Here is a 72,089-nt window from a genome sequence, read left to right on the forward strand (position 1 = left end):
TAGCTATGAAAGTCGTAAATGGTATTTTGTTCTAATAAAAGGATATTTCATTTGCATTGAAACTCTTTTATTTAGTGTAGCCACTTTCATTCATGATCTTAGCCAGAACTTCTTGGTAACTTTCTACAGCTTCTCCATTAGCATTTGCTGCTCATCTTGCACTTTTATATATGGAGGCAGTTTCTTTCCTTAAACCTCATGTACCCACCTCTGCTAGCTTCGAACCTTGCTTCTGTACCTTCCTCACCTCTCAACATTCAAAAAATCGAAGATAGTTAGTACCTTGCTTTAGATTAGGCTTTGGCGTAAGGAAATATTGTGGCTTGTCTGATCTTTTGTCCAGACCACTAAAACTTTCTCCACATCAGCAATAAGGCTGTTTTGCTTTCTTATCATTCATGTGTTCATTGGAGGAGTGCTTTTAATTTTCTTTAAGAACTTTTCCCTTTTATTCACAATTTGGCTATTTGGCATAAGAGACCTAGCTTTCAGCCTATTTTGTCTTTCACTGTGCCTTCCTCATTAAGCTTCATCATTTATAGCTTTTGATTTAAAGTGAGAAACATGTGACTCTTCCTTTCACATGAACACTTAGATGCCATTGTAAGGTTATTAATCGGTCTAATTTCAGTGTTGATGCATCTCAGGAAACAGAGAGAACCAAGGAAAGAGAAAGAAATAGGAAATGGCTGGTTGGTGGGGAAGTCAGAACACACACAACATTTATTAAGTTCACTGTTTTATACGGACATGATTCTTGGTGCCCCAAAACAATTACAATAGTAACATCAAAGAAGACTGATCACAGATCACCATAACAAATACGACAGTTTGAAACATTGTGAGAATTACCAAAAAGTGACACAGAGACACAAATTGAGCACATGCTGTGGGAAAAAAATGGCACTGACAGACTTGCCCCAGGCAGGGTTGTCAGAAACCTTGAATTTGTTCAAAAAATGCAATACCTGAGAAGTGCAATAAAGTGAATCGCAATTAAATTAGGTATGCCTGTATAAAGATATATGTAATATTATTTAGCCTGGACAAAGAAGAAAATTCTTGCATTTGCAACAACATGGATGAACCTAGAGAACAAAGTGAAATAAGCACAACAAAAAAAGACAAATACTGTATTACCTCACATATGGAATTTTAAAAAGCAAAACTCAATAGAAACGGAGTAGAAGGGTAGTTACCAGATGTCAGGGAGTGGGGAAAATGGGGAGATATTGATCAAAGGGTACAAACTTGCAGTTTCAAGATGAATTAGTTTCAGAGATGTAATGCACAGCACGGTGACTATAGTCAAAAATAATGCATATTTGAAATTTGCTAAGAGAGTAAATCTTAAGTAATCTCTCCACGGGGGGAAAAAGGTAACTTTGTGAGGTGATGGATTTGTTAATTAGCAGTTTGACTGTGGTAATTATTTCATTTTGTGATATCAAAATATCACATTGTATACCGTGAATAATACAATTTTTACATGTCAATTATACCTCAATAAAGCTGAAGAAAAGCTTAATGGGTTTGCTTTAAGAAAAAAAAGCAGCAGCAAAATTTTGGCAAAGTTTGCTGCAATCTAAGTTCTTGGCTTCATCATCTTGGAACTTCTTCTTTCCAATAGTTCCAACAAAGGTTTTGTTTATCTTTGTGTTTGTTTACTTTATTGTTTTTATTTATTTATTTATTTAGGCAGGGTCTTGCTCTGTTGCCCAGGCCAGAGTGCAGTGATGTAATCACAACTCACTGCAGCCTCAACCTCCTGGGTTCAAGCAATCTTCCCATCTCAGCCTCCCAAGTAGCTGGGACTATAGGTGTGCACCACCAAACCTGGCTAATATTTTTATTTTTTTGTAGAGATGGGGTCTCACTATGCTGCCCAGACTGATCTTGAAGTCCTGGGCTCAAGCAATCTTCTCACTTCAGCCTCCCAAATTGCTGGGATTCCAAGTGTGACCCAGCACACTTGGCCTGTGTTTGTTTTATTTTTTTCTTCTTGAGGGTTAACATCCATAGAGAATCTAAGAAGTAATTCTCACTTCAATTGATCTACTTATATATCTGATTCTCCTCTTCCATATTAAATCTTCTTTACTTAAGAACACAGGGTAATCCCTGGTTTCTAAAACTCACATCACCACCTAATAACCAGATGCCCTTGGCAAATTACTTAACTTCTCAAGGACTAACTTCCCTGGTTTATAAATCAGGGCTTGTATCTACTATGTGACAGTTGCTAGGAAGATTAAATGAGACGCTCTACATAAAGTGGTTGGGTATTATTGGCACATGGTAAGCACTCAGCCATACTAGTGTTACTCGCATCATTAAGAAAATGAGTTCTAGAACACGTTCTAGGGATCTGCTGTACACCACAGTACCTACAGTTGACAATAAAGTATCATACACCTTAAAATATGCTAAAATGATAGGGCTCATGTAAATTTCTGGGACCAAGAAACAACAAAAAACACAAAACAACATAAGGAAATGGTTGAAGGTGATGAATATATTTAGTACCTTCATTTTGATGATGGCATCACACATGTCCAAACTTGTGAAAATGTATATACATTAAATATATGCAATATTTTATATATTGATTAAATCTCAATGAAGCTTTTTAAAAAAATGATTTTATAAGATTACCAGGCATTCTCTTGCCTCAGATTCAAGCCTCATTAGTTGCAGCTTGTGCTTTTCTTTTAAATTTAATTTTAATATACATTTGGGCACCTTTACACAAACCAAGCTCTTAAAAAACATTTTAAAATATTTCAGCAGTACTCAGGTTGGCATTTGATCATTTTCTCTCACACTTCAATAGTTTTCCATCCAGATTTTATTTATTTATTGTGTGTGTGTGTGTGTGTGTGTGTGTGAGACAGAGTCTCACTCTGTCGCCTAGCCTGAAGTGTAGTGGCTCAGTCTCAGCTCACTGCAACCTCTGCCTCCTGGGTTCAAGCAATTCTCCTGCCTCAGCCTCCTGAGTAGCTGTGACTACAGGCACCCACCACGATGCCCACCTAATTTTTTTTTTTTTTTTTAGTAGAGATGGGGTTTCACCCTATTGGCCAGGCTGGTTCAAACTCCTAACCTCAAGTGATCCAACTGCCTGGGGCTCCCAAGGCACTGGGATTACAGGTGTGAGCCACTTTTAACTTTTAACGTTTAACTTTTCCTTAGAAATAAACCTGCCAACATTTTTTTCAATGTATCAATACAGAAGATATTCACTATTAAATAAGATCCACATTATTTCCCTTACTTCACCTTAAAAACATACATCATAAATACAGATGTAAATGGACAAGGAATTTCCTCCAAACACTTTATTCAACAGAGATTATTACCATAGGCTTCCAAGTAGAATCCAGGAGACACGTTGTTAAATCACTGTGGTTTCCTTTATCAGTATCATAATGCTTTTTAAAAAAACAAACAAATGAAATAACTGGTGGCATTAGCCAAACATTACGCTGTGTCCCGCCATCTGTATCAAATAATGATATAGGAGTGACATAACTTTGTCATGTTTAATGGTCGTATCCGTGAAATAAAGGACAGCTGTATAAATAGCTGACATGTAGAAAAAGAGAAAGCACAAGAAATATTAAAAGAGCTGCTGTTTATGAAGCTCAAGTTCTTGATTACCGTTGCTAGGAAGGTTGCTCACTGACCAGCTTCCTTCAGTCAACGCCATATCCTACAGGTATTATCCTTGCTCCCTAATAAAACAGATTTTACAGAGTTATATTTTCTTCCTTTCATTCACCTCATTCTCCCTTTCTACAAGTTGACATTTTCTGGTCTTTGGTAATTAGCAATGTGTTAAATGGGCTAGGTTCTCCGTGGCTAGCTGCAGAGTCTCTGAGCAGATCAAGCATTTTTGAAGTAGTGATTTTGTTTTTCATGATAGCAGCTAGTTGTAAATTAAGCAGGTACACATCCCGCTCACACTAGCAAGATTCATGGCTTCTTAGAATGAAAGAGACCTAAGAATGAAGCCACGTCAGTCATCCCCTCTGCCCTCCCCTCAAACATCCCCGCCCAGTGGAAGTACAGTGACTTTTTTTGAGACAGAGTCTCACTCTGTCGCCCAAGCTGGAATGCAGTGGCACAATCTCAGCTCACTGCAACCTCTGCCTCCCAGGTTCAAGCAATTCTCCTGTTTCAGCCTCCCGAGTAGCTGGAACTACAGGCGCATACCACCACGCTTGGCTAATTTTTGTATTTTTAGTAGAGATGGGGTTTCACCATATTGGTCAGGCTGGTCTCGAACTCCTGACCTCAGGTGATGCACCCACCTCAGCCTCCCACAGTGCTGGGATTACAGGCATAAGTCACCATGCCCGGCCTGACTTTGATATCTCCAGGTTTGGGTGATAAGCCTAGGACGAGGCAAGACATATCACTTTGGAACATTTCAAAATTTTAGGAGTTTTTTTCTCATCATCAGTGGGTACTACTCGTTTTCTCACCTTCAGGAACCAGGCACATAACATCAGTATAAGAAGTGTGAGTACCTTAGGAACTAGGAACGCCTATAAAAACCATATCCCGTTGGGTGGCTGGTTAGCTCAGTTGGTGAGCTAAGTGACCACCCAACAATAATTCATAAAAAAAAAAACATATCCCACAAAACGACACTTCACATTTCAAAAAATGTAAAGACCATGACAGCTACTTTTCTGCCATCTACTTTGTGATTCTAAACCCAGCCTCTGGCAACCCACTAGAAAATGCCCGCAGTTAATCACACTGGGGTCCACTCAGAAAATAGAGTAGATTCTTTCAAATAAAGTGATTGCTCTATTGATGGCAAGACAGAAGCGTCACACCATTCTAATAAGCTGTTGTCTAGTGAGTCAATGTTAAGCACTTGGTGCTTTGGGACACATTAAATTAATCAGCAGTATCTTAGGAGCGCTCAGGAATTTATGTGCCAGCACCAAAACAAGGCACAACGACTAGTATTCTTTCCCTAAACTCTCCACGGTCTTCTGTGAAAACTGGTTGAGGGAAGAGGTACTGCACAGCCAGCCTCACGTGAGGCCATCTGGACCAGGAAAGGCTGGTCTTCCTTCTTTCTCACTCCCTGCAGGAGCGCCATGTGCGCTCTATCATAGCCCCTTGCCTCTTTTCTCATCAAGGGGAAAGATTTGATATTGTGTTCACAATAAAAATCTATGGCTTATTTTCCCAGGGCTTTTGAAGTACCTACATCTTAGTTAACACTAGAAAATCATAATCGCAAAGATTTTGAAGGTCCTAAGATCAGAATGTTCTTTTTCCCCAAACATTAGTGCTTTAGCAGGGGACAACTGAAGAGAAAACAACTCTGCTCAAAGCCTAAATATCTAATGGGCCGTAAAGCCAACTAGGGAGAATTTTGATCCTGACTTGTTTTGGTTGCTAACACTGACTGACATAAACTGAATTTTTTCTTGTGACAGGATCTTACTCTGTCACCCAGACTGGAGTGCAGTGGCATGATCATAGCTCACTGAAGCCTCCAACTCCTTGGCTCAACTGATCCTCCAGCCTCAGCCTCCTGAGTAGCTGGGACTAAAAGTACATGCCACCATGCCCAGCTAATGCTCTATTATTTGTAGAGACAGGGTCTCATTATGTTGCCCAGGCCAGCCTCAAGCATTCTTTCTGCCTCAGCCTCTCAAAGCACCGAGATTGTTAGCATGAGCCAATGTGCCTGGCTGACTAATGTTAACCATTCAATTGACAGACAACAACTGGGGAAATTTAGTAACCAGTAAGGCAAGCTATCAAACTGTTACCTTATCTAGAGCAAACAAAATTCAAAGTTCACAAAGCCTTACTACAGTCAATGGCAGAGCTTACTCCTGAGGGTCCTAATAAGACTAAAGTTAAATAATGAAAGTATGAGGGCAGGCCAAGATGAGCTAGTGACTCCAGAAAAGAGGTAGGGGATGGGGATGAACTCTTTTTAGTATTAAGCTTGGGAACTCTAACAGCCAATCAAGAAAAAATAAATCTATGGTATTGATGTCTTCCATACCTGTAATGACTATGTTGCCTTTATAGTTGAAAGCACATGAAAAGATTTCATCCGTGTGCCCCTCAAGAACCTGGAGGCACTGGCCGGTCTGAGCATCCCAGATTCTAGCTGTTTTGTCAGAGCTGCCGGTTAGAAGACGGTTCCCTTGAGGGTTGAAAGAAATCTGCAAAAGAGAAAGAAAACTGATCACAGTTTTGTGTAATGGTTCCAAATATATTTTTTACCAGCAAAAAGAGAGCATTACTAAGCACATGTCACCTTCCTAATCTGGTATTTATTCTTGCATAGAACCATTTCTTCATGATGGAAAAAATATATTTCAGGGACTAATACATGGAAATTAAAATCCAGAGAGAAAATTTAATTGCCTACTCTTCACATTTGGAAGAATAAAGACCAAAGCATCCTTATAATTTGAATATTCCCCACCCAGCTTCTTTCCAAAGATGCACGATGCCCTTCTCCATGCGAACAGGCAGGGCCCTGGTGCAGATGAAGTCCACACGAGTCAGGTTTCCTCATAGCCAAACCCTGGTGTCATCTTTGTGGTCAAAAGCATACAGATCCAGGCTGGGAGCAGTGGCTCAGGCCTGTAATCCCAGCACTTTGGGAGGCCCAGGTGGGCAGATGTTGAACTCCTGAGGTCAGGAGTTCAAGACCAGCCTGGCCAACATGATAAAACCCCATCCTACTACAGATCCAAAAATTAGCCAGGCATGGTGGTGTGTGCCTGCAGTCACAGCTACTCCAGAGGCTGAGGCAGGAGAAGTGCTTGAACAAAGGAGGTGGATGTCACAATGAGCTGAGATCGCACCACTGTACTCCAGCCTGGGTGACAGAGCAATATTCCATCTCAAAAAAGCACACAGATTCTTCTCTAATCTGTGCCATAGAATAAGTGAATGTCAGAACTGTAAGAAGGGATGTTCTCATCTACTGCCACCCCAAGGATAGTATTTTCTGTAAATATGCTTCTGTGCCTTCCATGTGCCAGGTGCTGCCAAGTGGTATCTGAGTGACCCTCAAAGGAACCTGTTAGTCCTGCATTCCTTTGGGCATCATGCTTACATCCCTCTCTAATCACCAGAAGATAGTGATTCGGGCGATCTCCTTGATGGATGACTGAAGGTTTGAGGAGGGCAGGGCCATATCTGTTTTTATCACTGTGTTACCACGGGCTGTGCAAGGCCCAGCACACTGAACACTCTCTAAACGTGCTTGATGAATGAGTGAATACTTTAGCTTTGCACCCCATAGAAATGCCCTTACCAGATGCCAATTCAATAAGTAATATGTTCACCTAAAAAGCATAAAATTTAAGAAAATAGCACTAGAGAATTATTTATATTCAGTCATTCATGAAAATAGACATGTACTTCTGGAGGGGACACCCCAGATGTATCAATAGCTACCTAACCAGACACTCAGAAACATGGGCTGGGCTTCTTCCTCATCCTTCCTGCCACACCCCACTTTTCCATCCCCTCTTGCCATCCGTAAGCCTCCCAGCTTATGAAGACGCCATGGTCTGCATGCCCTGGAGACCACCACTGACTAGCCGGAGGGCAATGACCACCAGTGGTAGGTACGGAAGCAGTAAGGCCAAGGGTACAGCATGGGGCAGAGTTCCAGAGTCTAGCTGGAGCCTTCAGAAACCTAAAGCCATCAAGCTGATGTTTTATAAAGCAAGAACAAATCTGACCTCAGACAGGAAACCAAGGGATTGCACTGAGGTGGGAGGTGAGAGCCACCAAGTCCTAGCCTTCTCTACGAAGTTCTGATGACACATCTAAACTTCAGCCTGCTGACTGGGTAGGCCTGCTCTCTGAATGATCTTTTGGGGGAAGTTTATACAAAATCCGAAGATACAGCTTTGTAGTTCCAAAATGGACAATTTTATACTTTAGGTGTTAAATGTTTTCAGGAACTACTTCCTCAATTGACTCTAATTTACAGAGCACTTGATACTTGCTACACAGCATATTTTTTGCACAGCATAAATGTATGTTTACCAGAACCAGGAAAAGCACTTTACATACTCCTTAAATTACTGTATTAAGTATTTGCAGCTAACTAAATCTTTTGCTAACAGTGGAGGAGAATGCTGTTCCATACTTTTTAAGAGGTTTTCAAAATCAATTATTATGCTAAGTTTGAGGACACAGTTAAAATTAAAGTCTTTAGGTAAGTGATTTCTAGAAAAAAATGAGACAACTGAACAAACCTTAGTACTTCAGTTCCAATAGACCTACTTATACTAAGCATGCTCTTTTTTTTTAGATAAGGTCTTGCTTTGTCACCCAGGCTGGAATGTAGTGATGCAATCACAGCTCACTGCAGCCTTGACCTCCTGGGCTCAAGCAATCCTCCTGCCTCAGCCTCTAGAGTAGGTGGGACTACAGGTGCACAACACCATGTGCAGCTAACTTTTTTGTTTTTTATAGAGGTGGGGTATCCTTATATTGTCCAGGCTGGTCTTGAACTCCTGGTCTCAACCAATTTTCTCACTTCTCCCTCCCAAAGTGCTGAGATTATACGTGTGAGGCACTGCACCCAGGCCTTGCTCTTTATTTTTTGCAAGTAAATACACTTTTCCAAATGAGAAAGTAACTCACCTTTGAAATATCGCCTTCATGGCCTTCCAGTTTGGCAATGCATTTTCTTGTGGCTGCACTGAAAATTCTTGCTGTTCCTTTTTGAGAGGGGTGGGGATACATATAAATTCATGTTAAATACAGAACTTTGGATAAAAGACCTTGCATTATATAAATATCTATCCCTCTGACACATGAGCTCTGTGTTAAGTTAGTCTTTTTCCCTGTGGTGAGAGCCAGATAGTTAATATTCTAAACGCCAGCTGGTCCTACTGCAGGAGAGGGTGAAAGGAAGCTTCTCTCTAGCCCTGAGCTTATTAGAAGAAATAGTACATTCCAAGGTAGAAAAGAGAGTAAGAAACAGGAATCCAGAAAGAAAAAACTTTAAGAGAAAAAGAAGAATTAAAGCAAGTTTCGAGAGGCAGGTGATGAAATAAGCAGCAAGACCAGCATGATACACAAGGCGTGAGTCTGAGTTTCTGTAAGGTGCACAAGGAACATCCCAAGAAGGAGCATCGGCTGCTACTCAACAGGTAAAGAATAGGCTCCAAAAACCCTTTTCCACAGAAAAAGCTAAGAGAATGCTTTGTTCCTCCTCTGCCTCCAGCAGCCAAAAGTGCCAAACAAATAGTAGCCATTCAATAAATAGCTGTTGGATGGATGGATGGATGGATGGATGGATGGACGGACGGATGTGTGGATGGATGGATGGACAGATGGGTGGATGGATAGATGATGGATAGAGAAATTGATGGAATAAGTACTACGGACATTTCCTTAGAAGTAAAGGATGAATTAGTTAAATAAGTATTGAAAGAGACACGAGTAGTAAAACTTGTGTTGGAAGAAAAGTTACAATTTGCCTTGCCAGATGAAGGCTGCTTTTCTCAATCTCTGATTATAGCATTACATACTAGTCAATTATAGCAAGGACACAAAATTGTAGGTACTTGATTTACATCCAGAGACAAGTAAAATATCTTAACAAATTTTTTACTTGCCTTTCTGACAATGTCAACTTCACAAGGAAGTACACAAAATAAAACTTGCTTTTTAGAATTAATGTTATTTAAAAATATATAACTTGAAATTTAGTTGGACATTTCAAAAGCCTTAAAGGGAAGTGACCAATTTGTTTTCAGAGTCAGTAACATGAAAGAGAATGTCCTGCATAGATCTATATTCTAAATTTTATATAACTATATTTCTAAACTTCAGAAAACTCAGAAATAATATGGCCTGCAACATTGTAATTTTTTTACAGATAGGAATACAACTAAAGAAACAAAAAAAAAATCAGCCTTGAGAATAATTCCAATGAAGAAGAAAAAGGGTATACATATACATATATATATATATATGTATATACACACACACACACACACACACACACATAGATGTTGCTGCACACATAACTATTGGATGAGATCTAAATTTTAAGAAGGGAGTTAGGAGCAAAGACCAGAGATAAATTTAAAAAGATTTTTCTAAGCATCAAGACTTTCTAGGAAACACAGAATGAGAAAAGGTTTACAAAACGATGAGAAAAGAAAAAAAAGATATTTTCAAAGTAATGTTTTATTAAACAAAGGAAGAACAGAATCACCACAGCCAGAGCAAATGACAGATTATAGAGAAAACAAAACTAGAATTGAGCTTGATTTTAATCTCATTCACTGTAAGAATCCTGATTCTTTAATTCTGCCTTTTTACCCCCTCATAGTGTGGACCAACTTCTAACATTTTACAAAGTTGAACATTCCACGTAATCTAACATTCTATATAAGATATGAGTATGGCATTACACATGGTCTGCCTCCCCCTTCACAATGTAACTCCACAAAGGCAGGGATTTCTGTCTCTTTTGTTCACTCAAATATCCCATATTGCTAAAACAATTCCTGGCACAAAGTAGATATTTTAGTACATATCATTGAGTAAGTCTTTCTATCAATGAGAATGATATTTAAAATGAAAAAAGTGGACTAATTACAGTTAAGGTATGATTATTAAAAGCCAGGACCTGTGAGAAGATAAAAAAAGCAAATAGTTATTTAAAAAAATAAAATTCTCCAGCCTCAGGATATTTTCATTCTCAGGTATAAGGAAGACTTACATGCATGAGCAAGGGATCACCTTTGAAAAGTCCTAGTGAGTAAGACAGCAAGCATGCAAATGTAATTTTGAAGAGAGACAATGAAACACTGTATAATTACAATACATCACCAATAAAATTCTACACCTGATTGTAACATAAGGATAAGTGACTACTTCAAAGTATATTCGTCATAAGGTGTTTCCATTTTTGCCAGAATTTTTGTATACAAGAATTTCCTTGCAGCCATAAAAAAGAATGAGATCATGTTTTTTGCATGGACATGGATGAAGCTGGAAGCCATCATTCTCAGCAAACTAACACAGGACAGAAAATCAAACAATGCATGTTCTCACTCATAAGTGGGAGTTGAACAATAAGAACACATGGACACAAGGAAGGCCTGTACAGAAGTGGAGGGCAAGGGGAGGGGAGAGCATTAGGACAAATACCTAATGCATGAGGTGCTTAAAACCTAGATGATGGGTTGATAGGTGCAGCAAACCATGATGGCACATGTGTACCTAAGTAACAAACCTGCACATTCTGCATATGTATCCTAGAACTTAAAGTAAAATTAAAAATTAATAAGTAAAAATAAAAACCTTGCTAATAATCCCTCAGCCAGCAAATCACATATCTAAGTTCTACAACTTTGAGTTTGTCTACTCAGCAAATATAACCTTTATAAGGGATTTTGAAGCATACAGGGAATAAAGTTATGCAACTATTAATTAAATAAAAAAGGAGAACTGCTGTCTTAAAAAGTTTTCTTATGAGTACTTTTTTTACATTTTTATTATTGACAAATAAAAATTATATACATTCATATTGACAAATAAAAATTATATACATTCAAATTGTACAATGTGATGATTTTATGCACAAATATAGTGTGTAATGACATCAAAATCAAGTTAATTAGCACATCCACCACCACCCATGCTATATCTTAGATCCCCAGAACCTGTTCCTCTTATAACTTAAAGTTTGCAGCCTTCGACCAACATCTCCCCATTTTTCCTACCCCTTGACTCCTAGTAGCCACCCTCCTACTCCATCTTCATGAGTTCAACTTTTTTAGATTCCACATCAAACTATATCATACAGTATTTTGTCCTTTTGTGTCTGGTTTATTTTACTTAAATCCTCCAGGTCCGTCCATATTGTCACGAATGGCAATGTTTTCTTCTTTTATGGCTAAAATAAAAGTATTTATGTGTGTGTGCGTGTGTGTGTGTGTGTGTATGCTATATATATATTATTATTATATTAGTGAAATGAGCACCTTTTCATATGTGCCTGTTGGCCACTAGTATATCTTCTTTGGAAAAGTCTATTCAGGTTCTTTGCCTCTTTTTAATTTGTATATATATATATATGTGTGTGTGTATATATATATATGGATATGTATATATATATATACAGAGAGAGGGAATATATATATATATATATCACATTTCTTTATCCATTTATCTATCAATGAACACTTTGGTTGTTCCCATATCTTGGCTATACTACAAAGCTATAGTAATCAAAATAGCACTGGTATAAAAACAGACACATAGACCAACAGAAAGCCTAGAAATAAACTCACAGATATATGGCCAACTATTCTTTAACAAAGGCATCAAAAATACACAGTGGGGAAAGGAAAATCTCTTTATTAAATGATGTTGGGAAAACTGGATAACCACATGCTGAAGAATATTATACCATTTACAAAAATTAACCCTAAATAAATTAAAGACAAACACAAGATATGAAACTGTATAACTTCTAGAAGACAATATAAAAGCCACTTTGACATTGGTCTTGGCAATGATTTTTTTTGGACGTGACACCAAAAGCACAGGCAACAAAACCAAAAATAAACAAACGGGACCACATGAAAGTAAAGGCTACTGCACAGCCAAGGAAATAATTTTAAAAATGAAAAGGCAACTCATGAAATGGGAGAAAATGTTTGCAAATCACATATGTGATAAGCAATTAACTTCCTAAATACAGTTCACACAACTCAATAGAAAAAATAAATTAAAAATAGGCAAAGAACCTGAATATACTTTTCCAAAAAAGACATACTAGTGGCCAACAGGTTCATATGAAAAGGTGCTCATTTCACTGATCATTAGAGAAATGCATATCAAAACCCATGAGATACCACCCTACACTTAGGATGGTCATTGTCAAAAAGACAAAAGATTTTAAAATATTAGCAAAAGTGTAGAGAAAAAGAAACCCCTGAATGCTGCTAGTGGGAATGCTAATTGGTACAGCCATTATGGAAAACAGTATGAAGACTCCTCAAAAAAATTAAAATAGAGCTACCATACAACCCAGCAATACCTCCACTGGGTACATATCCAAAGAAAATAAAATCAGTAACTTGAGGAGATATCTGCACCCCCATACTCATTGCAGTATTAGTCATAGTAGCCAAGATAAAAACAACTTAAATTGTCCATCAATGGATGAATGAACTTCCAGAATCTTTTAAATGTCAAACAGTTTATGCAGACACAATGTAGAGTCACCACATGTAGTCACCAGAGTAATCAGAAGAATCAGAGGAATGTAGTCACCAGAGGAATCAGACAGGCATATGTGCCTGTCAAAGAGATGATAGTGTAGATATAACGTATGCTCATGTATGATTGCCAAGCAATGACATGGTCATAATGCAGCATGACACATATCACAGGGGTGACACAGATATAATATAGTGTCATATGTGGTCAACACAGAGATGATATAGACATAGAGTAGTATCATGCATGGTCATGAGGGAGATGACACAGACATAGCTTAGTGTCACATATGGTCAGAGAGATGACACAAACATAGTGTAGGGTCAAATGTAGTTATTAGGGAGATAAAGCAGATATAGTGCAGTGTCACACATTGTTGACAAGGAGATTATACAGACATAGGTCAGAATCATGGAGATGACACATACACAGTGTAGCATCGTACATGATAATCAATAAGATTATCCAGATGTATAGTAGTATCCTACACAGAAGTCAGAACGTTAATATAGACATGCTGTACATCATATGAGGATTTGAAGGCGATAATGCAGACATAGTATAGCCTGATGTGTGATCATTGTCAAGTAGATGAAAAAGACATAGTGTAGCATCATATATGACCACCAAGAAAATAATGGAGACATAGTATAGGGTCACATGTGGACTACAGAAAGATGATACCCACATAATATAGTATACATGGCCATCATAGATATGACACATATCCATGATTATCATGTGTAATTGTCTAGAAGATGAGGCAAAATAATATAGCACTCTATGAGGTTATCAAGGAGATGACAGAGAAATAGTATAGCATCATACTTGGTTTTCAAGTAGATGACATACACATTGACATCGATAATATGTGATTATCAAAGAGAACAACCTTGGCTTAAACATCATACCTAGCCATCAAAGAGATAACGCAGTCATAACAGCATCATATGTACTTCTCAAGAAGATTTTGCATATATAGTGTTGCACCATATATAGTTTTCAAGGTGATGACACAGACATCTTGCGGTATCAAATACCGTCATCAGTGATATTACTCATCATACATCATTATTTTAAAATTGAGTAAATGTAGTATAAATTTATTTATTGTTGTTAAAAACAATGCAGACATAGTATACAACTGTAAGTGGTTGTCAAGGAGATGATTACATATTAGATACAGTGTAGCAGTATATTGTTTGCAGGGTAATTGCACAGATATAGTATATAATCATACAGGGCCTCAGTAAGACAAGGAAGACATAATGTTACATCATACATGGTTGTCAGGGAAATCACAAAGATTTGAATATCACGAATGTTTACTAGAAATATGTGACTGGTAAAATAGTTATCATGAAAATATGCAGATATAATGTATAATCATATGTAACTTTCAAGGTGATGGCACAAACATGGTAACATTGTAAATTGTCCTAAATGAGATGAACTACAGCATAATATCATAAGGAGTTTTCAAAGACATGATATAGACAATAGTATAACATTGTATGTGGTTATCAAGAAGAGGAAGTAGATATAGTGTAGTGTCATACATATATGGTTATTAAGGATATGACACATAAGATAGCATCACATATGATTGACAGAGACAATTATATTATAGCATACTAACTGGGAGTAGTGAGATGAAACATAGTACATACATAAAGTGTTATTAAGAAGACCCAAATAGAGTCTAGTATCATAGGATTTACTACAGACGGGATATGTTATAGCATCACACATCATTCTGAAGGAGATGATTTTCAGAGGTTATTATCAAGGATGTGTCACAGAAATAGTTTAGCATCACACAGGTTCATCACAGAAAAGACGTAGTTATAGTATTAATCCCACTTGGTGTTCAAAGAGATAATGCAGACATCTCGCAGCATAAAACATGGTCATCAGGAAACTGACCTATAAAATAGCATACTTTATGGATATCAAGAAAAAGAGACAAACAGAGAATAGCATATATATGGTACTTAATTTGATGACACGTACATAGAGTAACACTATACATTACCATCAAAAAGATGATCCATAATAGATCACCATTTGAGAATATTGCAGAAATAATAAAATCATAGTGTAGTATCATATATCATCATCAAGGAAAGGATGCAGACACAATTTACATTACTACAAGACATGAATAAAAGCAGAGCATCATATATTTATCTAATGTGCTACAGAAATACTATATCATAACACATACTTAACAAAATTATGATGTAGACAGTGTGGCACCATACGTTTTTGTCAAGGGTGTGATGCAGACATTATGTAGCATTACTGTCATCAGGGAGTTTAGCCGTAGTACAGAGGTATCATACATGGCTCTCACGTAGGTGAAAAAGGCATAATGTAACAACACGGGTAGTAAATTAAAAGATGACACAGACATAATTTAGGATGATACGTGGTTGTCATGGTGGCCTATACACTAGAATTATATATAATTATCAATGACACAAATGTATCATGTGATTGGCAAATGGATGGTATACATTAGTGCAACATTATCTAAGACAGATATCGTATTGAATCCAACAAAAATTTTAAGATGGTGATGAAAACATGTAGCATCATAAGTGGTTTTCAAGGTGATGACTCTGATAAGATGTAGCACAATACATGTTAATGCAGACAGTGAAACAGACATCACATATCCTCATCAGTGAGATGAGGTAGACAGTACGATGCCAAATGTGGGCATAAGGAAGATGACATAATCTAGTGTAACGTCATATGTAATCTTCTTGGATATAAGGTGCACAGAGTGTAACATCATACACAGTTTTCAAAGAGATGGCACAGAGTGGCATCATATATGGATATCAATATGATGGCTCAGTGTAGAATCGTAAGTAGTAATCAAAGTGGTGACAAATAACATAGGTCATCAATGGTTGTAAAGGAGATTTGGTACACACAGTATAATTTGGTACACACAGTATAGAATCATATGTGGATATCAAGGAGATGGTGCATATAGTATTATAGCACCATCCATGGTTATGAAGTTTATGATACAGACATATTATAGCATCATACATTATGGTCAGAGAAATGATCCAAAACATAGGATAATCCTCAGTACCGGATCAAGGAAAAGACCAGGTTCCAAGATCAAACATAGTTATAAAGATGATGAAGACACAGATAGCACCATATTTGTTTATCAAGGAGGTGGTGCAGATATAGCACAACGTCACTCATGGTTATCAAACAAATGAGGTAGACACAGATGTGATGTGAGGTCCTATGTGTTTATCAAAGAAATGTCACAGAAATACTGTCACATTATAAAGGCCTTTAGGAATATGAGTAGATGAGTAGAACTAATGTAGTGATAGAGAGAAAGAGAGAGAGATACAGATATATGACTCTCTCCCAATAGATGAAAGAGAGAGAGAGACAGAGACAGAGACAGAGAGAGAATGGTTGTCTTGAGGCAGAAGTTGTAAACATGTTGTAATATCATACATGATGATGAAGGAGATGACCGAGACACTGTAGCTTCCTAGTAGCCATCAGGAACATGACATAAGCATAGTGCAGGGATATATATATATATGTATATGTGCTGTACAAAGACTCTACAAAGATTGAGTTTAGAACCATACTTAGTTCCAAGGAGATGACACATGTACAGTATCACATGGTTATCAGTGGGACGATGTGCATGTAAAGTACCATCACATATTGGAATTTTAAAATGGTACATAGGATAGCATTATACACGAACATCAAGGAGATGACATACATGAATGTAGCACTGTAGGTTTTCCTCATGCAAATAACCTATATTATGGCATCATAAATGTCACAAAGGAGCTGCTCCATATAAACAACAGGCATCATATGTGATTACCAAGAAGAAAAGCATTATTCGTGGTTTTCAACATGATGAAACAGACACACTATAATGTCACATGTGGTTTTCAAGGTGATGACTCAAAAATAGAGAGGTATAACACATGGTTATAAAGGAGATAATTTAGTATAATATCATCTATGGTTATTAAGGAAATGAAGTACGCATAGCATAACATCACATGTGGATATGAAGAGTATTATGCAGTAGTGCTTTAACACAATATATGGTGATACCAAGACTCAAACAAAGGATATTGTCACAAACGATAATCAAGAAGATGATCTTCTCATGCATGATTCTGAAAGACGAATTCTAAAATTGCATGTCACTTTGTTATCTAGGAGGTGATTCAGATATAATACAGGCTCATGCATGATTGTGATTGTAAAGGAAATGACAGAGAAATAGTTTAGCAATATACATGCTTGTCAAATGTTACAAGCTCCTTTGTAGCATTTATGATGCTATGAGCAGTGATAATATTGTACAACACATAGCCATCAGAGATGATGCAGACATCTTGGGGCATCAAATGTGATCATCAGTGATAGGACCTAAAACGTGGCATCACATATGTTTGCCAAAGAGAATTGGCGTGATACTGTAGCACACACAGTTGTCTAAGACATATAGATGCAAACATATGAGAACACAATCCACAACTGTCATGTGTATCACTGCAGACACATGGCAGCTTTTTATACGATCATCAAGGAGATAAGCCAGAATATACCATCCTACATGATTAACAGGCAGGGGATGAAAGCAGTATAGTTTATGTATGGTCTTCAACAAGGTGACAAAGACATAAGAAAACATTTTTGTTTTCAAGGAAATGAAGAATACAAATGAAGCACAATAGGCGGTCATCACCGAGATGATGAAGACAAAGTGTAGCAATGTACAGGCCTCCAATGATATGAAACAGACGTAATAGTGCAGCATTATACATGATCATCAAGAAGATAAGGAATGCAGTATGTAGCATAACATATTGGTGACATCAGATGACACAGGCATAGTTTAGCATCACATCCAGTGAACAGGGAGATAACACACAGGATAACATCAAACATGATTACCAAGAATGTGACATAACTCGGGAGGCTGAAGCGGGAGAATTGTCTGCACCCAGGAGGCGGAGGTTGCAGTGAGCCAAGATCATGCCTCTGCACTCCAGCCTGGGCAACAGAGTGGACTCCATCTCAAAGGAAAAAAGAAAAAGAAGATGACATAGACTTAGCATAATATTATACATGTTGACCAGGGAGATGAGGCATAATGTAACATTATACTTGGTTCCAAAAAGGACAATGTGCACACATAGTATGGTATGGTATGACATAGTAGAGCAGAGCATCATGTACAGTATAGATACAGACACACACAGACACAACACAGAAGCAAACACTGTAGTCATGAAGGGATATACACATAGTGAAGCAAGATAAATGGTTATGAGAAAGATGAATCAGACAGTGTAGGGGCATATGTGGTCAGGAAGACGGCGCACATGTAATGTAGCTGCCATTTGTGGCCATAAGGGAGATGACGTAGACACAGTGCAATCTCATAAAGGCCCTACAAAGAGGTAAGAGATAAGACAGCATCACATGTGGCTATCAGGGATATCATGCATATGTTATACAGCATCATATGTGGTAGTCAGAAAGACGATACAGAAAGAGTACATTTGGTTATCAAGGCAATGACACAGACATAGTGGAGAATTATAAGTTGTTGCCAAGGAGAGGATGAAAACACATGCTTAAATGAAATGATCATCAGGGAAACAAAGTAAATATATTGTAGCATCATCCTTAAATAACGAGGACATGTCACCAATAAGGTATAGCACAGCCTTTGTAAAGGGCATGATGAAGTTACAGCGTAATTTAAGTGGTTTCAAGAAGATGATAAAAACATAAAATAATACGCATTCTCCAGGCAGAAGAAGCAAACACACAGTATGTCATATGTGCTATTATGTGCTGAATTGTGTCCTTCTAAAATTCATATGTTGAACTCCTAATTCCCAGTATCTCAGAATGTAATTTATTTATATGTGTATATGTGTGTATACATATATATGTATATATAAAATTACACATGATTATAAAATATATGCAAGCATAGTATAGTTTCATCCATTGTCAAGAACATGATGAGACATAGTATAGCTTCATATACAACTGTCAAGCATATGGCCCAAAAATAGTATAAGCTTACTTAGGTTGTCAGAGAGAGAATGCAGATATAGGGTGGTGTCATACATTATCAGAGAGATGGCACTATAGCATAGTATCATACAAGACATCAGGGTCTCATGGATGATCAGATGCAGAAAAAAAAATACCTTGGTGATGACATGATTATATATTATAAAATTATAATTTATAAAATTATATTTTATAATATATATTTTTTATAAAATTACATGTAATATATAATATATACATGTAATATATAATATATAAAAATATGTAATATATATTATAATTTTGTGTCACATGAGGATACCATGGATTTGACACAGAGATGTTGTAATGTCACAGGTGCTTATCATGAAAATGAAGCAGACATATTGCAGCATCATAAATAGTAGGCAGGGAAGTAACACAAAAATATTGCATCATCATACCCTGTTTTCCGAATGGCACAGAAATAGTGTAGCATCATACATGTTTGTCCTAGAGATGAACTGTAGGCTAGTGTAATAAATCGTTATCATGATTACAATGCAGAAATAGTATAAAGTAACATATTAAAGCATCTTATGGGGTTGTTAAAGTGGTGATATAGTAATAATACAACATCACACATAATCTCCAATATATATATATATATATTTTTTTTTGAGATGGAGTTTCGCTGTTGTTACTCAGACTGGAGTGCAATGGCGCGATCTCCGCTCACCGTAATCTCCGCCTCCTGGGTTCAAGCAATTCTCCTGCCTCAGCCTCCCGAGTAGCTGAGACTACAGGCGTGCACCACCATGCCCAGCTAATTTTTGTATTTTTAGTAGAGACGGGGTTTCACCTTGTTGACCAGGATGGTCTCGATCTCTTGACCTCGTGATCCACCCACCTCAGCCTCCCAAAGTGCTGGGATTATAGGCATGAGCCACCGCACCCAGCCTCCAATATATTTCAAATAATATAACACCACATATGGCTGTTTAGAATATGAGGAGTGTGTGTGTGTGTGTGTGTGTGTGTGTGTGTGTGTGTGTGTGTGTGTTCATCAATGAATATATTCATCAAAGAGACAGGGTCTCACTCTGTCACTCAGACTGAAGTATAGTGGCATAATCATAGTTCACTGTAACTTTGAACTTCTGGGCTCAAGTGACTTTCCTCAGTTTACTGAGTAGTTAGGTCTACAGGTGCATGCCACCACACCTGGCTAATTTTTGTTTTAATGTTTTGTAGTGATGGGGTCTCCTTATGTTGCCCAGGCTGGTCTCAAATTCGTGGCCTCAAGTGATCTTCCCCCCTTGGCCTCACAAAGTGTTGAAATTACAAGCATGAGCCACCATGCCTGGCCTTGATGCATATATATAGCATCATACATAATCATCAAGGAAATTACCATAGCACAACATCATATATGACTACCAAAGAATAATGTAGGCATAACACATGTTTTATGATGTCCTGGGAACATCATGACATAGAGATGATGCAGATTTAGTGTAGTGATGTAGGTAACAGGATATACACAGACACAGTGTGGCATTTTGATGGTTAATTTTATGTGTCAACTTGACTGTGTTAAGGGATACCCAGGAAGCTGGTAAAACATTATTTCTGGGTGTGTCTGTGAGGGTGTTAGACTGAGTAAAAAAGAGCCACTCTCACCAATGTGGGAAGGCATCATCCAATCCATTGAGGACCCAGACACAACAAAAGGTAGAGGAAGGATGAAATTCCCCTCTCTTCCAGAGCTGGGACATCCATCTTCTCTGACCCTCAGTCATCAGAGCTCCTGGTTCTCAGATCCCTGGACTCTGAGACTGACACCAGTGCCCTCCTTAGTTCTCTCAAGTTTTGGGCCTCAGACTAAGAGTTACACCGCTGGTCCCCCAAGTTTTTAGGTTTTCAGACTTGGACTGAATTACACCACTGACTCGATTCTCCAGCTTGCAGACTGTGTATGGCAAGACTTCTCAGCCTTCATATATAAATATGTGTGTGTGTGTCTATATACTATTGGTTATATACTATATATATAGTATAAACAGAATTATATATAGTATGCATAGTATAAAATTATATATAAATATATATTATATATAAATATATAAAATATAAAATTATATATATATATAGTATAAACCAGAACCAATAGGATATATACATATGTGTGTATATACATATATGTGTGTGTGTATACACATGTATGTTTTCTGAAAAATCTTGACTAACACAAGCATTATACATCATTGTCCAGGAGCTGATGTAATCAGTGTAGTACTATAAATGGAGGTCAGTGAAATTACATATTTTATCATGACACAAGGTTATCAAGTTGTCAACACAGTACAATATCATACATGCTCACAATGGATATGACACTTAATATAGCATCACACATAGTATTTGACATAATATAGTACTGTGTCACGAGCAAATTTCAAAGAGATGATCCAGACATAATGTAGATTCCTACGTTTTTCTAAAGGTGATGATGTGATATAGTGAACCCTGCAGACATGTTGGCCAGGGCAATGAGATATAACCACTAGGGCATCATATATGGATTTCTAAGAAATACTAAGACATGGAATAGTATCATATTATACATGGTTATAAATAATTAAAGATATAGTATAGTATCTTACATTATTATAAAGAGGATAACAGATAAAGTGTAAATTAAAACACAGTAGTCAGATACATGACATAGACACAACATAGCATCATATGTGGTCATCAGAGAGCTAACATAGACTTGGTGTAGCTTCATACGTGGTCATCAGGTTTAGGTTTATTGATGTAGTTTAGCACCATCTGTTGTCTTCAGGAAGATAATGCATAGTTCATACTTCTATAAACTATGAAGTGATGCCTATGTTATCACACATCGTGGATGGTATGTGATGTCATGATATGACATACTCTTAGCATAGCATCACATATGCTTGCCATGGAGACATAGGATGAGGGAGACATAGTATAGTACCATGTGGTTATCAAGGACATGGTATAGACATAGTTTACTGTAAAATAAGAAATTGTCAGGGAGATAATATATAAATTGTATAGTGTTAACACGTTTGTCAGGAATATGCTGCAGACATAGGGTAGCATCATAAATACTTGCCAGGGAAATAGCACAGACACAATGAATCATTACATGTAGTTGTCAAAGAGGTGACACATAATATAACATCATACATGGTTGCCATGGGAATGACTTGTTGTTCAGTATTATAAAATGTTATCCAGGACATAATGCATGCATAGTACATCAATACAGATGGCTGTCATTGAGATAATAAAGACATTGTATAGCATTGCAAGTGGCTTCAATGAGATGATGTGGACATAGTGTTAGTTTCATACATATTTGTCAGCAAGGTGACTCACGGTTTTACATCATATATGATTATCAAGGATATGATGCGGCTATAGCACAGCATCAAATGTGTTTTTAAAGGAATAGATGAAAACACAGTGTAGCATAATATGCAACTTTCAACGAGATGATGCAGACACAATGTAGAAATAAACATGATCCTTAGGGGATGAGACAGACACAATATCATGTCACGTGTGGGCAACAGGGAGATGACAGGTATAGTGCAGTATCACATGTGACCATCACAGAATTGAAGCACACCTAGGATAGCACCATAGATGATTATAAATAAGATGACACATAGTGTAGAATCACAAGTGGTAATCAAAGAGATAATGTACAGCACAGCATCATGTATGCTTATCACAAAGATGTGGTAGACATAGTGGAACAGCACATGTGGTTATAAAGGAGATTATAGCACTATTGATGGCAATCAAGTTGACAAAGGCCAACATAGGGTAACATCATACATAATCAGGGAGATGAGCCAGAATATAGCATCATATACAGATATTAAGAAGATGACAAAGACCTCATATACCTTGTTATCTAGGAGATGACACAGACATTGTATAACAACATTACATGTGGTTATCAGCTATAAGATATAGACATACTATAGTGACATATATGGTCACCATAGAGATGAGACATGGTTTTTATCATAGCTGGTCATCAAAGAAATGACCTATAGTGTAGAATCATGCATGGTTATCAAGCAAAGCATAAATCACTCCAAAAATTAAAAGTATGAACAGATCACCTACCATCAGCTGAAGCAGTTGCAATAAGCTTGCCAGTGTAATCAAAGCAGCTGTCTAGTATTTCATCTTCATGGCCTGTTAAGGTTGCCATACATTTTCCATTTGTAGCATCCCACAGCTATAATTAAAAGAAACAAAAAACAAAAAAAGACTATGACTTTCTGTCTAAAGTGTGAAGATGGCCAGTGGTCTTCATGACATGCTTATGGCTGGTTAAATAACTGTGCAAAAATCACTTGTGTAATTCTGGCATGTTCAGTTAGATTTCCTTTGATTCATGACCAGAGATCACAGCCAACCATCAAGCAAGGCACACCTTGGTCACAGAGAAAACCAAAGCCAGATATTTAAAATCTGCCACTACATTGAAGAAAGAAAAAATATCTCAATGTGTATGCTTTACTGGTTGGTAAAGAGTTGCGCTCTTTTTATAGGAAGGACATCAAATAATTACAAGCTTGATATAAAACTACAATGTAAGAAAATGAAAAGTACATTATAAGATTATAATATATTTGTTATATAATCAAACGATAATTCCATACTATAATCTCTTAGCAACCATTTTTTAAGTATAGAAACTTAGGGACAAGGAAACACTGTGTTTGAAGCTCTTTGAGGGTCACTCTACTCATTGAAGTTCTATAAATGAACAGTGGGATATTAAATAAAAATAAAGTGCCTTCTTACATAAGATATTTAACCCACTTGAAGCAATTCGAATTGCTTTACTACATCATAATTTCTTCAAATTTGGAAAATCCAAAACTTGAAATTTTTTAAATTACCAATTATTATTTATAAATTAGTATCTTCATTTTATATCACCTTTGAAATGTGTTACTGTTATAATGGATATCTGACACAGTAAAGAGTATAGACACAATATAAAGCAAAGCAAACATATTTATTTAGCTCACCATGCAGGTTTTGTCCATAGAGCCAGTTAATATTAGAGAGCAATCCCAATTGAATAAGGCACTGCTAATCTCAGCACAATGACCAATTAAGGTATATACCTTCCTACAACACAGAAATAATTAAAACTAGTGAAAGATATCTTACTTCAGTATATGCACATGAATAATGATGCCAAGCCCATCTGTGTAAGCTAATCTAAATTTTGGTTCTTACAAAATAATATATTTGACAAAACAAGTATGATTTACTATTGCTCAAAAAGAAGCTACTAATAATTTCATTTCAACAACAATGTACTTAAATTTTAAGCTATCAGAATAATGCTACTTAAGGCAACATTTCAAAAACAAATGGGTAACAAATAGTAAAGGCAGTAAGAAATATTCTTACACCAGATGAGTGCACTCTTGGTTGTTCAGAAACTACACGTCAGGTAACTGAAAGGCCCTTCTTTCTCTGTCATTTCTACCCCTGATAATTAGCCCCTCTATTAAATCACAGACAAATCCAAGAGCGGAGTTTTCCAACACAAATATGCTAATTTAATTAATATCCTAGCAACTAGGACCAAAAATCATTAGGAAGGAAATTGAAGTTCTTGGACTAAATTAAATTTGAGAAATTAACTAAGAGTTGTATTTATGAATGATATTCATGCCTAACATAGTGACAAGTCATTGCAATTTGATTATATAATCCATGGAATAAATAATAGCTATATAACCAGACTATTGCCAACATTCTCCTCTTATGTTGCTGTTTGTCATTATTTGCTCAGAATTCAAAGAATGCACATATTTTGTGAATCAGAAATATCTTTCAAGAATGAATTAACTTACATTTTCAATATGTCCTACTTTTATGGAATCAAAATGCAGAGTTAATAGGTATTAGCTTAAACTAATAAATAAAAGGAGGTTTCCTGAACCTCCTGACCCAGATTAAAACAATTCTTAGGAACTAAGAATTACCTTCCTGTACCAGCGTCCCACACTATAACTGTATGATCAAAAGACCCAGTGATGATTCTGTCTCCTGAGGTGTTAAATGACAAGGAGATGATTTCCGCAGAATGTCCCTAGAAAAAGAGCAGATATTGTCAGATACACCTGTAGATAAAACAATTTCTGCAAGTTTTCAATATCACAGTCTAAAAGGAAATGCTGGAGAAGGCCAAGCTCTAGGAAAGGAGGTCAGCAGTTGGCTGGGGTGAGGATGGGGAGTGTCTGCACATGGGCACAGGTTTCTTTTTGGGGGTGATGGAAAGGTTTGAAAACTAGGTTTTGGTAATGGCTGCACAACTCTGTGAGGTTACTAAAAATTAGTGACTTACACACAGCTAGTCCATTTAACTTAATAATGTTGATTAAAAACAAAAGAAAGCTGTTGTGTTTGGGGAAACTAGAGGGCTTCCTTTACATTGTCTTGGAAACACTACAGCGCTGCGGACTCCACTGGCTAATAACAGATGGTATGAAAACGTAAACAGTGTATGAAATACAACTGACTACTTTTAAAAAGGAAATTATTAGGATAACTTGGCAGGAAATAGATTGATAAATTCCTGCCTTTGGCCTGACTTTCAGCTGGTTACTGTCTAGTGTTAGTGAATCAAACTGTGACACAATGGGAAGAAAGCCCTCTCTACAGCAGGCTCTGGAACTCTGATAAGGGGATGCTGGTTGGAGTATGTATATCCCTTGATTCCTTAATTATTTTAGTAAATTAACATAATTATATTTTGTTTGTTTGTTTGTTTGTTTTGTTGGTTGGTTGGTTTTGAGATAGAGTCTCGCTCTGTCACCCAGGCTGGAGTGTAGTGATGCAATCGTGGCTCACCACAACCTCTGCCTCCCAGGTTCAAGTGATTCTCCTGCCTCAGCCTCCTGAGTAGCTAGGATTACAGGCACATACCACTATGCCCAGCTAGTTTTTTATTTATAGTAGAGATGGGGTTTCACCATGTTGGTCAGGCTGGTCTCGAACTCCTAAACTTGTGATCCGCCAGCCTTGGCCTCCCAAAGTGCTGGGATTACAGGTGTGAGCCACCACACCCGGCCCATAATTATACTTTTAAATAATACAAAGAGTTAGAAAAGTTGATTTATAACTTGATTTTTCTGATTGATTTCAAAGGACAAAAATGAAATGTGGTTGAATATTAGAATTCTAAGTATGCAAAACAAATGCACTTTCTGGCACAGACAGGTGTGCCAAGCAGGACCCATCCCATCGAGTGCGATTAGGCACGTCTGTAAAAGGAGTCATTTTAGTTGAAAGTGCAGCATTAACAGGGACCTTTCCCTGAACATTTGCCTGAAAGAAGAGACAGTAATGATGTTTTAAAGATAAATAAATATACTGGAGGACCCAGCTGTTAGATAAAAAAAAAAAAAAAAAAAAAAAACAGAATAAAAGTTAAAAATAAATAAATAGGAAAAACTGAGAACAGAAAGAATATACTTATATTAATAATGCTAGACACTCAGATTTAAGAAAGAAAAGACATTACTGCTATTTTTAAGTGGTGATTTTTTTTTCTTTCTCAGTCCATGTTTTGACTTTCTTAGAAAAAACTTTCTGAGGAAAAGAATCATGTTTTTAAAAATGCATTTATAATTTTGAAAGGACAAGGAAACTGAATTTCCCATCCAGCTGTCCCCGCTGATTACAACATAGGGTCACCCTATTTTTGTTGTGGCCACTTGGGCTGGGGTGAGAGGAAGGAGAGAGTGGCAGGTCGCAGGGAGGTGCTGGGTGTGTGGTGGCAACACACAAGAGCACACCCCACCAGCACTCACTCTGTGGGCAGTGCCCTTTGGCCTTTTCTCTTCTAGTCACTTGCCCCTCTGTCATTTCAGACTGTGTGATACAGGAGGGTTCCAACACCAGCGGGCAGAGGAAAGTGTGCTCACCGTCATTGCTTTAAGGACTCTCTTGGCATGGTTCTCCCGTTCTGACTCTTCCAAAAGTGCCAGCCTCCACCTGCTTCCCTTTTAGCCAGAGAGATGGTGATGGGTTCTAAGCTACAGTTTATGTGTTTTACAGACTAAAGTTAGCCCAAATAAAAAGCTCTGTGGACTTCCCCAGCACCTCCACCCAAGTCTTTTGGAATAGCCAGCAAACCAGTTGGAACAGTCTTTCACCACTATGGTTTGAAAACCAGTATCTCAACAACAACCAACTTAGAGCTCATTTCGTAAGAAAAATACAAATAAGAATGAACACAGATAACAGGCTTATTAGCATTACTGACGTACTGTTAAGGTGAAAACTTCCTCGCCATTCTGAATGTCCCACAGTTTGGCTGTTGTGTCCATACTTCCAGTTGCCACCAATGTGCTTTGAGGGTTAAATGATAAACACACCTAAATTACATGAAATGGGACAAATTTCAGGAAGATAGATTTCAAATTTTTAATTATACACAGAAAATCTTCCAGAAGCAATTACCTTACTGGATTCAGTTTAATTCTTTGTACAAAACACCATGTGTGCGTGACCTGCTATGCCCAGGCTGAATCTGGCAGAGGTCTCCTCTTGACAAGAGGCCGCTTGTTCTCCCACAGCACCCAGCCTAGGCTTTAGCTTTTTCTCTCTTTGATCCTTAAAAGTCTCTATTATTTTTAAACTACTACTGCATTGGTAAAGTGGATAGCTTCTATTTGTGGATTCTCTTTCGGTATTATCCACTTAAGAGTAACTTCAAGGCACAATAAGTGAACTGAGTTAAATATCGAGTCATTCTATCTAATGAAGGCCGGAAATGGAGGGAAAGGGGTGATCCCCATTAACAGGCCAACACAACTCTAAGATTCACTGAAATCAGATCAATATTTCCTATTTAAATGTTTGATTAAAACCATTTAAGGCATTACTAATCATTAGGTGCAGCAGCCTGTTTATTTTTAAGAGCTATTATTTGTTCTTGTGGAACACCAATTATTACACTAATTGTATTCAGATATGTCACAGAATTGGCTAGGGACAAGGGCTTCCCAACAGTGAAAGCTGTTTCCGAGTATAAGACAATTCATGCAAATTTGAGCTCTAATGATATACAGAGAACCATCAACTAAATACTTCACATAGTAGTTTTAAAATTATTTTAAAAGCTGTTTTTATAGCTTAATTGACCCTCATTGAGTCAGTACTCTAAAGAAAAGTCATTGAAAAAGAAAAAGGAAGATTGGCTCTTATATTTTTAAATGTATTATATTACATGTCTACTTAGTCAATGCAAGATACAATTCTTTATAGAATCTGCAAGATATTAAGTAGAATAATGTTTAAATTGTATAGGCAACACCATGTAAATATAGGCAGACTAAAAACATGAGGTAGAATTTAAAAATTAATTGTAAAAGCAGACCCACAGCTTTTATAATACAATCCTAAAAAGAAACAGCAACATAAAATGTAATAATAAATTGTTAAATAAATACTCACTATTTCTGCTCTGTGGCCCCTGAAGGTATGGTAACACTGTCCTGTCTCTACACTCCAGAGTTTACAAGTTTTATCAAAGGACCCAGTGGCAATTTTGTCACTAAAATTTAAAAGAAATGTGGATTATTTTTAAAAAGACACATTACGTAATAAACTGAACTAAGAGATATTAATACATGAGTAAAAAATGTACTTCATTTCTAAAACTATAAGCAATCTTAAAATCATTTCAGTGGATAATAAAGGCCTAATTTTTGAGTGGTATCAATGTACACATTTAATTTGAAAGGTTTTATATTAGAGTTATAAATATATTTGTTTGGGATTATAACAATTTTTAAAACTAGTTTAATAAATGTAGCAAAAGGTTTAGTTTAGAAAATTACAAATTAAAATCAGTAATATACAGTATGAACTGTGTAAACATAGAACAATTCTGTTAATAAGTAGATGGAAAAGGATAACATTGAATGTAAAAGAAAAATGAAAAAGATAAATCCCATTAAAAATATGGTTAATAAGGTTTTGAGAATTTAGACAATGTGTGTCCTCTTAAGGAAATAATGCCTATATTATTCCAGTTTTAAGAGGGCTTAGAAAGGAAATATAAAGATCTCAGTCACTTTCAACTAAGAGCCTTCTCATATTGACTGTGGGGGGCAGGGCTATCATAAACCTCCAACAAGTAAGAGTAGATGACCCTGTTCGGCCTTTGATCTTGGAACTAAAACCCTTTCTTTTAACCCTGGCTTACAACTGTCTTTTATACCAACTCTTCAAGACGAGTTGACATAAATCATTTACAGCACAAGCTCATTTTCCAAAAGTGTAACGGATCTCAAGACTCAACACATATATCCTAATGCAGACTAGAAACACATATATCCTAAAGCAGACTAGAAATGTATATTTACCCAGACTAACACTGATGCCTTGATTCTCTCCCTTGTCCCAGGACACTCATATTTCTGTGGTGTTTATGTGGTCTCTCAGACTAAAGCAAAGTGGCACCCTCTCTGTCAATGTTCCAAGGGCAGCCTGTCCTATAAACACCCACCCACCCAAAGCTTCCGAACAGTGTGTCTGACCTGGCTTTCTCCTCTGGCATCCAGCCCCGGGCGTTCTACTTCAGCTGCTGATATCTTCCAATGCATGTTTCAAGATAAGCTCAAATCCCTGTGCTTTTTTTTTTTTGAGACAGAACGTTATTCTGTCTCCCAGGCTTAAATTCAATGGTGCGATCTCAGCTCACTGCAACCTCGACCTCTGGGGCTCGAGCAATTCTCCCACTACAGCCTCCCGAGTAACTGGGACTACAGGCACATATCACCATGCTTGGCTAATTTTTTTATTTTTGTAGAGATGGGATCTTACTATGTACATTCTTTATCAGTTCCTTTAATTCGTTTTTCATCCTTCCTGCCCCTCAAAAATGAGTCTGAGTTGCGATTGTTTCTTGACTAATTTCTATTCTATCACAAACTGTTCTCTACATCCACAAGACACCACATTATAGAAGATATCTCTCATGTCAATGTGTTTGAGAATTACTTTATTGAATCAAAGCTTACTCCTGCCCTAAGGTGTAAAGCAGATAAACACTAAACTGGTTTAAGTTTTTTTTTTTTCTCTCTCTCTCTCTCTCTCTCTCTCATACACACACACACACACACACACACACACACACACACACACACCCTCTTACTCTTTGGTGACTGTGTTGAACTCATGCTGCGGAAACCCCAATGACCCCAAAATGCAATGAGAAACAGTGCATTCATGCATACATAAATCATCAGACAAGGATAACTATTTGGACAAGGGGGTTTTCATCAGGTGCTCTTGGTAGAATTCAGTTAAAGGGCCAAAAAGTATCCCTCTCCTCTCCAACAAGAGAAAACTTCATTCTCAGATGGACACCAAAAAAATCATGTTTGTTAAGTAGACTATTAAAGGATATGACATTGCATTATAGAGAATATCCTTTAAATAGCATTGCAATGAAAATAGGAATTATACCAGAAGAAAAATAGTGTCATTTATAATTTCAATAAAATCTTTCTCTTTTCACAAGCTGGTATAATAAGGTATTATAAAAATTGTCATTCTCTGTAATATAAAAATGCATAGATCAAAGTTAAATTTTCTGAAACTTAATAATGTTTAATTATTTTAATGTACCAATTTAAGTTTGGTGCCATCAAAATTAATGTGTTTTGAAAGGGCACTACATTTTAAAAAGATAGTATATTGGCAAACTAGATATCAAGTTTTTAAACTATGGTATAAAATGTCTATTCTAAATGTACAAAATTTTTATGAAATTCCTCTATTCTTTCTGCCCCTACCCAGGCAATGAGTGTATTATCGTATCATGAGTGTATTGCCATATCTGCATCCTAAATGACCTCGTCTCTTGTTTCTTCTCACATTCAAACCCTGTGACCTCTTCTCTCTGCCAGAGCCATCCTTCTATTTAAAACTTTCATTGTTCCACTTTTTATTCCCAAACCCCTGATGGCAACTCAGTCCTACAGAACAGTTTAAACTCCACAGAATGCTCTGACCTCACACACTTCTGTTTCACAACCTGAAATGCTCACTAGAGAGACTGGCCACTGAGTGTGCCTGGTGAATCCCCTCCTTAAAACACAGAGCTGCTGAAGTCTCTTTGCCCCGTGTGTCCTCTCCACTGCTTCCCACCTTCCATCCTCCTGGCTTCTGCTTTGGGCTCACCCCATCTCTAAAGACTCTAATCAGGAGAAATCACGATGATCTCTTTCTCCTCTCAATTGTTACGTCATTTACTGTTTCGTTCCAGTCATCATAACACTATAGTAAATGAACCATATTTATAGAACTGGCTTCATTTATGGAAAAATTCATGTAACGTGAAATCATGAAAAAATACACACTTGTCTAAGAAAGGTTTACTGCAATAGATATAAATATATGTCCATTTGCCAATCTTTTCACAAGATGCCACTGGCTTTCTTTGACTATTTGTCAGCTAAGTGGAGTTCATCATCTGTCTTACAGAAATTGTATCAAACCTCAACAATATCTGGTTTTCTTTTCCTGAAAATGGAATAAGAACTTAAAGAACTTAAACATATGTGCAGAAGAATCTGAGTGCAGAATTTTTCTAGATTTTGACAGTGTGCTTTCCAGTTGAACATTGATCTCATCCACAACTTCGTTTAGTTGTGAAACAATTTTTCAAAGATTTACCTTATCTATGCTTCCCTAGAAAATAGCAGCTTTCTTTTCATATTTTATTAGTTTATGTAATATTTAGTTAAATTACATGTTATGTTACACAATTACAATTGAAAGCACAACCATCATAAGCACATTTGTCAACAAATACAACAAACTCTTGACCAGCTTAGAACCTAACCAGTGGGAGGAGAATGCCCATTCCAGTGGGTAGCTTCATTGCTACAGATGTTCAGGTTGCCATGGGAACCGGCAGTGTGTCATGCAGAAGAATAGAGGACACCTGGGTAATCTCCTGAATCAATTATCTAGAGGTTGGTTTAAAAATACTTCCATTATACTTGGTACTGTTATTTAGCATGTTGCCACACACATTTCTTCCCTACCTGGCAAGACTGTAAGTTAACTTTTAAATGAAGTAAACCATGCTGTGTGTGTGTCACATACCACCAGAGGCACCAATCCAGAGGTGTGAACATCAGTAGTAAATGCCTGTCAGGAAACTCCCAAGGGTTGAGAGTTAAGTCTTGCCTGAGCATGTACTCCAGCTCTCCTCTTTACTATGATGTGATCCTCGGAAGCGTACCTGAAACTTGTATTCTTTTTTTTTTTCAAAGACACAGTCTTGCTCTGTTGCCCAGGCTGGAGTGCAATGGCGTGATCTCGGCTCACTGCAACCTCTGCCTCCTGGGCTCAAGCGATTCTCCTACCTCGGCCTCCTAAGTAGCTGGGACTACGGGCATCCACCACCATGCCCAGCTAATTTTTGTATTTTCAGTAGAAATGGAGTTTCACCACGTTGGCCAAGCTGGTCTCAAACTCTTGAGATCTTGAGTTTGAGACCAAAACTTGAGACAAACTCAAGTGATCTGCCACCTTGACCACCCAAAGTCCTTGGATGAGCCACCATGCCAAGGCTTGAATCTTGTATTCCGCATGAGGATAGTGATAGCTAACCCAAAGACCCTTTTAAGCAATGAAGGAGGTATTTAAAAGGCTTCCAAAGCACATACCAAGCACTCAATAAATTTTAGTCCTCTTGTATTCTTTCCTTCCTCCCCCAGCAGATAGAGGGATGAACAAATGAATTAATGAAAAAATAAGTGAATGGATGAACACACCCATAAGGATTGTTGAATGCTATGGCGTAAACCACATTCCTGTGGCCCTCCAGGGTGTTCAGCTCCTCTCCAGATGCAGTGTCCCAGAGCTTGCACGTCCGATCATAGCTTCCTGTGATAAAGCTAACGACAGGAATATAAACATGTTGCAGGGAAGAATGGCAGTGTGTTAATAAAGACTTCATGTTTTACCTGCAGGATAATAACTCTATTTATTACGTTTGTTTTGTTTTGTTTTGTTTTGTTTTGTTTTTTGAGAAGGAATCTCTCTCTGTTTCCCAGGTTGAAGTGGAATGACATGATCTTGGCTCACTGCAGCCTTTGCCTCCTGGGTTCAAGCAATTCTTCTGCCTCAGCCTCCTGAGTAGCTGGAATTACAGGCACCCACAACCATGCCTGGCTACTTTTATTTTTTTTTGTATTTTTAGTAAAGATGGGATTTCACCAAGTGACGGAGGCTGGTCTTGAACTGACCTCAGGTGACCAACCCACCTCAGCCTCCCAAAGTGCTGGGGTTACAGGCGTGAGCCACCACACCTGGCCAATTATGCTTTTTACAATGGAAGTCATGTGTGCAGAACAAAAAGTTAAATTGAAAACAATGTCTAAATTGTGATATATTCTGTTGTTTTTTACAGGCATGAGCCACCATGCCCAGCCCTAACTTAACTATTAATAATTACATCCGTGATGACCTTATTTACAAATAAATTCACATTCTAAGGTTCTGGGGGATTAGGACTTCAACAATATGAATTTTGGGGGGATGCAATTCAACCCATAAAAATATCTATAGCATGTATGCATATAGTTGCAAATGTGAGTTTACATCTAGCCAAAGGTAGAGGAAGTCTGTGGGAGAAGACAGTAGAAGGAAAATACCTAGGAGAGAATCAAAGATAAACTGTCTTGTCAACCTTCCTGTTTAGTTGAGTTTTGCTGTTAGACTTTCCTTCACCTTTTATTGTTACCACTTGACATTCAGACTGGCTTTTCAATTTTGTGGATCATTTTCTGTGCTGGGGAAACATATTTTTGTTATACTTTTAAAGCAATATTTTGATTTTAGAGATATTTTAAAAGGAAGTGTCTTTCCTAATTGAATATTGAGGGAATGATTAAGATGCTGCTGTTTTACATTATACTCCACTAACTATTCCTATAGCAGAATAGCTATGTTAAAGGATCCATTAATTTGTTTATTAAACAAAATATAAGCTAGGGCACACCTGTAATCTGAGCCCTTTGGGAGGCCAAGGCTGGTGGATCACAAGGTCAGGAGTTCAAGACCCACCTGGCCAACATTGTGAAACCCTGTCTCTACTAAAAATACAAAAAAACAGCTGGGCATGGTGGCAGGCACCTGTAATCCCAGCTACTCAGGTGGCTGAGGCAGGAGAATTGCTTGAACCTGGGAGGCAGAGGTTGCAGTGAGTGGAGACTGCGCCATTGCACTCCAGCCCGGGCAACAAAAGTGAAACTCTGTCTCAAAAACAAAAAAAGAAGTTAGGATGAGATCATGCCACAGTAGGGTGGGCCCTAATTCAATGCATCCTTATAAGAATGAGTTCTATGGTTACAGACACACACAGGGAAAACCATGTGAAGATGAGAGCAGAGCTCAGGGTGATGCTTCTCCACACCAAAGATTGCCAGCAAACCACTAGAAGCTACAAGAGCTGTGGAACAGCTTCTTTCCCACAGCCTCAGAAGGAACTGACCCTGATGACACCTTGACCTCTGACTTCTAACCTCCACAACTGTGACACAATAAATGTTGGTTGTGTAAGCCACCCAGTTTGCACTGCTTTATTATGGAAGCCTTAGCAAACTACTACAGACATGTTATTTTATGTCTGTAGGTCAAGACGCGGCTTCTACCTCATCTCTCCTACCTAGCACGTCAGCTCCCAAGCTGATCGCAGCCATGCTCTCAACAGAGACTTGAAGCTGCTATTCACCATACCCCAAATCACTGACCTACATGGATGCCTGCTCTCAATAGGCTGATCACAATCAATCAAGTTAGAGATGTGACCATTCTGCCTGACTCATTCCTGAGCTGAGTTATTCAGCAGCTATATTTGCTGAGAACCCAATATACCTCCCATTCACTGTGCACAAATATGGCTTAAAAAAATTCAGATTAGAATAGTGAAAGATAGGGCTTATATTTCTCCTCAATATTCAAGAGGGTACTGAAATCAGAAAAATGAATACTATGTACTTAGCTAACTGGAATCTTCGAAAAATAAACACAGAAACTTGTTTAGCCTTTCACTGCTAAAAATTAGACATAAAAAGAGAATCTTACCATGAGCCCGATTTGTTAAGTGCAACATTAGTCAGTGGCAATATATGTGCTTTGAGAACCTTCAGTGAAAGAAAACACCATTTTTTAGACTCAAACCAAATTAAGTTTAATTTGTTAGTTATAACTTCAAACCAATGAAGACATTCAATTTCGTCTTAATTATACATCAGAAATGGCAATATCTGATTTACCTTTAAGACAAACAGTGCTATATGGTATCTTACTGATACCACTAAATGTTGATAGCAATAATTTGTCACATTTTCTTTACATATGGCATATGGTTTGTAGATACGTATTAACTGTGTATATAGGAAATCCACTAAATATGTTTCAGCAGAGATTTGACAATGTATTATTACTTTATGAATCCTGAAGCTCCTTTAAAGTCAGAATATGTCTTATTTATCTTTCAATTCCTACAACATCTAACATACAGTGAATGTTTAATGCATATTTATTGAATGCATATACATAAATTGGACAGTCTATTAAGAGTGATTGGCTATGCTAGGACAGTCCGGGTTATGTCTGGTGCCAAAATGTAACTATTAATAGCACTACTTTCACTATCAAAAATATTCCCTTTGGAGAATAAATTGTGAGACACACCAGTTACAGAGCTCATATTTGAAATTAAACAGTGCCACCTGCTGGACAAAGAAATGCTACAAGACTACAACCTCATCCTCTTCTCGAAAGGAATGCCTGGATATTTCCTTATCGGGTGAGTATAAAACTAATAATTATCTTTTATTATCATAATTATATTTAAATAATAAAAGATAAAAGCAGTGTAATACGAAGTAATTCTAGGATAATTATAACGGAAAATTAAAAGCTTTTCTTGAAGTGCTAAATGACTATATTTGCTATATTTTAATTTAATCATCAAAAAAGCTATTTAAAAAGCATATTTACATCACATTGAAATTATATAATCCATAAAAATAAATAATGTACTGAAATATTATTTAGTTCATATTAAAGCAGAAAATATGAAATGTTTAGGGAATGAAAAATATTTTTAAAGAGAAATTAATAAAACATCAATCATTTCACTGAAATTCTTTGATTTTTTTAATGCATTACCTTAAAAAGATAGAATGTGTGGTTGCTGTGCTGGCCAAGTTTCTCTTGTAACCTCTGTATCAAAAGTTTCACTTGCTCTGTTCGTGAAGCTGTGATTAGAGGTTCTGCCTGCTGGATTTCTTCCACTAAAGCACTGACATCCGTACTGAAATTCACCCAAAAAAAAAGTTTCTTTTATTTTATGTCAGAATTTACATATACCATTATTACATGAAGAATTAATTGCATTGCTTCATGAAGCACATTTGTAAAATGTCAAAAACGCCATTATCTTTCCCAAGAGATATCTGGGGGCGGGGTGGGGGGGGTGTAGGGGTGGGAATCACATAAATCAGTAAATAGCATGATGTCAGGAAAGCAAGAAGTTTGGAATTTCTAAAACACATTTTTCCATAGCTAAGGCTTGTTTTGTGGAGGGTGTGGCAAAAGTCTAATATTCTCACCTACTGCTGCCGTTTGAATATTTGCATTCCCTCTAAAATTCATGCTGAAACGTGTTCACCAATGTAACAGCGTTAACAGGTGGGGCCTGAATGCGTAATTAAGTCACAATGATGGAGCCCTCCTGAATGGGATCAGATGCCCTGATAAGACGGCCTGACAAAGAGTGTTCAGCCCTTTTGCCCTTCTGCCCTCTGCCATGTGAAGACACAGCATCAAGGCGCCATCTTGGAAGCAGAGTGAAGCCCTCACCAGACACCAAACCTGTGGGGGCCTTGATCTTGGATTTCCCAGTCAGAACTGTGAGAAAAAAATAACCTTCTCTCAGGTATTTTTTGTTATAGCAGCACAAAACGAATGAAGACACCTAGGAAGGCCTAGTCTGTACTAGTTCTGAACATGAGCTATTTTTCTTTTTTTCCTGTTTCTTTTGAATGAACATGTATTGAATGTTCCCAGCATCATACTTTCCACTTTACATATGTTCTCTTATTTAATCCTGTAACAATCTGCTAATGTAATGCTTTTATCATAATTATTTTAGAAATGAAGAAACTGAGGTTCAGAAAAATTAGATGTAAAATATGTTTAGGAAAAGAGAAAATGCTTAACCATAAATTTTTAAAATAATAAGGCTAATATTCATATTCATTATGGACTAAAATATTATTTCCCTGAAAGATAACTGGTCTGAAAAAATATACAGATAGATTCGAATTTTCTCTAGTATTCAAATAATTCGTAGAAATTCTGAAAAAATGTTGCTGGAACAGAATAAAATTCATTCTAAAAAAGGTATCAATGTATATACACCATGAAGCATCCAAAATAGAGCCATTTCACCAATCATGTCACACACGTGTCTAGAAGATGCACTATGCAGGTTCTCCCACCTTTAAGAAAGGACTCAGGCCCAGCTTCAGGGTTGGAGCTTTGTTGCCTGACAGCTTTTAGTGCAGCTGCTTCAGGTTGCACCTTGGCATTCCAGGCTCCAGCTCTTCTCTGGTGGCTCCCCACCCACAGCTGAGCAGGGGCAGAGCAAGAGCCTGGCTGTGAGGCACTCCTCTAACAGGCAAGTTTTACTCCTGAGCTCCTCCCGATTGGCAGAGATTCTGTTGTCCCACCCCCTTCATCATGGTCAGATGGCTCCTCCTGCCAGATCCTGCTTCATGCCCTGGACTGTCACAAGTGTCACTGCCCAATAAACCTTTATTAACCCACTCTGTCTCAGTATCCACTTCCCATGAATGTGACCTCTGATAAGTATCCCCTCTTCACCTCATAAACAAACATTAAGCTCCAGTTTTGTGCAAGGCATCAAGCTAGGAACCTGCTCATTCAAGTGACATATATTGAGTTGCCACTACTCCTTTAGCACTGCGAGTGTAAAAGACATGGTCCCGACCTTCAAGAAATGTAATCTATTAGAGTAGAAGTGAATACTTCAAACAAAAATGAACCAGGGGCCATCTATAATAGTGACTTGGATAAACACTGAGATATTCCATTGTCAAAAAGATATTTAATTTCATAAGAATTAAAAGCGCAAAAATGCCCCTTTGAAAAGTTTTTAACAACTTGTATAAAAACGGATTTCCTCGAAAAATCCAAATTAACCAGATAATCTAAACACTCCAGCCCTGTAGGATTCTCACGCAATAATTCCAGTTTGTCATCTATTGTGCCAGTGTTTTCACAGGCACAGTACTTCCAGATTCTTGCACTAAACTAGAAATAAGACTCATCCCTTTTTGAGACATTTATTTGCTTTCTCATATCACTGAAAGGTCATGTTTATGAGTGGCTCCGTCTTATATCTCCTCAGGAAAGCATAGCACAATTGAGTGACTATAGCTAATATGAAGAACAAAGTTTCGAGTGCCTGGATTCACGGCTCACAACTCCTTTTTGAAATGATCTAAGAATTCAAACTTTTTAAATAAGAAAATCTGTGGTTTTGTGGAATGTCTAGCTGGGGGCTGTTCTCTCACGTAGAAGTTTATCTGTACCACTTGTGTGATGTTCTATGTTGTACAAGTTGTTTCTCAAACTAGACAAAAAGCCTATCAAGTGTAGGGATTATGATTAATATCTTCATAGCCTCTTTTAGAATCTAACCCACATTAGATTCTTACGTATGTGTTGAAGGTACATATATGTAATTGTTGACTAAATGAACGAATGTCTAACGAAGAAACTTCCTGCATTCTAGCATAGTCACACAAATCAATAACAGGTTCCATTTATAAAAATTACAGGTTGGGTTTGATGTTAGGCCTCATCTTTCCTGAAAATAAACAAAGATTGTTGTACATGAAATTCAGTGACACTATCTGTGCCACTGTTTATTCTTTCTTTGATTTAAAAAAATATATCAATTGACTACCTTCTATGTGCCAAGCACCTGAAATAAGACTTGGACCCCACAAAGACCATTGTCCTCTGAGTCATGCCCCATTCCCACCCTAGACAGGTGTTCCCAGAAACACCAAACCTCTCAAGTGGTAGCAACTCCGGGATTAAGAGAGCACCTTTCTCATCAGCTATGGTGCCAAGTGGGGTCATTATAAAACTAGAGAGCAGCTCACGTAAGAAAGCTCCTTTTGTTGACAGTCTCAGGCCACAAGCCTAAAACACAACATTTTTGTTTTGTTTCTTTTTTAATTTTCACCCATCGAGATTATCTTCACCTTATCTGAATTTAGGCTCTCACAGGATAATCACTAGTCTGACTCTCTCTTGAAGTTGATTTTTTGCTTGTTTGTTTATAAAGACAGGGTCTTGCTATGTTGTGTTGCCCAGGCTGGTCTCAAGCTCCTAGACTGAAGCGATCCTCCTGCCTTGGCCTCCCAAGATGCTGGGATTACAGGTATGAGCCACCACACTTGGCCCTGAAGTGGAGTTTTGCATGAGAATTTTTTTTTTTTTGAGAGGGAGTCTCTGTCACCCAGGCTGGAGTGCAGTGGTGTGATCTTGGCTTGCTGCAACCTCTGCCTCCTGGGTTCAAGCGATTCTCCTCCCTTAGCCTCCCAAGTAACTAGGACAACAGGCATATGCCACCACACCTGGCCAATTTTTGTATGTTTAGTAGAGACAGAGTTTCACCATGTTGGCCATGCTGGTCTTGAACTCCTGACCTCAAGTGATCCACCCGCCTTGGCCTCCCAAAGTGCTGGGATTACAGGTGTGAGCCACCATGCGGGCTATTAGGATTAGATTGCAAACTCTGGGCATTATTACATTACAAGAGATTTCCTCTGCGTTCATACCAAGCTTCAGTAATAGAGATTAGGTCTCCCTCTTCTGCCCCCATGACAATTAGTGAGGAGGAACATATTCAGTCAGAACTATGAAGTATTTAATAATAACAGGTTTAGTAATCTTAAAACTCAGTTACAAGTACTTCTCAAAAATTTTAAGGTCAGCAAAAATAAGAGAAGTCTGAGAAACAGTCGCAGCCCAGGGATGCTTAAGGATACATGATGGCTAAATGTCATCTGGGATTCTGGATGGAATCCTGGAACAGAAGAAGGGAATTAGGGAAAAACTAAGAAAAACTGAATAAAGTGGGCCTTAGCTAATAAGTATGTATCATACTGGTTCATTAATCCTATAAATGTACCTCACTAATCTGAGATGCTAAGATCAGGGGAAATTGGGTGTGGAAACTCTATCTTCACAATCTTTATAAAATTATAAACTCAAAGGTTTATTTTTTAAAGAATTTCTCAGAAAAAAAAAAAGTGATGACCCTTTTTCCACCTCCTCTTCATTCAGGAAGATCCTCAGGTACAACTCACTGAAACAAACAGAAACTAATACACCACAGAAGAACAACTTTTAAAAAATAATGTATTAGCTGCAGTTTATTATACAGCTTAATGTATTACCTGCAGCTCATCCATACATCACTCTGTGTCATTTCCAGTGAAAATTTACTCGTTGCATTACATAGTTAACTTACCTGGGACCAAGATCAAGCAAATCTATGGACTTTGTCTTTAATTCTCCACTTTTTTCATATTCCAACATAATACCTACAGAAATAAACAAACATGCTATAAAACACATATGATGACCACCTATGCCAAAAGTTAACCTATCTTGCCACAATTTTTTCCATTTTTACTTTTTAAAATTTTAATTTTTCAATAAAAAAATAAGCAGTTATACCTAGTTCCAAAACAAATCACATAGACACACTTTTCCCTGGTCCTTCCCTCTAAATATAACTAAATGCCCTTGAAATTGTTCAACAGACAATGATAAAATAGTCGAAAGTTAGATGGAAGAAGGTAGACTGGCTACAGACCTCAGGGCTTGAGGAATGACTACATGGTGAGATTCCTGGATTTTCTTTTTACCACTGCACTCCACATCCCAAAACTAGGACAAGAGGGTCCTAATCCCTGCCCCACAAATGGGGTTCCTGCAAGCACTTTGATCCCCCAGTAGAAGTTCAGCTCGAGGCTGTTTCAGTTCCCACTGCACATGCTAGGCCCCAGCAGGCAGTCAGATCTGGCTGCAGCCCCATCAACAAAGTCCTGGGACCTCCCAGATCCCACTCACAGCCAGGCCATTGGTGGATGGTCCTGTCCACTTGCAAAAGAGACAACGATGAAGTCCAGGGATGTCTCAGACCTCACTCCACAACCAGGCACTGAGGCAGCCTCAGCAAAGCCCTGTGTCTCCCTGTCTTCCAGCCAGCAGCATAATCAGGCCCAGAAGTGACCAGGAAGGTCACTCAGTGACAGCAGGCCTACTAGGGAAGTACCTTCTGCCCCCTGCAGGTGGCGCCAGCAGCTACTGAGCAGGTGTCTTAGCAATACCGGAAAAAACAAAGGACAGTAGCATTGCAAGGACTTAGGAAACTACATTACCACCATTAAAACTAACGTCCACAAAAGTACCCCAAGAATACATATGCTAAATCTAAGCAGATTTCGACAAATTAGAAGGTTCAGATAGAATCAAGAATATTCGTAATAATCAAAATGTCTAGGATATGATTTTTTTTTAAAATCACCTATTATGTCAAGGTCAATCAACAAACAGCAATACCAAGATGAATCAGAGGTTGGAATCATCTGACAAGGACTTTAAAGAAGATATTTTAAAAATCTTTCAGTAATCATTTACAAATTTGTTTGAAACAAATGAAAAATGAAAAATCCCAGAAAATATTTATTAAACCAAATGAGAATTATAAAACTGAAAAATATAATAACAAAAATAAAAAACTTGCTAAGTAAGTTCAAAAGTAGAGATGACAGACAATAGAATCTGTGAACTTGAAGATGGAACCATAGAATATACTGCATCCAAACAGCCCAGCACTAATAAACTGGACAGAACTTCCTAACCACTTGATTCTACTACCCCTGTCAGTGGATATAAACCAGTTCATCTAAAAAATTTGGCTTCAGGACCACCTTACACTCTTTTTTTTTTTTTTTTTTTTTTTTTTGAGACAGAATCTCACTCCGTCACCAGGCACCAGGCTGGAGTGCAGTGGCGCGACCTCGGCTCACTGCAACCTCCACCTCCCAGGTTCAAGCAATTCTCCTGCCTCAGCCTCCCGAGTAGCTGGGACCATAGGTGTGCACCACCACACCCAGCTAATTTTTGTATTTTTTAGTAGAGACGGGGTTTCACCATGTTGGCCAGGATGGTCTCGATCTCTTGACCTCATGAACCGCCCACCTCGGCCTCCCAAAGTGCTGGGATTACAGGCATGAGCCACTGTGCCTGGCCTTACACTCTTAAAAATTATTTAGAACACCAAAGAGTTTTTGGGTTTTTTTTTTTCATATTAAAAACTAAAATTGAGAAAGTTTAAAAATATTTATTAAGTTGTTTTAAAATAACAAAAACTCACAGCATGTTGTTTTTATAAAACTTTTGTAAAAATAACTATATTTTCATGCCTCCCAAAAGAGCAAGAAGAGTAGCACTGTTTCATACTTTTGCAAATCTCTAATGTCTGGCTTGATTTAAGACAGTGAATTCTCATCTGTTTCTGCATTCAAGCTGTTGCTAAAGGTTTTAAACAAATGTAGTCAGACACTGATATGTAGTCTGAAAGTGAAGGAATATTATAATTGCCTTTTTATATCATTATGAACACTCTTTTTGATATTATATTAAGACTCAACAAATGGTAACTTCTTAAAATTAGTTGTAGTATAGAATCTGAAACCATATGAGTGAAATTTTCCACATACTTGCATTAAACCCCATTCGTCTATTTCACACTTTCGATGGATCTTTTATCTATGCGTGATCCATGCACAATCATGCACTGGACATTTGAAAAATAAGTTATGCATATATTTTAACTGCTGACATATTTCATCACACAATATCAGAAAGTAACATTTGCCACCTTCACTACCAATTTTTATCATAAGGAAACTCTCACTGTTGGTAAGCTGTCAAGATTATGGTGGTAAACAAAAGCGTTCTGAGCTTACACTTTTTGATTGAAAGCACAAATATATCACTAGCAAGAATGCTGACATTTTTGCTTGAAAGTTGTGGGCTCACTTTGTTCATTTTCAAGAAAATGTCTGCCACGTGTCCAAGTCTGAAAACCATGTTGTTTCTTGGTCAGTCTTTCAAGTAAAAATGCTTTTCCAGAAAAAAAAGTTGGCTCATCTCGTAACTCAAGCAACCGACATTTTCCTTAAGACAACTGCGTTAGTTTGTTTTCATACTGCTATAAAGAACTGCCTGCGACTGGGTAATTTATAAAAGAAAGAAGTTTAATTAATTACAGTTCCTCACAGCTGAGGAGGCCTCAGGAAACTTACAGTCATGGTGGAAGGAAAAGAGGAAGTAAGCCACCTTCTTCATAAGGCGGCAGGAAGAGAATGAATGCAGGAGGAACTACCAAACACTTATAAAACGATCAGATCTTGTGAGAACTCACTCACTATCGTGAGAACCATCCCCTGATCCAATCACCTCCACCTGGTCTCTCTCTCAACATGTGGGGATTATGGGAATTATAATTCAAGATGAGATTTGGGTGAGGATACAAAGCCTAACCATATCAACAACTATCAAGCTTCGCTATACAGCAGAAGTGATTTCTTAGTGCTTCCTATTTCATTACCTAGAATACTCAAAACACACACACTCCTATGTTAACATTTAGCTACATTAATAATTTTTGCTGCTTCATCGAGGAAATTCTCAAGCAAAACTAGGTTGTTCTGCTGGAATTTTTTGTTTTTTACTATTGTGAGTGTGTGTCAGTGAAGAATACAGTGACCACCATTAGAGTTTGGTGTCACTTCCTTGCTTTGTAGTAAGGCACCAGCAGTTTCACCTTCCATTGCTTCTGGACCATTAGTGACAAAGTCAGTACAGTGTAAAAAAGGAAGTAACATCTTATTGTTATTATGAAAAATAAGTTTGACCTTGAGACCCTGGTGAAAGTGTTCAAGAGTTCTCGGGAGTCCCCTATAATTTGAGAATTACTGCTATAGTCCATAGTTTGACATAACAGATATGATTCTAGCAGTATTTCAGATCAAGGGAAAATAGGAAATGTTACCAAAACACAATGTTTACTTTTCAAAAGCACTGAACCATTGAGAAAGAATGTGGCAGAGGCCAGGTGCGGTGGCTCACTAGTATAATCCCAGCACTTTGGGAGGCCGAGGCAGGCGGATCACTTGAGGTCAGGAGTTTGAGACCAGCCTGGCCAACATGCCGAAACCCCTTCTCTACTAAAAATACAAAAATTAACTGGGTGTGGTGGCGGGCACCTGTAATCCCAGATACTTGAGAAGCTGAGGAAGAAGAATTGCTTGAACCTGGGAGGCGGAGGTTTCATTGAACGGAGATCACATCACTGACTCCAGCCTAGGCGACAGAGTAAAACTCTGTCTCAAAAAAAAAAAGAATGTGGCAGAGTTGAAAAGTGTATATTTGGCATGAAATAGATCTTCAACCCCTTACTTATGTCATAGTTCTAGTAAAGTAATTTCTTTATCTCAATTTTCTCATCTATGAACAATACCTACAGTTTGCTGGTTGAGATTAAATAAGATGTATACAAAGCTCTTGGCATAAATTCTCAATGAACAGTGCTTATTAACTAACTATTAATCAAATGCTACCTTGTGCCGTTTCCTACATGGTCACCTTGTATTACTTAAATTGCATTTATGCCTTCTCTTTCCAGTGAGCTTGTAACATCTTTGAAGAAGGAAGCATATCCATGTCATTATGCTTCCCAAATTCCCAAAAAGACCCTTCTCAGGGCAAGTCATGATTTAAGCACAGCAGGCCTGTGGTTTGTTTTGTTCAGGGTCAAGTATGAGCAACACACTCAGATCCCTCCCTAGATTCCACTTCTCCATCAACAGTACCTGCCCTTATCCAGTGTCTTCATGATCTTTCAAAATGCTCAAGTAGTGCTTGTTGAATACATGAACTAACTGGTAGATGACTGGAAGACTGTCCTCAAATTACTTAATGCATTTGACATTCTCTGTCCTTATAGTACGTGGCCTTTCAGAAATCATCAATACTATAAACAATATGTCCTCCTTCCTCAAATATACCTTCTTTAGGCTTTATAAAATCTCTTCTTTCTCTTTTCCCAATTACTTTGTTATTTTTTATTCTCCTTTGTCCTCTTTTGCCTGACCTTTAAAGCATCTTTAAACTTCAGGTCTAGAGATTCTTCTCTTCTCACCTTATATTCTTTCCCTGTATAAATTCATTGGTTCCAGGACTTTAATTACCATCAACATGCTAACCATTAATTGCAACCCTCTAGTCTAGATCTCCTCTGAGTTCCAGATACATAGATGTCTCCCCACACCTCAAAGAGTTCAGGGTCTTCTCCTTCAACATTGCTTCTCCTCTAGAGTTTCTTCCTCATCACTACCCACTCAGCTGCATATGATCTCTCAGAAGGAATTTTTCTCAACCCTGTCTTGCTGTGTGGATATGGTGAAACCTAACAGGTAATCCAAGCAGATGTTTTGTAACGAAGTGCAAGATTTTAGAACAGAAAAATCATTCAAAATGCTTTTAATGACTGGACGAACTGCCCGGAACACTATCACATAGCAAGCAAATACTAGTTAGAGAAGAGTTTGGCATAATTTTGTGTTGTTTTTTTCCCCACAAGAAGTAGTTCTTTTGTACTAAAGACCTGAAATCAAACTATAGTCTCAAAAGCAAACTTTAAAAGAAAAAAAGAAAGATTTCGTGAAGAGCCAACCAGCACTTATTTCTTTAGAGTAAAAAAAGACTGTTCCTGTCACATTAAACTTTTCAGCAAAATATGGACGTTATAGCACTGTTAAAATATCTTTAAACCTAACTGTATGCCACATGTTACAAAAAAGATTTGAGGTGCTTATAAAAGATAAATAGAATACAAAAAGCTAAGACTAGAAGAAGATAAGAAAGAGATACTGTAACCATTAAAGATGCAGTTAATGGCAAGATCACATTTACAATCTCAAAGAAAATTACTGAATATCTAAATATAGAATTAATAAGAAATGCGCAAGTCCTAGATGTACTATTGAACATTAAAAAAAAATGTGATAGGCATTTGGGATCCAAGATGGCTGATCACTAGCAGCTCGGGATTGTAGCTCCCAGAGAAAGTGCACAGAACGAGAGGACGCCACACTTTCAGACGAATTTTTGTTACCCACAGACTGGAAGATTCCCAGCGGAGCAGCCTCACGGGTCGCCAGGGCGACTCTTGTGGCCGGCGTCGTGGTTTTGCCTGTGCCCCTGCGTGGCAGTTCTTGGTGCAGAGTAAACGGGACTGATCGATGTTTGGAGCTCCGGGAAGGCAGAGTCACCCATTTACCTGATTGAAGAAGGGACTCAAGAGAGAAGCCAGACCGGAGATTCCCGGGCAGAAAAGCACCACTAATCTTGATGCTGCTGTTTTGGCCATCACAGTGGCTTGCTCAGATTTCAGCACTGGGAATCAACAAGTTGGACGTCCATTCAGAGACCTAATTTGAAAGTAGGCAATTACAAAGACGACAGGTGGATGAACTCACAATGAAGGGAAGAAACCAGTGTAAAAAGGCTGAGAATACCCAAGATCAGAATGCCTCTCCTTCTACAGGTGATCACAGTTCCTCATCAACAAGAGAACAAGACCTGATTGAGAACGAGTGTGTTCCATTAACAGACTTAGGCTTCAGAAAGTGGATAATAAGGAAGTTTAGTGACTTAAAAGAACATGTTCTAGCCCAATGTAAAGAAACTAAGAACCTTGAAAAAAGGTTTGAAGAAATCCTAACGAGAATAGACAATTTAGAGAGGAATATAAGTGAATTAATGAAGAATACAATACGAGAACTCTGCAAAGTATGCACAGGTTTTAACAGTCAAATTGATCAAGCAGAAGAAAGGATATCAGAGGTCGAAGACCAACTTAATGAAATGAAACGACAAGACAAGATTAGAGAAGAAAGAGTAAAAAGGGATGAGCAAAGTCTCCAAGAAATATGGGACTATGTGAAAAGACCTAATTTACGATTGATAGGTATACCTGAATGTCATGAAGAGAATGAATCCAAGTTGGAAAATATTCTTCAGGATATTACTCAGGAAAACTTTCCTAATCTAGTAAGGCAGGACAATACTCAACTCCAGCTAATCCAGAGAACACCACAAAGATATTTCTCAAGTAGAGCAACTCCAAGACACATTATTGCTATATTCACTAGGGTTGAAATAAAGGAGAAAATTCTAAAGGCAGCTAGAGAGAAAGGTCACATTACCCATAAAGGGAAGCCTATCAAACTCACAGCAGACCTCTCACCAGAAACCCTACAAACTAGAAGAGAGTGGGGGTCAATATTCAATATCCTCAAAGAAAAGAATTTTCAACCCAGAATCTCATATCCCGCTAAACTAAGCTTTATAAGTGAAGGAGAAAGAAAATTTTTCACGAACAAGCAAGCACTCAGAGATTTCATCACCACCAGGCCTGCTTTACAAGAGCTTCTGAAAGAAGCACTACAAACAGAAAGGAACAACCAGTATCAGTCATCCCAAAAACTTACCAAAACGTAAAGAGTATCTCTATAATGAAGAATCTACATCAACTAATGGGCAAAATAGCCAGATAGCATTAAATGACAATATTGAACTCACAAATATTAATATTAATTCCAAATTTAAATGGATTAAATGCCCCAATCAAAGACACAGACAGGTAAATTGAATAAAAAGTCAAAACCCATCAGTACGCTGTATCCAGATCTATTTCACAAGCAACGACATACAAAGACTCAAAACAAAGGGATGGAGGAAGATTCACCAATTAAATGGAGAGCAAAAAAAAAAGAAAAAAAAAAACAGGAGTTGTAACTTTCGTCTCTCACAAAATAGACTTTAATAATAACAAAGACTAAAAGAAACAAGGACATTACATAATGGTAAAAGGATCAATGCAACAACAGGAGTTAATGATTATAAATATATAAGCACCCGATACAGGAGCACCCAGATACATAAGACAAGTTCTTAATGACTTATAAAGAGACCTGGACTCCTGCACAATAATAGCGGGAGATTTTGACAACACATTGTTAATATTCAACGGATCAACAACATAGAAAATTAATAGGGACATCTATGATTTGGACTTAGACCTGGAATAAGTAAACTTAGTGAATATTTATAGAATTCTCTACCCCCAGGTCCACAGAACATACATTTTTCTCAATATCACATTACACCTATTTTGAAAGTGACCACATAATTGGAAAATTGGAAGTAAATCACTCTTCAGCATTTGCATAACATTTCACAGACTTAAATGAAATATTGGTTGGCTGTTTGTTTGTTATTTTCTTCCCTTATTCCTTCCTGTCTCCGTTGTTAAGCACAATTATCGGCATAAAAGAGGTTTTTAATGCCTATTTTTAGATTGCATTCCAGCCCGGGCAATAGAGAAAGAATCCTGTTCTCTCTCTCCCTTTTTCTTTTTCTTTCTTTCTCTCAAAAAAAAAAAAAGAATTGCATTTAGTTGCTAGTAATAAAAAAAAACAGAAATATCATCGCTTTTAAAACACATTAAGAGTTTTCTCTAACAAAGGAAAAGTCTACAGGTACACAGACATAGCTAGTGTGGCAGCTCTGTAATTATCAGGGACCTGGGCTTCTTTCATCTTTCGACCTCACCTTCCACATGACACTGTAAGGTTACCAAAAAAAAAAAAAAAATGTGATAAACGAGGAGACATATTTATGGATGAGAAAACTTAATGCTGTAAAGATGTCAAATTTATGAAGTTAATGTAATTACAATGATGTTACTTTTTAAAATGTGAAAATTTACTGTACCAGATACTACAATGAACTATAAAACAATAAAATGTGGTTCTGATACAAAATTAGATCAGTATAATAAAAGCATCTATGCATCAAAATTTAAAAATAAAGTGAAGATAATATTTCAATTAATAAAGAATGTATCATTCAATAAATGATGTAATTATATTTCAAATTAATAGAGAAAGAAGGTTTTGTTCAATAAATGATGTAATAATCACTTGGAATTTTTGAAAAGTTAATAAAATATATTTCTGCCACATACAATGTGCAAAAATATTCCAGGTTGATAACAGATTTTAATATTAAAAATAAAATATAAAATAGTCTAAATAATATATTGTATTTATATCTTAGTGTCTGTAATCACCTTTGTAAGTACGTGAAGTACAATAGCTATAAAAGAAAAATTTGACAAATTTGTCTAAAATAAATTGTAAGCTTCTGTACGATAAAAGATACCACAAAGTTAAAGGCAAATAGTAATCAGCAAAGAATTTTCAACCATAAACACAAAGCTTTAAGAACTTAATATAAAGAACTCCAAACATGATTTTTAAAAAGAAAATTGGACAAAAGTCAGGAACAGTCAATTTACAAAGACAGTCAATGATCAAAAAACAAACCAAAACAAAAAATCCCTAATTTCATTATCAAGAAAAAATACAAAACAAAGTAGATATAAGTTTCACCCATCAAATTAGCAAAGATTAAAAAGACTGATAATATTCAACATCAGCAGCTTGAAGAAACAGGCATTCTCACACATTAGGTGGCTCCTTTCAAGGGATGATCACATCTTCAGGAGGATGAGGCTGATCTTAGCTATTTATTGAAGTATTTTCATTATTTAGCTATGCATAAATATTTTATAATTTAAAAAAGTAAGAGAAGCCAGGCATGGTGGCTCATGCCTGTAATTCCAGCACTTTGGGAGGCTGAGACAGGCAGATCACTTGAGGCCAGGAATTCGAGACCAGCCTGGCCAACATGGTGAAACTCTGTCTCTACTAAGCATACAAAATATTAGCCAGGTGTGGTGGCATGCCTGTAATCCCAGCTACTTGGGAAGCTGAGGCAGGAGAATCACTTGAACCTAGGAGGCAGACGTAGCAGTGAGCTGAGATTGTGCCAGTGCACTCCAGCCTGGGCAAAAAAAAAATAATTAAAATTAAAATTAGAAAATAAGAGAAAAATAAGAAAACAGAAAAAACGATAGGGATCAACATCTTTTCTTTTTCATTTTGTTAGAGGCAGAGTCTTGTTCTGTCACCCAGGCTGCAGTGCAGTGATACAATCATAGCTCACTGCAGCCTCAAACTCTGGGGACTCATGCCATCCTCCTGCCTCATTTTCTTGAATAGCTACGACTACAGGCCCACACCACTGTGCCCAGCTAACTTTTTAATTTTTTTAGAAACAAAATCTCACTATGTTTCTCTGGCTGGTCTCAAATTCCTGGGCTCAAGCCATCCTCCTGCCTCAGCTTCTCAAAGTGCTAGGATTAAAGGCATGTACCACCATGCCCAGTTGATCAACATTATCAGAATATAAACTCTTAAAGATCAAGATCCCTATGAAGCTATTTGAAAATTCAAGAAAGATACATATATTCAAATATACAAAGTCTGTGTCAATGCAAGGTGTTATTATCATCAAGAGAATGTTTCTTTCAGTACTATGATTTTTGATTTTTTGCATTATATATAAGGGTACTTACTATGTGTTATTTATTATTGAGGAAATAAACATTTGAGTAAATAAATGGTGTACACAATGAATAAGCAATATAATAATAATCTGTAACTCAGAGAAAGGTTGGAAAGAATTAGCACTTGGCAGCCCACGGAGTATGATCTAATACCTTAAGGAAATGCATTTTTAACACTTTAGCAAATAAGTTAACAAAAGTCTACCTTTTCTCTCCACTACCTTGTTTGTAAAAAAGTAAAAAGATTCAAAGTCTTTAAGCTGACTACTAAAAATTCGTTGGGATGCTGTACAAATGGATCTGGAAAATAAAGTACAAAATTGAAACATGTACATTTGACTGCTTTGCTGTTACAAAACCGCTAGGCCAGAGATCCCCTCACCCCACTGGGCCCTAGACCAGTACCAGTCTGTGGCCTGTTAGGACCCAGGCCAAACAGCAGGATGTGAGCAGTGAGCGAGTGAGCATTACCTCCTGAGCTCAGTCCGCCTCCTATAAGATTAGCAGCAGCATTAGAGTCTCATAGCAGCACGAAACCTATTGTGAACTATGCATACGAGGGATCTAGGTTGCACACTCTTCAGGCAAATCTGACTAATGCCTGATGATCTCAGGTGTAACAGTTTCATCCCGAAACCATCCTCCTCGTCTGTGGAAAAATTGTCTTCCCCGAAATCAGTCAGTCCCTGGTGCCAAAAAGCTTGTGCAACATTGATCTAGGCAATATGTTCATCCCTCTCATGATTACTGAGCTCCAATACGAGCAAAAGGCTGTGCCACATGCCACGAAGAATAAAAACAAAATAAACAGAGTCCAGGAGCAGTGGCTCAAGCCTATGATCCCAGCACTTTGGGAGGTGAGGCAGTTGCATCACTTAAGGTCAGGAGTTCAAGATCAGCTTGGCCAACATGGTGAAACTACGTATCTACTAAAAATACAAAAATTAGGTGGGCATGATGGCACATGCCTGCAATCTCAGCGACGCAGGAGATTGAGGCAGAGGTTGCAGTGAGCCAAGATCTTGCCACCGCACTCCAGCCTGGGCTTCACTCTAGCCTGGGCAACACAGTAAAACTGTGTCTCAAAAATAAAAATAAATAAACAAAGATGCTGCCAGAAATATACGTGTTTCTTCAGTGATTGTTTCCCATAGTATCTTAGTAATCTTAATTTTCCCTTGATTGTGTATTATTCAATAAATATAATTTCCAAAACACTTTAGGTAAGAAGCCTCTTTTCCTCAAATTCTTCAATATTTAAAAGGGCATGCTTCAAATGATATTAGTATTATTTACTTAGATTATATATTCAATCAACAGAAACCTTTAAAGCGCTCAGAACGTTAACTAGTTTAGTTAACCGTTGACTTAGTTCCTTCTCCCGGCCAAAGAACTATGGACTTCACACAGTAAATGAAAGACAAAAATTGTCATAACTGAGTCAGCTGAAAAGCACATAGTCAACACCCACTCTTCCCAAAGCAAAGAGCTTATGAGTTAATAAATATGACCAAGATGAAAAGGAATGTCCCATGTTTGATTAGCCATGTTATTAGTATGTGCATTTAGTTTTTGAGAGTGTAGGTAGGGAGATAGCATTCAGTAGATAGCAACAAGACAATGCCCCTGACCTATATGCTATTCAAAAGAAAGTAGGAGGGCGAAAATTGGAGGATTAGGAGGCAAAACGAAACTCTATATGCAAAAGGGATAAAGGTAGCACCGGAATGATTCAGTGATGAATGATTTTTTCCTATCTGGTAATGTTATTGAAACACCTACATGCTATTCAGCAGTATGTTGGAAACTTGCATATGATATGGCTCACCAAAGATTGGAATTCAGAAATTAAATGTCAAGTGTGCTAAGTAATATGATCTCATTATAAGATAATCATTAAGGCAATAGTTGCGAACATGAGTCAAGAGCATTACCTGAATCTAAGATCGATATAAGAATCCTAGGCTTTTAGAGCTGAAGTAGATCAAAGGTCACTTATCTGACCCTTTCACATTTCAGAAAGAGTTTGAGGCATTCTGCCTAACACACATCATCTCATTAAACTCAGTTATTTAACAGAAACATTAATGTCATTTTGTGCACCAGGCTCTGCTCTGGGTACTAGAGATAAGGCGGAAACAAAATAGACAAAGTTTCTACTTTCATCAAGCTTTTATTCTAGTAGGGAAGAATAAACAAAATAAATGAGTAAAATAATGATGAGTTGGATTAAGAAAGCCCCAAGGAGAAAAGACAAAGTAGGGAAAGGGGCTGTGAAATATCATGAGAAGAAGATAGGAATGCTCAGAAGGGAGTCATCTAAGTCTTCACTTTACACACTTTTGAGGAAAGAGTTTAAAAATATGGGGCACTAGCGATACAAATGTCCATGGGTAGATTATTCGAGGCAGAAAGAACAGCAACTGCGGCTGTTCTTGAGTGGGGACACGCCTGCCCCATCCAAGGAACACCAAGAAGAGGAGTTCTGCTGGAGGGAAAAGCAGAAAGTGGTGAGGTCAGGGAAGCAACAGGGGCTGAGATTTTGCGGGGCCTTGGAAATCGTGGCCCTTTTACTTTAAGTGAGATGAGAAGGCATTGGAGGGCTGGAGCAAGACAGTGACATGATCATATTTACATTCCGACAGAGCCATCCCACTCCAGGTAGACTGAAGTGGGTCGAGGGAGGAAGGAAGCTTTCAACCTAAAAAGAACGGTAGCGGTCAGGTAGAAGAAACTGTTGAATTCTGTATATGTTCTGAAGCCAGGACTATCAGGATCTGTTATTGGACCAGATGTGGAGTGTGAGAGAGAGGAGACAAGGAAGAGTCCAAAATGTTTGGCATGAGCAAGTGGAGAAATGGAGCTGCAATCTGCTGACCATAGGAGATCCCCATATGAGATGCACGGTAGACATTCAGATGAATTTGTCGGGTGGGCAGTTAGGTACTCGGGACTATGCAGGATGGTTTTTTTTTTTTTATTTTTTGTTTTTGTTTTTTTGAGACAGAGTCTTGCTCTGGCGCCCAGGCTGGAGTGCACTGGCACAATCTCGGCTCACTGCAACGACCACCTCCCAGGTTCAAGCGATTCTCCTGCCTCAGCCTCCTGGGTAGCTGGGTAACAGACCCGCACCACCACACCTGGCTAATACTTTTTGTACTTTTAGTAGAGGTGGGGTTTCACCACATTGGCCAGGCTGGTCTGGAACTCCTGACCTCAGGTGATCTGCCCACTTCAGCATCCCAAAGTGCTGGGATTACACATTTGAGCCACCGTGCCCAGCTTCAGGATAGTTTTTATGCCTTGAGAATGGACAAGATTGCCTAGTGTATGAGCATAGATAGAAAAGAGAAATCCAAGGTTAGGTTTCTGGGGCACTCCAACATTAAATAATCAAAAAGAAGAAGAGGAACCAACAAAGTGGACAGAGAAGAAGTGACAATGAGACAAATGAGACACAAATAAAAATAGAATCTGTCCTGGAAGCCAAAGAAAAGTAGAGTGGTCAAATGGGTCAAATGCTGCTGTCAGGTCAAGACAGGCAAGGACTGTGGCTTGGCCAGTGGATTAGCAATGCGAATGTTACTGGAGATCTTGAAGTGGGCAGTTTCAGTGGAGCAATGAGGGTGAAAACACAATAGGAGTTCAATCCAGAAGGGAGGACAGCAACTGGGGAAAGCATTCTTCCAAAAAGCTTTCTTTACTCTGAAGAGAAAGAAGCAAGCAAGATGAGCAGATGGAGGGTTCTACTAGACCCGTAAAGTGGTGCTGTTGTCACCATGTACCCACGGTTTGATAGAGTAAAACAAATTGCCCAAGTTTTTTTTTAATCGTATATGGTGAGAATCAGTTATTCTGAACCGAGAGCCCATATTCTTAACCTACACTCCACAACAAAGGGATGAAAGCAAGAGCTTCATTTATTCGTACACCTATGGTAACCAGCATAGGCCTATGGGCAAGAAGGGCCAAAAGAAAATTGCGGAATTATGGAATACTTAAAGGAAACAGACTATTGGTCTTAATTTTAAATGTTCTATATACTATATACCCATGTCTAACTTAAATTTCTTAGATACTCTCTGCCCGGTGCAGTGGCCCATTCCTGTAATCCCAGCACTTTGGGAGGCCGAGACAGGTGGATCACTTGAAGTCAGGAGTTCGAGACCAGCCTGGCCAACATGGTGAAACTGTCTCTACTAAAAATACAAAAATTAGTTGGGTGTGGTGGTGCACACCTGTGATTCCAGCTACCTTGGAGGCTAAGGCATGAATATCATTTGAATCCAGGTGGTGGAGGTTATAGTGAGCCAAGATTGCACTACTGCACTCCAACCTGGGCAACAGAGCAAGACTCTATCTCAAAAATTAAATAAACTAATTAATAAAATAAAATAAATTTCCTAGATACTCCCATATATATTGCTTTCTTATGTTATTTTAACTTGAGTTCTATGAGGGAGAGAAAATGAGTGTCTTTTCTACAATTGCTAACTTCCAACTGGAGAAAGTAGATGTCCAGGCTCCATCTTCCAGGGAGGCAGAAACAGTATCCCTTGAGATTTTCAGTATTTATTCTCAGTAATTTCCATACCTGACCTCTCATCAAATACATCCATTTATCCATACATTCATTCAACAAACATTCCTGATCTTCTATGTCCCTAAATTTCTTCCAGAAGCAGAGGATGCTACAATGATTAAAAAAAAAAAAAAAAAAAAAAAATCTTAGTTCTCATGAAGTTTACATTAAATGGGAAAGAGGCAGACATTTGAAACATAACAAGTAGAATTTTGAATGGTGTCAAATATAATTTTTAAACACATTATGGCATAAGAGTAAAATCAGTGCAGGCTACTTTGAATAGGTGGGAAAGGAAAGTCTCTTCAGGTGGTTGACATTGATTGAAACTGAATGAAGAAAAGGAAGCAGCTTTTTCTAGCTCTAGGGAAAGCTGGGTTCAAAAAAAGAACAATGAGCAAAAGACCCCCTGAAGTCTTAGAAGAACAAGCTAAAGAAGTCGGAAGTTTTAGAAGTCAACAGCACAGGATGAGCCAAATCCCATGGGGTGTGGATTGATTCTTAAGTATGATGGGAAGCTATTGGAGATCTTGAATTCAAATCCCACTGCCTCCTAGTGGCAGATGGATTGTAGGAGATGAGGGTGAAAACCAAGAATCCAGTTAAAAAGCCACTGGAGTAGCCCAGCCAGAGGGAATGGAGGGTCCTCCCAAAGACTAGGTTGGCAGCTGGAAGGGACGTCAGATGAAACACTTTGTGCTATAGAAAGAGGGATAATCTGATGAATTCACAGAATATTTTGGACTTAGAGCTGGCAGAATGGATAAAGGCATGCAAAAGGGGTGGGGTGGGGGCAGTGAGTGATCACAAGAGAGAAACAAAAAGCGACCACCTGACCACCTAGGTTCTGTCAAAAAACAGGCGGGGTGATGATGCCATCTACTGTCAGGGCACAGTCTGAGGAAGCAGCAGGATTGGGATGGGACTGGAAGAAAGAAATCATGAGATCTCTGTGCAACAGACACTTCGAAGGAGATGCTGACCAAGCAGTTGGATGTGTTGCTGGGAAAAGTGTGACATTCAACCTTAAATTCAAGTCTCACCCCTCATAAAGCTATTCTAAACCAAACCGGTCCAAAGTATCTTAACCTCCTTTGAAATCTTTATGACACTTCCTATCCAAACTTCACTGGGCAAGTGTATCTGGTTATCTTCTGCCTTGTCGCACGTTTTGCAGATGTTCCTATTTTTAATGTGAGTTCTGAATTAGAAGCCAAGAGTTCCACTCCTATTTCTGTCCCTAATAAACTGGGTGATCAACGGGTGTCACTTATTCTTTAAAGGTGACCAAGTCCTAAAATTAGAGTTAGGCAATGATTAAGTAATTAATATATTGCTTAAGTTACTAAGTGATAGGTAAGTAATTTATTTCATCATTACTTCACTCATTGGCATCAAGGATTATGAACTTCTTTAAAGGTCCATGGCACAGAGCACAAAGCGTGTATGCAGTAGGCACTCAATAAATGTAGACGGACTGATAAATTCAACTCTTTAAATTCCTAAAAGAGTAGTTGTTAAAGTTTAGAGGAAGAGTTCAGCATCTGAAGGAATGAGGGGCCCAGGTTGGGAAGTGCCCGACTTCCTGTCCCACCAGGGGACCCCTCCTCCCCCACGCCCCTCAGTCCCCGCGACCTGCTCCGCCTCAGACCCTCCCAGTCCGGGAGCCCAGGGTCCCACGTGGGGATGACGGGGCCGGGCCGGCGCGTACCTGGCGGGTAATACCGCAGCAGGAAGCTCTTGAGCTTCATTTTCTTGCTCTCCAATGCCGGGCCGATGGGCTTCGTAGCCCTGGAAACCGCTAAACAACGGCGGGACGCGGGTGCGCATGCGCAGGTTGCACCGCGCGGTCCTGGAGCGCGGAGCTGGGAGATCCGGCCCCGCGGGCTGCTAAGGGGCGACGCGGATTCCGGCGCGCGGGAGGCGAGCGTTCTGGAGGTGCCTGAAGTGAACGGGATGAGGGCACCTCAGAGGAGCTAGGCATGGCCAGGAACCGACGGCCTAGACCACGGCTGGGCCCATGCACTGTTTTAGCACACTGGGTTTCCCAGAATGAAGGGTGAGCGGAAAAGCCGCTGCTGGTTACCACTCCAGGGCCCCAGCCCATGCCCTGTGCTTGTCCTCCCAAAAGAAAAATGACCTCGGCCGGGCGCGGTGGCTCATGCCTGTAATCCCAGCACTTTGGGAGGCCGAAACGGGCGGATCACGAGGTCAAGAGATCTAGACTCTCCTGGCCAACATAGTGAGACCCCGTCTCTACTAAAAATACAAAAAATTAGCTGGGTGTGGTGGCGCACGCCTGTAGTCCCAGCTACTCGAGAGGCTGAGGCAGGAGAATTATTTGAACGCGCGAGGCGGAGGTTGCAATGAGCCGAGATTGCGCCACTGCACTCCAGCCTGGCGCCTGACCACAAAGCAAGACTTCTGGACTCTGTGCCATACATTGCACTAAGCGGTGTATGTACACGTACGCATATAATCCTAACAAGGTGTGAGTTATGGGCCACTTCTTAAGCAGGAAGTAACTGAGAATTAGAGAAAGTGGAGAACTACCAGAGGTCGCAGCCTAAATGAGTCGTGGAGGCCGGAATGAAAGGCAGGTGTGTCGGAAGCTACACCAGAAAGCCTACACCTGTGCTCTCAACCTGGGCTTAAAGCTCTCCAGGCCTTCATGTGGCCTGTCCTGTTTCTTCCCAGCATCGTTCTTTGCCTGCCACGTTTCCATCAGGAAGCTGCGGAGAGAAAGAGTCAGCCAGTCCGGCTTGTCAATTTCCTTTAAGGAATTTGGACTAAATTGGAATTTCTCAAACTTAAGTAATTACTGTGTTATCTGCACAACTATGGGCCATATCGCTCCTTACCACTTCCAGAGATCCATACCTAAGTTTTCTTTAAGTTCTTAAAATGTCTCTAGATTGACTGGCTAATTTTACTTCACTTTTTAAAATGTGATTTTAAAAATTGCCTTTACTTTTACAGTTACTGGCTGTTTACTGAAAATCGTATGAAATTTAATTCCACCTGTGAATTTTCTATTTCTAAATTTTAAATTATTTGAAATTGTCAGTAAATAACCAGTAACTGTAAAAGTAAAGGCAATTGTTTAAAGGTGTTGAATTGGTTGTTAAGGGCTGAGGTGGAAGGATGGCTTGAGCCCAGGAGGCAGTGGTTACAGTGAGCTGAGATCACCCTACTGCACTCCAGCCTGGGTGACAGAGCCAGACTCTGTCTCAAAATATATATATATGGATGTAGTCTATCTATACATACATATTTTTATATTGAGAGAGAAAGAGAGGAAAGAGGGAGGAAGGAGTCAGCCTGGGGAATCCAGATTCTGCATGTTTTGAGGCTGGGCAAGGTAAGGGAGGAGTAGGCTTCCAGCTGCAGCTGGTCTTGGTAGATTCCATTTGGCTCAGCTTCTCCTGGAGAAAGCCAACGTTGGTGAAATGACTGCATTACCAGTGTTGGGGCCACACTGAGAGCAGCAGATAAAAAGAGAGGTGTGGTCCTCTCCTAGAAAGAGAAGACACGGATGCTCAGAGCCAGGCAGGAGCAGTCTGCTGTGCACAGTCTGCCCGTCACAGCAGGCCCTAGAGCAGAGGAATTGCATCAGGGTAGGGATACATGGACCAGGCATTGCATTTATCCTCTTCCTCTGCCTGCCTCCACCCCCACAGCAGGACTCAAAAGCATCTGATCTTACCTGGGACTTGAAAACTGACAAGGTCAGGGCCACTAATTCTATCATTCAATAAATATGTATTAAGGACCTGCAAGTGCCTAGGATGCTACTCTTATAGAGATCTAATTCTGAAAAATATTTCAAGGCAGTCATTCACAGAAAGAATCAGACTTCAGGTGAATTTGAAATGACTGTAGGTTGCCAGGAGCGGTGGTTCACGCCTGTAATCCCAACACTTTGGGAGGCCAAGTTAGGTGGACCACCTGAGGTCAGGAGTTCAAGACCAGGCTGGCCAACATGGTGAAACTTCATCTCTACTAAAATTACAAAATTAGCCGGGCATGGTGGCACACACCTCTGATCCTACTCGGGAGGCTGAGGCAGGAGAATCACTCGAACCCAGGAGGTGGAGCTTGCAATGAGCATCATGCTATTACACTCCAGCATGGGTGACAAGAGTGACTCTGTCTCAAAAAAAAAAAAAAAAGAAAAGAAAAAAAGAATTGTAGGTCAAAGGGAGACAGATCTCTAGGTATGGCCAAATTTACATTCACTGATGGGTCGATACCAGGACGTGGCCGGCTGATAAACATCTAGCACAGCTGATAAACAGTATTGTCACCAAGATTGGATTAGCACAGCTGATAAACAGCTTTGCCACTGAGGCATTAGAGCAGAATGCCTGACTTGAAGCCTGGCTCTACCGCTTTCCCGACATGGGATCTTGGGTAAGGTCCGTCACCTCTCTGGGCTTTAGTTTCCTCATCAAAAAGCTAGAAATGATCATGGTATCCAATTCATAGAGTTGTCACTATGAGCCTGACTCACTTGAAAACATTCTGTAAGACGTAAAGACGGTGATGATAATAATAAGTATTATTACGCTAAGTTTGTTTGAAACTGAGGAAAGGGTATGTCCATATCATTTTCAGTTCAATTGATAATCTAAGTCAACAATTGCTCCAATTGCAATTTGCAATCTTTTGTGTGATCCTTGACAAGTGTACCTTACTAATTATGTCAAATAGTGTTAGTATAGTTCGCTTAAATATTAAAATTAGTTTACATTCTTTAAAACAAACTACTTTCTCTGTGGCCTCAAATAGATTTATTTTCTCAAGTAAATGGCCTAGAGGATTTAGAAGGGAGGATGGATTCCAGCTGCAGCTGGGCTTGGTGGACTTCATTTGGCTCAGCTTCTCCGGGAGAAAGCCAACATTGGTGAAATGACTGCATTACTGGTGTTGGAGCCACACTGAGCGCAGCAGATAAAAAGAGAGGTGCAGTCCTCTCCTAGAAAGAGAAGACACAGATGCTCACAGCCAGGCAGGAGCAGTCTGCTGTGCACAGGGTTCAAAGGCGGCTTCATCACAGCACGCCCTAGAGCAGAGGAACTGCATCAGGGTAGGGGCACATGGACTTAGCAAGCTAGAGACAGTCCAGAGAAGAATAACAGAGGTACAGAAAGACCAGGGATATCTGGAACATGAACCAGAGGCCCTGCGGTGGGTATAATGCCACATTTTGTGCCTGGCACACCATAGATCCTTGATTAGTTAGTGATTATTTTCATTATGACTTGGAAGAGGAAGAAATTCATTATATGCGAAACTGGAGGGCAGAGCTAAGAGAGTTCGATTCATGGGGGCAGATGTCAGCTCCCTATAAAAAACTCCAAGCCAGTTTGTGCAGTAATGGACAAATAGACTAAGTTGTGTCCAAAAGTATGAGAATTTCCCAGGATTAGAAGTGTTCTAACTGAGGCAATTTGACCAGCTGCCAAGATGATTGTAAAACACGATGCTAAGTCACCTGAGAGACAGAGGACTAGATAAATTTTGCCTTTCATTCCTTGGTTCCATGATCTTGTACTCTCTTTGTACGGTGTGTTTTCACAAGAAGATAAATGTGGAAATGTATGAAACACTGTGTTACTCGTTGGAAGACAGAAGTTCCAATCCTGCCCTTTCATCGATGACCTTTAAGCAAATAATTTGCCCTTCTGACCCTCAGGTACTCAACTGCATGTGATTTTCGCTCATTCCATTCAGCACTTACACACGATGACTCACTTATTCCTGCTTCGGCTTTGATTCTTGTCGTTCCTGCCACCCAGTAAGCCTCGCACATCAGCTGTGCTAAAGCCTCACCCAGCGAGGGTCACCTTGCCCACTACCCACATGCTCAATTTGATTTTCTGCAACAGTACGTGCTGGGTGTGGAGTTCACATCACACACTCCACAACGTCCCCACCATGCAATGCCTGCCTCCAGTCCCCATGCCAGCAACTGCATCTGGCCACTTTCAAGTAAACTCGCAGGACCTAGTGATGGTTCATTCATTTTGTCTTGAAAACTCCCTTCTATTCAGTGTTGTTTATTTGATTTTTCTTCCTCTAACAGGGTTTATCATAAACTCCTGAAGGATCTGATACAATAGCCCCTTGCGGATTGATGGAGAAAAGGTCTTAAATTCTCAGCCTTGGTTGTCATTGGTTCTGTGTTCCTGCTTGCATTACAATGCCCTCCTCAGCTAGTCAAGGTGCCTCCTACCATCTCACTGCAGCAACTTGCTGAAATATCATTGCACCCTGCTTCAATCCCCAGCTGACAGTCTGCTGTGAACCACTTCTACAGAGTGTCTCCTCTTGGCCACGGGTCCCTTAAAGAACCTATAGTTCTTGGTGACTTCCATGCCCCTCTCTGGGGTCCAGTCAGCTTCTAAATACCTAAACTTGCCAATTTGACAGATAAATTAGTCTCCTCTCTCCAGCCTGCATCCGGCTGCCATTTCCACTCAATGCCCACGCCTTTCTGCAATGCATGAAAGCTGCTTTGTGAGGCTTGTTGGATTTCCTGAAAGAAGCTTGGCATCATTTATCTTTCTTCTTGGATCCCAGAGTTCCAAAGAAGTTCTCTCCTGCCCTCCTACCTCCAAGTGTGACTAAGTGTCTCCCTCCTTCTCCCTTCTACCCAGTTACACGAGTCATTCTCTAAATATGCTGGTAGCAGTGGCACTGGGGATTGGCTGGAATCAGTCACTGGTGCCCTCTGCCTTGCCTGAGAAAAAGGCCCTGGTTAGGCTTGTGAATTTCATGCAGATAGGTAAAGACATCCTGCCAAGCCTTATATAGTGCCATTGCTAGCACAAGCCATACCTTTGGGCAAATCATGGAAAGGCATCAGCTATGGGTTGGAGGGTGTTCCTTCACACTGCCAGGACCTCCAGGCCCAATGGGGGCATTCCCATAGCCGGGAGACCCAAGCTGAGCAAGGCTGTGCCCCACTCACTCCCTGGCAGGGCTTTGGGAGCTACTCAGACAGCCAAGTGGGCCAAGCAGCCCTCCACAGGTGCTGAGGGGGCAGCTGATCCTTGCAAGTCCCCCCACCAAGACTAGCCCTGCTCACAAAAAGCCTTCACCCCTCCACACTCCCTCATGAGTTTACTCTCCTCTAGTGGACTTGCTTGCAAGTTGCTTTTCAATGAAAATGAAATGGGGGAAAGATGGTGTAATGTGTGATTACATCAGGCCTGCCCAGAGTCAGACTTCTGATGTTGCTGATGAGTTCATCCTCTTTAGGGAAGCCTCATGGCCTGGAAAGGACAGAAATGTGACTCAGAGGAGCTTGACATTTGAATGCCAGTTCTGCCACTTACTATCAGAGTCCCTTTTAGAACCTCGATTTTCTCAAATCAAAACAAGGATAATAATACTATCTGCCTCATTGGCTATTGCATAAAACAAATGATGTGAATATATACAGTGTGCTGTATACCCAATGTCTAGGCACCTAAAAACTTTTTTCTTTGAACATTATCATAATGAAATTATCCATCTCTATAACTGAATTATTTAACTCTGGACTACATGTTGATATGCAAAATATATCTAGCCATCTAGTCCAAATAAAATATCACACATTGTTGCAATTCGGTCAAGGTTATTTATCTGCTAAATAGTTCGTTGCCACTAGGCAGCAGCAGTGTACACCTGTTTTACAAGAGCATTCACGTTGTTTCCGTGGGGTGACTATAGTCAATAATAACTTAATTGTCTATTTTAAAATAACTTAAAAGAATGTAATTGGATTGTTTGTAACTCAAAGGATAAATGCTTGAGGGGATGGATGCTTTTTTTTTTCCCAATCCTCAGACATCTGAAATGTGCTTATTTCACATTGCGTGGTGTGACAAACATCTCATGTACCCCATAAATATATATACCTACTATGTACCCACAAAAATTTTTACAAATAATAAGAATAGAATTTTTATAATAATAAGCGATAAATGAACCAAAATATTCATAAAAGAAAGAGAAAGAAACAAGAGATAGAGAAAGAAAAAGAAAGGAAAGAGAAAGAAAAAGAACAAAAGAAAGAAGAAAAGAGAGAAAGAAAGGAAGGAAGGAAAGAAGGAAGGAAGGAAGGAAGGAAGGAAGGAAGGAAGGGAAGGAAGGAAGGAAGGAAGAAAAGAAAGAAAAGAAAAGAAAGCGAAAGGACCAGAACCTAGGTCAGGCAGAAGCGCCTAAGTATTGAGCAAATTCCTTCCTTTTAGCTACCTAAAACTTATCTTTGAAATAATTTGTCCAGGAGCTGTGGCTCAGCCTATAACCCCAGCATTTTAGGAGGCAGAGGTGGGCGGATCACTTGAGGTCAGGAGTTTGAGAGCAGCCTCGCGAACACGGTGAAACCCCGTGTCTACTAAAAATACCAGAATTAGCTGGGTGTAGTGGCAGGTGCCCGTAGTCACAGCTACTCAGCAGACTGAGGCAGGATCATTGCGTGAACCCAGGAGGCGGAGGTTGCAGCGATCTGAGATCATGTGCCACTGCACTCGATAGCCTGGGCAACAACAACAAAAAGCGATTAAAGAAATAAAGAATTAACTCCTTGCCTATACCAAAGTAGCATATAAGACGAGCTTGTTTGTTCTTATTTTTTATAGCTTTGTATTTCTCGTTGAGCTTTTTTTATCTGAAAGTGTTCCTCTCTTTGCTTTGAAAGAATATTAAACATTGATAAACTCGATTTATTTGTTTTATATTGCATTTAAATTTCCCTATGTGTTACTTATGTATTCTTAGCCGTAATTTAATATATTTGGGAAAAATTTAAAAAAATCCGATTTGTGGATATATAATTAAATAGTGAGAGTTGGGGTTGACATAGCCGTTAAAAAACCAATACTGCGGTTTGAATAGCCCTGCTAATGACACGAAAACATGCTAGCAATTGTAGCCATGATAATAATTCACATTTATTGAATGAGTACTTTGTGCCAGGCTCTGGGTTAAGTGTATCACCCAAATCATCTGATTCAATCTTCACAAAAACTCTATGCAGTAAGGACCATTGTTCCCATTTTACAGATGACAAACTGAGGCTTTGAGAGAGGAGCACAGCTTGATACCCCCTCTGTGTTTACGGCCATTTTGAAATTATTATTTATTTAGCCAACTTTACTTGCCTTGGTCTAAATTTTTTACTTTTTTAATTATTTTCTTATTTCTTTTTGCAAATAACTGTTTATCCTACTGCTCTTCCGAGGTGCCTCTGTGCCAATTCAACACCACACAGTCCCTGCAGGACTTACTGCAACATCTAACAAACTCCAAGATGATAATAGCTTGAACGCCTCTCAGCCAGGATTTTGGCTTTGTGTGTGTCAACCGAACTGAAAATGTGGTTGCTGAAAAGTGGCATTTTAAAGCAGAAAGGGAAAGATCAGCTTGTCCTTATTTCTCGTTTTCAGGGGAAATATATACAGGAAATACTTAAAATTATAAAAACTTTTAAAGCCTATGGTTTTATGCTTGTTACTGCTTCTGTTATCTTTGCTTCCAGGACATAAATCTCCCACACTGCCCAGCATCTCAAAAGAGCAATGGTAGTAGGTAATGAGGGGAAGATGTATCTGTGCAAATCTTGGCTACTCTCCCAAAGGGGGATTCCGAAGGCTCTCCACCTCCTCTTTCTTTCTCGGAGGCTGTTGGCACTCCCTTTCATCTTGAAGCTCATTTGGCTTTTTCCTGGCTTTCTGATCTTTTTCTTTCTTTCTTTCTCTCTTATGTTTTAGTTCCACATTTCTATGTCCAACTTCACCTATGTAGCAGCTCCTTTTCCTAAACCAACTCTTTCTTCTTCAAAGCCCTCCTGAACATCCCTTTCCCCTTTTCCTCATATTTAATCAGCTAAGTCCTTTTATTTCCAAAACTCTGACATAGCCACATTGGCCGATCTGGTGGGTTGGCTCACTCAGTTCTGTTTCATGCCCCTGCCAGCGGGCCTAGTGCCTGCTGGAGACCACAGACATGTACACAGCCCAGGTTCCACACTTGGCCTGATTCCCATCAAGCACATGACACCCAGGTGATGACCGTGCCATCTGGAAACAGGAGCAGTATTGGCAGGGCTGCCATAGGCAAGCTCAGCCTGGCCATCGTGGGGATAGTCTGTTTCCTTCTAACAGAGCTTTCCACAGCTGATCTCCAGCATCATGAAGGTGACAAGCAGAGCACAGGCCATTCAGAAGGCCAGCGAGATTGTGGTCCCATAGCCATCAGCTGTGTGCTGGCGTCCCAGTTCCCTGCTCCCTGCTCCCTGATCACAGCAGAGTCGGCCACAGACCTGGTTGAACAGTTCTGCAGTGTTGCTTTCGCAGACCCACCTGAAAGTTCTGCTCAGAATCTGTTCTAGCCCGCCAATGACTTACAAAACATACTTCCTGTTTCGATCACTTTAGTTAAAACTACCACTGAGCCCTACCCAATCATTAATTAATAAAAGAAGTAATTAGAAGCCAGGTGCAGTGGCTCATGCCTGTAATCCCAGAACTTTGGGAGGCCGAGGCAGGTGGATGACCTGAGGTCAGGAGTTCAAGGAGGTCAGCCTGACCAACATATTGAAACCCTTCTCTACTAAAAATACAAAAATTAGCCGGGCATGGTGGTGTGTGCCTGTAATGCAAGCTACTCCAGAGGCTGAGGCAGGAGAATGACTTGAATCCTGGAGGAGGAAGTTGCATTGAGCCAAGATTGCACCACTGCAGTCCAGCCTGGGCCACAAAATGAGAGTCAGACAAGAAAGAAAGAGAGAAAGAGAAGAACGAGAAGAAAGGAAGAAAGGAAAGAAAGAAAGAAGAAAGAAAGAAAGAGAAAGGAAGGAAAAGAAAGAAATTAAGAAATTAGAAAGAGAGAGGGAGGGAGAGAAAGCAGGGAGGAAGGGAGGGAGGGAAGGAAGGAAGGAAGGAAGGAAGGAAGGAAGGAAGGAAAAAGAAGTAATTAGAGGCAACGAACCCTGAAAGATGGGAGTGTGTGGATAGCTATCTGACATGTTTGGGTCAGTGACCACTACTGGTTGAGATACTAAGAGTCCACAGCACACAGGAACTTGGATCATCTCACCAGCCCCCAAGAAACCATGCTGTTCACTAGGAGCTGATGGTGATGAGATGGTATGAACAGGAAGTAGCAGGATACTCTTTTAAGACCCATGGATGCCAGTAATTCAAAGATAAATTCCATTAAATGCAGTGGCTGCCACCTTACAGAAGATTCTGGGAGACCAGTGTTGTGTTCTTGAGCCTGCTGAGATATACTCTACTGCAAGGAGAAAACTAAGATTCTGCATTCTGCACTGCATCCCCTTAAGAGGCAAAAGTTTTGGTGAGAAGGTTAGGACACTTTGAGTTGACAGCCCCAACTCATTTGCTGAGTAACCTCTAAGGTAACTAACGTTGAGTAGGGCTGAGCATTGGGAGAGCTTTCAGCTAGTCCAGGCTGCAATACGAATGGCTCTGCCACTTGGCCTTGTGAGCCAAAGGGTCTCTGGCTACTCGGGATGCTGGGTAGAGCCTATGGCAAGCCTTGGTACAAGAATCACAGCTCAGGCCCCTGGGGTTTGAAGCAAACCAGTTTCTCTTCTTTAAGTCGTTCTTCTCTTGAAAAATAGTTCTTGACTTGCTTTGGGGCCTAGTTAAGAGTAACCACCTGACCAGAGGATACCCGTTGGCCTTGTAAACAGAGGTGACCATCCAATTACATATGACTGTTGTGTGGCTCATCAAGCTATCAAGTCGGCATAACCAGCAGCACACTCAGTGAGAACAACATCTAAGAAAACTGGCTGGAGCATATCTGAACGCAGAAGTCAGCAGCATGATCCAAGTTTATACCCACTGTGTGCCTACCCTGACGCACTGACATTTTTCCCTCTGTGCACACCTATGGCTTTGTGGGAAGCTCCCAGCAGTCAATTGAAGCAGAAGAAGTTAACCATAAATTAAACGTGGCTTCACAAGTTGGGAACGGACCGCTGCTGTTACAGCCCCAGGCAGAGGTGGCCCTAAAGAACCAGGAGAATGGAAAATGATGTTTGGAGCTGAACTCGAAGCAGCACATCTCAAAGTCTTGAAATGAGAGCGATAACCTGATGTGTGGGAAATTACTATAGTTTAGACAAATGTCCAGGGACTTAGCAGGGAAAATCGTCAGAATTTGGTGACAAGGAAGTCTAGAGAAAAGGAAGATGGAGGAGCATCTCAAAATGGAGCCAGAGCATGACTCACCAAAGGCCTCCACTCACATGGAGGTTATCAATAATCAAGAGGAAAAAAAAAAAAATCCAGGCTGAGTGTGGTGGCTCACACCTATAGTCCCAGAACTTTGGGAGGCCGAAGTGGGGCAGATCACCTGATGTCAGGAGTTCAAGACCATCCTGGCCAACATGATAAAATCCCGTCTCTACTAAAAATACAAAAATTAGCCAGGCGTGGTGGGGCACACCTGTAATCTCAGCTACTGGAGAGGCTGAGGCACAAGAATCACTTGAACCCCCGGAGGTGGCAGCTACAGTGAGCTGAGATTGTGCCACTGCACTCCAGCCTGAGTGACGGAATGAGACCCTGTCTCAAAAATAAAAAAAAAAATTTGAAAATCCATACTGGCTGTCAGTCAGCCTCCTCCCCACCGACCCTGGTTTACGCTCAGTAAGATCATGAATAAAGTGGTATTAGAGGCGGGGATAAAGGTAAGGTGTGGCCCATAGAGGATTTCTTGTCACCAAGACTGGCCTATCTATTGCCACTGGGCTGGCTTGCCTATTGCACTGCTACGTATCCAAATTGCCTGCAGCAGCAATCAATCTTGCATCCCATTCTTTTTTTTTTTTTTTGAGACAGAGTTTCCCTCTTGTTACCCAGACTGGAGTGCAATGGCGCGATCTCCACCTCCTGGGTTCAAGCAATTCTCCTGCCTCAGCCTCCTGAGTAGCTGGGACTACAGGTGCGTGCCACCATGCCCAGCTAATTTTTGTATTTTTAGTAGAGATGGAGTTTCACCATGTTGACCAGGATGGTCTCGATCTCTTGACCTCGTGATCCACCTGCCTCGGCCTCCCAAAGTGCTGGGATTATAGGCGTGAGCCACCGTGCCCGGCCATGCATCCCATTCTTTTACCATCCCCCGAGAATCAGGCTGACACCCATCAGAAGGTTGATTATGTTGAAACTGTTCATCACTAAGGGAACAGAAAATTGCCCAGATTGAAAAAGACTTATGCAGATAAGAATTTTCCCTCTCTGTCTACTGTGCTCCCTCCTGCAACACAATCTGCCTTGTCCATAATCCTGGTATCCAAACAATATTGTTTCTCATGAGCATCAAGGCAGTCAAAGGGTTCTCTTCTCTTACCACATACCTGGCCTGAGTAACTGTCCTATAGAACACTCAGCTCCAGGGCTGAGTATGGTGGCTCACGCCTGTAATCCTAGCTCTTTGGGAGGCTGAGGTGCAGGAGTTTGGACCAGCCTGATCAACATGGTGAAACCCCATCTCTACTAAAAACACAAAAATGAGCTGGGCATGGTGGTGCACATCTGTAATCCCAGCTACTCTGGAGGCTGAGGCAGGAGAATTGCATGAAAACCCAGGAGATGGAGGTTGCAGTGAGCAAGCTGAGGCACTGCCTCTGCACTCCAGCCTGGGCGACAGAGCCGAGACTCCATCTCAAAAAAAAAAAAAAAAAAAAAAAAAAAAAACAGAGAAAAGAAAAGCAACTCTTGTAGGTTGGGGTGTGCTGTTCTTGATGTGGTTTTTTTGCTCTGAACCAGCACCCAACCATCTTGGGTGCTGTCTCTCCTATGGTAAGAACACGTTGGTCTCGATGCCAAGGGTGGGAATGTGGGTGGCATCTCTTCACATTCCACCCAGTAATTTACTCAAAAAAGTCTGATCATGATCTATTCGACTGTGATTCTGTTTGTTTAGAGGTCTGAGATCGCAAGAACAAAATTATTCCACCATTACACACACCTGTGTTCTTGTAGCTAAAAACTACCCTTTGGCCATTTCAGGTTCCTTTTGTCCCTGAATAAACAGGCCAAAAAAAGGGGAGGAATTGACCACATGGACTGGGAAGAGCAGACTGAATATCAAGGGGAAATGGAGTTCCTGTTAAATCATGCAGTTGGTGGCAGAATATTCCTCAAACCCGGAAATCTTGTCACGTCAGGCAGTAAAAGTCAATGGAAGACCAAGGGAACCAACATGACAAGGACCTTCCTAGGGTTCATGCCCTTCACGAAGGAAGATTTGGGTGACCTCCTAAATAAAGACCCTAGCCTGCTGAGGGGCTGGCTGAAAGCAAAGAGAACACAGAATTGGCAACAGAATAGGAGATATACACAATAAATACAAAATAAACCTCATGATCAGTTGTGGAAATGAATGTTGTTCATTGTTACAGCTAACTTATTTCTTCTCTCCATGCTGTGTCATATTCTTTCTCTCTCCCATTTTTCTACTATTGATACAGCCAGGTAGGAAAGGGTCCCCAGAGAATCTGCAGCCTCTCCAGCCTGCACACTGGGAGGAGCCACACAAGTTCTTGCCCTTTGCAGCAGGGAGGAGCCGGGCCCCTCCTCCTCCTATGTGGAAACTGGGATTCAATGGCTGGGCAGGAAGCACTCTAACAGGGACTCTGGCCTAGTTAAGAGTTCTCGTTTCCCTCTTTTCTTCCTTTCTCACCTAATAAAACCATGTCTTTTTTTTTTTTTTTTTTTGAGAGGAGTCTGGCTTTGTCACCCAGGCTGGAGTGTAATAGTGCAATCTTGGCTCACTGCATCCTCTGCCTCCTGGGTTAAAGTGATTCTCCCACTTCAGCCTCCCAAGTAGCTGGGATTGCAGGTACTATCGTGCCCAGCTAATTTTTGTATTTTTAGTAGAGAAAGGGTTTCACCAATGTTGGCCAGGCTGGTCTTGAACTCCTGACCTCAGGTCATCCACCTGCCTCAGCCTCCCAAAATTCTGGGATTACAGGCGTGAGCCACTGCACCTGGCCAAAAAACCCTAATTTAGGAGAGAGATCCAAGATGGCTGATTACTAGCAGCTCAGGATTGTAGCTCCCAGTGAAAGCGCAGAGAACGAGAGGACACCACACTTTCAGATGAATTTTTGTTGCTCACGGACCAGGAGATTCCCAGTGGAGGAGCCCCACGGGTCACCAGCTCGACTCTTGTGGCTGGCATGGTGGTTTTTCTGGTGCCCTGGCGCAGTGGTTCTCAGTGCAGAGTAAACGGGACTGGGTTCCCTTTTGCTCGACGTTTGGAGCTCCGGGAAGGCAGAGTCGCCCATTCAGCTGATTGAAAAAGGGACTCAAGAGGGAAGCTAGACTGGAGATTCCCAGGCAGAAAAACACCAAGAATCTTAACACTGCTGTTTTAGCCGGCGCAGTGGGTTGCTCAGATTTCGGCGCTGGGAATCAACAAATTGGACGTCCTCTCAGAGACCTAATTTGAAAGTTGGTAATTACAAAGACAACAGGTGGATAAATTTACAATGATGGGAAGAAACCAGCATAAAAAGGCTGAGAATACCCAAAATCAGAATGCCTCTCCCTCTACAGGGGATCACAGTTCCTCATTAACAAGGGAACAAGGCCTGATGGAGAACAAGTGGATTCCATTAACAGAATCAAGCTTCAAAATGTGGATAATAAGAAACTTTGGTGAATTAAAAGAACATGTTCTAGCCCAATGCAAAGAAACTAAGAACGTTGAAAAAAGGTTTGACGAAATCCTAACAAGAATAGACAATTTAGAGAGGAAAGTAAGTGAATTAATGGAACTGAAGAATACAATACGAGAACTCCACGAAGTATGCACAGGTTTTAACAGTCGAATTGATCAAGCAGAAGAAAGGATATCAGAGGTTGAAGACCAACTTAATGATATGAAATGAGAAGACAAGATTAGAGAAGAAAGAGTAAAAAGAAATGAGCAAAGTCTCCAAGAAATATGGGACTATGTGAAAAGACCTAATTTACGTTTGATAGGTGTACCTGAATCTCATGAAGAGAATGAATCCAAGCTGGAAAATATTCTTCAGGATATTATTCGGGAAAACTTTCCTAACCTAGTAAGGCAGGACAATACTCAACTCCAGGTAATACAGAGAACACCACAGAGATATTCCTCAAGTAGAGCAACTCCAAGACATATAATCTTTAGATTCACCAGGGTGGAAATAAAGGAGAAAATTCTAAGGGCAGCCAGAGAGAAAGGTCAGGTTACCCATAAAGGGAAGCCTGTCAGACTCACAGCAGATCTCTCAGCAGAAACTCTACAAACTAGAAGAGAGTGGGGGTCAATATTCAATATCCTCAAAGAAAAGAATTTTCAACCCAGAATCTCATATCCAGCCAAACTAAGCTT

At 39.4% G+C, this 72,089-nt stretch overlaps 1 protein-coding gene across 4 annotated transcripts; it reads right to left on the reverse strand.

Moving 5' to 3' along the window:
* Positions 1-3,106: 3,106 nt before the first annotated feature.
* Positions 3,107-57,499, reverse strand: DAW1 (dynein assembly factor with WD repeats 1). Of its 4 annotated transcripts, none has more exons than XM_012445837.3 (13): positions 57,403-57,499; positions 41,027-41,099; positions 36,622-36,766; positions 35,530-35,588; positions 33,216-33,338; positions 28,876-28,975; positions 27,687-27,794; positions 25,398-25,504; positions 24,426-24,528; positions 23,509-23,623; positions 8,659-8,735; positions 6,044-6,206; positions 3,107-3,734 (listed from the first exon to the last, which is right to left on the reverse strand). In XM_012445837.3, the coding sequence occupies exons 1-13, from the start codon at positions 57,440-57,442 to the stop codon at positions 3,700-3,702; spliced, it is 1,248 nt and encodes a 415-aa protein (XP_012301260.2). In that variant the 5' UTR covers positions 57,443-57,499; the 3' UTR covers positions 3,107-3,699. The 4 variants fall into 4 exon arrangements, with proteins under 4 accessions (XP_012301260.2, XP_012301261.2, XP_012301262.2 ...); XM_012445838.2 differs by lacking the exon at positions 57,403-57,499 and adding an exon at positions 51,581-51,737; XM_012445839.2 differs by lacking the exon at positions 57,403-57,499 and adding an exon at positions 41,632-41,667.
* Between the last annotated feature and the right edge of the window lie 14,590 nt (positions 57,500-72,089).

Source organism: Aotus nancymaae, unplaced genomic scaffold, assembly GCF_030222135.1.
Source record: "Aotus nancymaae isolate 86718 unplaced genomic scaffold, 86718_ANA_hifiasm-v0.15.2.pri h1tg000008l, whole genome shotgun sequence".
Classification (NCBI taxonomy): Eukaryota; Metazoa; Chordata; class Mammalia; order Primates; family Aotidae; genus Aotus; species Aotus nancymaae.

Coding starts and splice junctions, on each gene's coding strand:
- DAW1 (XM_012445837.3), bottom strand. CDS start 57,442: ATGAAGCTCAAGAGCTTCCTGCTGCGGTATTACCCGCCAG. Junction 24,529..25,397: donor TGGGACGCTGGTACAGGAAG/GTAATTCTTAGT, acceptor TCTGTGTTGTAG/GAAGGTATATACCTTAATTG. Junction 3,735..6,043: donor AGGCAACATAGTCATTACAG/GTATGGAAGACA, acceptor CTGTTTTATTAG/GGAGCAAGGATAATACCTGT.